Genomic DNA, 72,089 nt, shown 5'->3' with positions numbered 1-72,089 from the left:
ACTCCTGATAAACTGCTCCCTATTTCAGGAAATAAGGATTAAATAGTCAATATACTACAGAGATGTTGGTTAGCTTGTGAAGGGATAATGTCATGCTTTGAACTCCAGAATGGATTTATTTTGGACATTATGACAGTAGTATATAATGTGTCTGTGTTACTAGGATCATAGCTAGTATTCCTGATTATGTTTTGTGTGTTTGTGTGTGTGTGTGTGTGTGTGTGTGTGTGAGATGTGGGATGTCCCTCTGTTTATGTTTATATTATTGGCCAATAATAATAATGAGGCAGGAAGAAGATGGGGGAGACTATCAATGAGGAGAATTCTGGGGGAAAGGTAGGCAGAAAAGTGCCAAAAGAATTGCCATGTAAACCACAATGGAGTAACAGGCATTCTCTGGTACAGCAAGACCATGTAAAAATACATAGATTAGTAGTTATGGATTAATAATTAAAACAGAGCTAGCCAGTAAGAAGCCTTAGATATTGGCTAACACTTTAACAATTAATATAGCATCTGTGTGTTTATTTGGGGTTGAAGTTGTGGCGGTACCTAGGCAGGTCAAAGAAGCTACAGCAACATGTGTGTGTGTGTGTGTGTGTGTGTGTGTGTGCACTTGAGCATGCATGCACATATGCATGTGTGTGATTGTGTGATGTCATTTTTTAATATTGGGGCATCACACAAAAACACTGGATAACAGGGTTCTGTTTACATTTCAGTTAAATGATTTTGTGGTGGGATCTCATGTGTATTCCCTCTAATTTGTACATTCATGTACATATAGCCCAGACAGATACCTCTGAAACTTCAATGTATTCTGTTTTGTGCTTCTGGTCAGGCCTTAGGACACTCTCAAATGAAATACTAAATGAGCATTTCCAATGAGAGTTTATATAGTTCTGGCACTCTTCCTCTCACCAAATAAATTAAGAAGGTACATATTCCTTATTTCCTGCCAGTGTCACTGTGTTTTATGAATTTCACTACATCTGGAATACAAACATTGTCTCTACTTGACTTGAATTCATAAAATGACTTACATCTTTTTATCAGAAACTTAACCTTTTCCATCGTTAGCAATACAGGAATTTGTTCATGGCCACACATGAGGGCTTAGGGAACAGAGTCAGAGTGTCTGTGATTAATGACAATGTCGTCCTAAATACTGGCTTGTTATGTTTGTGTTTCCCTTTTGTCCTGCTTATACTTTGTCTTCGGTGTACCATTGTGATAATTTCTGTTTTCTAACTTATAGAACCAGAATCATGCTGAGCAATTATGTCACATAGTTCCATGTGGTGAAATCTACCATAGCTGTTAAGTATGCCATGGGCTGTTTTATAACAAACTTGTATATATTCAGAGACCAGCACTTTTAGTTTACTATTAGGGCTACCCATAAACTACACACTACACATGGTAGGTCACTGATACATATCACTGAAGAATCAACTCTCCTCGGCTCTCCAGTAGATTCTGTTCATGTTATAACAATAACTGAAAAAATCCTCTGTGTATCCTAGCAACATAATCCATAATTCACTGTTAGATATATAATAAACATTCTCACTAGAATCCAGGAACAGCTATTATATTCTCTTCTTTTTCATATAATATGCAAATGTATATTTTTTTTCTTTTATTGGAAAGTATGAAATCTTACTGCTAGTGACTACTGGATTGCTAAAGTTGCAGTTGCTTGAAACTTCAAAAACAGCATCTTTGGCTTTTTGTATTGTGCATTTTGCCAAACCTTCCCAGTACTTTGGGCATTTCCTGATAATTGATTTGATGATCAAATAATCAACATAATGTTTCATGTAGTGTTCAAACAGTTTCTCTTTCCAGTTGTGATAACAGGGACAATCTAATTATCCATTGTGGGTGAGCTTTATTTCTGATCTTCTTCTGTGACTGTGATAGACAAAGTCCATCTGAAAATTAGCATCTATATATCATTTACATGAATGTAAAATTTCCAGTTTTGGTGAAATGCCACCTCTTCAAAGACTGTTGAGGTAAGGGTAGAATTTACCCGAACTTGACAGAATCTACAGTCTTCCTCTATCATCCATGTAATTTTTGTGGGAGCCATCCTGGTGAATTATGTGCTCAGAATCCATTTAATCTCTGTTCATGATTCCTTACTTCTACTCCTTTAAGATTTATAAAATTGGCAAAAATCCTCTCAATCCACTCTTTAATGTGTTACTGGGTTTGATTTATTGTCTTGGCAGTAACATGTGATGTTGTTTCAGGGCTTTCTATTTGGTTCTCTCTGATAGTTTGTTCTTACTTCACAAACCAAACACTTAGTGTTAGGTGTCTTTACAGGTCCAATATGTTCATTTTAATTATACCTTTGAGGATAGAAAACTTTCGCATTGGGTGAGTGTATACTTTTGCTATTGTGATACAAATCAGATTTTGATTAGGAATTCATTGTTAATTTTCTCCCGTACCTGTATGCTTCTGCTCTAACATGGAGTTCATGATGATACTGAGTATCAATAACATTTGAACTCTGATGCCTAAAAAACATCTAAGTGTTTTCTCCCTGATGTACAGTTCTTTTTATTTTTTTGGTTTTTCAAGACAGGGTTTCTCTGTGGCTTTGGAGGCTGTCCTGGAACTTGCTCTGTAGACAATATAGTCATTGCTGGCCTCGAACTCACAGAGATCCACCTGCCTCTGCCTCCCGAGTGCTGGGATTAAAGGCATGTGCCACCAAAGCCCAGCTTGATGTTGAGTTCTTGAGGAACTAGCTGCAGGTTCTTCAGTAGAGAAGTGGAGCCATATTCCACTCTGTACTGGATGTTCTGTGACAGTATTTACTCTGTCACTTCTCAATCAGTAGGCTCTTATCCAGAAGACTGACTCAAGCCTTGTAACTGGACAAATGATCACAAAATTTTATTCAACTAACCATTTTCTCATTTTGCTTATTTATTGGAATTCTTTGAAACATGTAAGTTACATAAAATTTTGAAGTCATTTAAGGTGAAATCATGGAAATTAAACACAATCACATTGTTTTCCAATCAACACTGTGTCCATCCCCAGAACTTTTCATCATTCCAAATAGAAACTGAGCATTCCTAACCCTAACCCTCGACTCAGAAATCAATAAACATTATTTTAACTTTTTGCCTCGTACTTGATTGTGTACATTAAAAAAGTACCTTTAGTGGCCACCAACCCATTTTGTCTCCTAGGTTGCCATGTTATGATCACTTGGCTAGTTCTTAGATTTCTTGGATTTTGATGTGTATGAAAATAACATCACCCTTTTTATTTCCAGCAGTTGAAGCACACAGCCTGGTCTCTGCTGCTTTGGGGCACTGGAAACATTTGTTTTTGCTAACAGAAAGCTGATTTCTGCAATAGCTTCAATATCAGCCAGGACCCACAGAGAAGAACCATCACTAACATTTCCCGTGGTCTTGGTAAACAGTATGCCCTATAGATTTTCTTGAGGAAGATAATCCTCTTTGGGATTCTGTGGCTTCACATATCATAGCTGTTTTATCAGACAAAAATATCTGAGCCTGTAAAATATTCTCTGCCATCTGCTACTGCAATTTGAACATTAAAACACACCCACCCTGGGTTGTGGCATTCTTGGGATTTCCCCAGAAAGCCTAGTAGTAAATTTATTCTGTCTCTGGAATGTTTGTGAAAATGTTAAATATTTTATCTAAAGAGTGGTTCCAAGACATTTCTTATCCAGTGTTACAGGATACCTCCATACAGCATCTTCAAATATTCTTCCTTGGCTCAGCTGTATGTGCCTTCTATGTGTCAACATCTTCTTTTGGGGTACATTCTATTTTCTTCCTCATTGCCCCCACCCCTCAACTATCCATCTTGTTTTGCCTTAATGTTAAATGTAGGTCTGATGGATAAGAGAAGCATCCAAAGAACTTTCAAAGAAGACACCTGCTGCTTGTTTTTTTTTTTTTTAAAGAATGAGGCAATTTCGGTTTAGTCTTTCTACATAGCAGGAATGCTAATGCTTAGTGGAGAATGTAAACAGTCTGTGCATTCAGATCAGAAAACTTTAGAGAGGCAAACTCTTCAGGATTACACATGTAAATTGTGTACTTTGTAACAGCATCATAACATTTACCAAGCAAGTACTCAGCTTTGACATGAGAGTTCTTCCTTGAAATTTCAGCCGATTTTAAATTTATCAACTCCCTTAGATAATTGTTCTTGAGTTTTCTTCTTCTATTTATATATACATACATACTATATACCAAGGGTACACACACACACACACACACACACACACACACACACACACACACTGACATCTAGGTTCTGCACAAGAGAGAAAGTGTGCTAATCATTTTTCTGAGTACATTTTATTACTTAATTTTTTCTTATGGCTGAATAAACTTTCAGTCCATCTAAGCAACACCATTTCTTTAGGCATTAATCTATTGATAAACATCTAGTCTGATTCCATTTTCTTGTTATTGTGAATGGTGTAGCAATAAACATACACCTGCCAGTATTTCTATGGTGTGTTGACTTACAGTTATCCAAGAGTAATATAGATGGTATAGCAGGTCTATTTCTAGTTTTCTGAAGAGCCTCCATATTTACTTCCACAGTTGTTAAACAACTGACATCTCATTTATATTTTTTATTTTGTTCATTTTCCCCTTTTCTTGTGGCAAGATATTAACAAGTTTCTTTTCTTTAAGTGTGTGAGAAAGAGGTAGTTAAAATAACATGTACCACTGAGAACATGTGCCTCTGTTGGTCTAGAAAGAGCACCAAAACAAAATTTATCTTGGAAGAAAGTCAAGTTGGGACAGTGATTTTTATTTAGCTTTAATTAGTCTTTGACTAGAACCCAATTGTAAGGGCTTTGTTTGGTCTCAAAAGCTAAGGTAGACCTTGAAGCAGCCAACACTGGAAGGTTATCACCTAACTCATTTGTCTTAGATGAGAGGTGAATATGTTTTTCAAGACAATCTTAGGGAACATTATTATTTATGTAACGTTTCCAGACTCTGTGCATAGGTTTGTGGATATTATATTAATATTCATGCAGTAGAAATTTGAAATATTTTTCTCATTGGAAATTACTTTTAGGGAAAAAATTAGGCACACCCAGCATTATGTTATAGTGTTTTACTGTGAGGGAAATGCCTGAAGGGTAAATGTGTTTCTTTGCTCTGACTGTCATTATCTTATCGACTCTAAGTGTATGTGTTTTGTCTTAACCTATTATTTGCCCTGTCATTCATTCAGGTTGATGTAAATGATAATGTAGGGTTTATATGAAGAGGAATGGATGTTGTAAGGTACCTTACACAGGAAATACCTCCTAGGCATTTTGATTGCTTAAAAACACAATAGATAATTTCTTCTGAAGAGTCAAGTCACAGATCTGTTCAGTGCAAAAGCAAACATCTTTTTATTCCACTTCTCCATCCATCATTATTAATCAAAAAGAGTAAAGCCAAATATATATTAAACACCTAAGTCCTGGAAGAATTCCTGCTTAGTAATTATCTTGATGTTTCAATTTCCAGTTTCCACTGTCAGAGTCAGAACATAACTGGGTCTGGGTCATCTATGTTGAAGGTGAACCAGACATTAACTGAAAAAAAATCTTAATACTTATAAAGAATAATAAATTTCCAGCACCATTTGTATTATTCTTGATAAATTTAAGGGGCTATTGATTGCTTTCTGTGTGTGAAAAAAATCTGTGCAGTTTGATGTACTTCACACTGGCTTTCTGTTGTTTTCATAACATATGACTTTGAGATTTTTTTGTTTTTATTTTTTTGAGACAGGATTTCTCTGTATTGTTTTGGAGGCTGTCCTGGAACTCGCTCTGTAGACCAGGTGGCCTCAAACTCACTGATATCTGCCTGCCTCTGCCTCCCGAGTGCTGAGATTAAAGGCATGCACCACCAATGCCTGGCTGACTTTGAGATTTGTGTAGAAAATCTTTTACAAACGTAGTCATGAACTGTCTATACTGCTCAAAAAATAGATATTTTAGACACACTACATATTTTGAAGGACAATCTTGGATTATTTGGTTGAGGAAATAACTGTAGAGAAATATTAATATCCCCTGTGCACATATGAGTACATCTTTTCTGTCTAGACCAGTATAATTCAGGTCATGTGGAATTTAGGGTTAGAGTAGTATTTCACTTTTCTGTTCTTTATAAAAAATAATTTATTTACTAAATGAGTAATTAATGAACATTATTGCAGAAAAAATCCTCTTTTTAAAAGTCTTCCATTTCTGCCCATCACCAAACTGCTGGGGTAAGTGGGTCTCAGCCAAAGGCAGCCTGGTCTCTCTAGTCTCCCCAGGAAAATGACTCCAGAAACACCTCTGCACCAAGCAGGAGCCTTCTTTGCATCAGGGATGCTGACCAATTAGGCACTGCTATGACCTTTTTGTGGTGAGGAAGCATGGACCTGCTCAGTGCCAGGCAGAGCTGACCCTATTGCTTGGGGTATGTGTAAGGGCTGTGAGACCTATTACAGCCCCTACCTGGACATTCAAAGGTAGAAAGCTTCTCAGAAGTGAAAAGGGTGTTAAAATTTTCTACAATAACTTTGCGCAAAATCTGAGGGCCATGGTCTTTATGTCATGTACTCTTTTTGTTCCGTGTCTACTATAATTATCCTGTCCTACTTCGAACTTCTCCATGCTTTTTCTTATAGTTTCTTCTTGTCTAGTCTATTCTCTAAAAATCTCTCTTTCCCTGGAGACTTGAAACAAAATACAGAGTTACTTGAATAGCTCCCATTGATCAGAAGCACATTTCTAGTCCAAGTGACAAGGACAGAACTATTGTCATGGCCACATAAGGTCCCAAGGCCATATGAGAAAAACCACCACCAGACAGGGAGTGCACAGGGCCCAGTGTTAACTTTGAGAGAGAGATGCATTGTTAGTAGACTGGCAAGTGAAGAATTGGCATGCTTTTCTTAGTAACAGTGATTTGCCATCTGTGGCTCTGACCTTGTACATTGTTTGTAAGGTCTCAGATTTATGATCTATTTACAAAAAGCCTTTATTTTAGTTTGAAATTGCTCTGAGGTAAAAGTGAGCTAATTGTGTGCAATTTGTGTTAGACTGAGGAGAAATAGTTATTTTTTTATATTAGCCTGAGTAAAAAGGAACAAGCCAGGCTTTTAAGCATCTACAGTCCTCATGGGACAAATGGATTCAATTAAGAAGTATGTCAGTGCTTAGCTGTGGATCTCTGCTTCTGCTTCCCTCAACTACTGGATGCAGGCTTTGTGGTGTCAAATAAGGTAGTCATCCTCTCCACTAAAGGTATCCTCTCCACTATTGCTTAGACTCTTAGTTGGGGGTTGTCTTGTTGTTGATTTCTGGGAATTACCCTAGTGTCAAATTTCTTGTTAACCCCATAATGGCTCCTTCTATCAAGGTATCTCTTTCCTTACTCTCCCTCTCTGTCGTTTCCCCAACTTGACCTTTCTCATTCTTCTCATTCTCCTTCCTACTCTCCTTCTCCCCTCATGTCTCTTCTACCTACCTCTCCCTCACCCATGCTCCCAATTTACTCAGGAGAACTTGTTTATTTCCCTGTCTTGGGGGAGGGTGGATACATGTAAGTCTCTCTTAGGGTTCTCATTGTTTTCTAGCTTCTTTGAGATTATGGATTGTAGGATGATTATCCTTTGCTTTATGTCTAATATCCACTCATGAGTGAGTACATACCTTATTTCTCTGGGTTACCTCATTCAAGATGGTTTCTTCTAGTTCTATCCATTTGCCTGTGAATTTCAACATGGCATTATATATGTACCACATTTTCTTTATACATTGGTTGAGGGGCATCTAGTTTGCTTCCAGGTTCTGACTGTAACAAATAATGCTGTTATGAACATAGTTGAATAAATGTCCTTTTAGTTTGAATGTGCATCTTTTGGGTATATGCCCAAGAGTGATATTGCTAGGCCTGAGGTAGATCAATTAGCAACTTTCTGAGAAACCAACATACTTATTTCCAAAGAGACTGCACACGTTTGCACTCCCACCAACAATGGAAAATTTTCTTCTTACTTCACATCCTCTCCAGCATAAACTGTCTTTGATTTTGGTCATTCTGACAGGTGTAATATGGTATCTCAGAGTTGTTTTGATTTACATTTCCCTGATGAATAAGGATGTTAAACAATTACTTAAGTGCTTTTCAGCCACTTGGGATTCCTCTGCTGAGAATTCCTTATTTAGATCTGTGCCCAGTTTTTTAATTGGATTATTTAGTGTTTTGGTGTCTAGTTTCTTGATTTCTTTGTATAGTTTCAAACTCCTTGAGTTCAATTGTAGAGAGGGAGAAGTGATAATATGAGAAAAGGGGTCAAGACCACTTTGGGGAAACCCACAGAAACAGCTGTCCTGAGCAAGTGGGAGCTCATTGATTCCAGACTGACATTTGGGGAATCTACATAAGACTGATCCAGGCCCCTTTCGTGTCAGTTGTGCAGCTTGGGAAGCCTATGGGGCTGCTGGTAGTTGAACCAATGTTTATCCCTAGTGCATGAACTTTTGTTTTTTTGGAACCTACTCCCTATGGAGGGATAACTTGCCGAACTAGATACTGGGGGGGGGCTTGGTCCTGCCCCAAATGATGTGGCAGACTTTGATGATCCCCCAGGGGAGGCCTCATTCTCTCTGAGCAGCAGATGGGGTATGTGATGGGTATGTGTTGGGGGAGTGGGGGATGGGAGGGAGAAGGACCTGGGAATGGTGTGTAAAATGAGACTGTTTTGTTGTTTTTGATTTTGATTTTTTGAGACAGGGTTTCTCTGTGGATTTGAAGACTGTCCTGGACTTAGCTCTTGTATACCAGGCTGGTCTCAAACTCACAGAGATCCACCTGCCTCTGCCTTCTGAGTGCTGGGATTAAAGGCATGTGCTACCACCACCTGGCAAAAGGAGACTGTTTTAAAAATAAAAATAACCTATGCCCAGTGTGGGATGAAGTTCACTTCCTATTGCCTGTGGATCAAAATGTAGAACTCACAGTTACCAGCACCATCTTTGTCTGCATGCTGACTTGCTTCCCATCATGATCATAATGGGCTGAACCGCTGAAACTGAAAGTCAGCCCCAATTAAGTGTTTTTCCTCATAAGAGTTACAATGGCATGGTGTCTCTTCACAGCAATAGAAACCCTAACTAAGAAAATCACTATTCTACCATTCTGAAGAGACTTCATGACCAGGGCAACTCCCATAGAAGAAAACATTCAAATGGGCACTTGTTTACAGTTTCAGAGGTTTAGCTCATTACCATGTGTAGGCTGAACATATGAGACCACAAAACCTGCCCCAATGGCACACAGTGACACACTTCCTCCAACAAGGCCACAGCTCACAGTAGTGCTATGCCCTAAAGGCCAACCATTCAAACATGAATCTATGGGGGCCACACCTATTAAAAGCACCACAGTGACTAAGACACAGCTTCAGGGTGTAAGGGCCTATGTTGAAGTCCATGATCCATTTGGAGTTGGTTTTATTCAGGTCAAGAGACAGAGATATAGTTTCTTCTTCTATGTATAACAGCGCAGTTTGATCAGAATCATTTGTTGATGATGTTCTTTCTTCAGGTGATTGTAAATGTATGAACTTCTGTTTGGTTCCTCGATTCTATTGGTAAATCAATTAATTAATTTGGTGATGTAGCTGGTTTTGATTTACCCCTGCTCCTTGAAAATAGCCCCTTACTTATACTCCTGCTATATCCCTAATAAAAACTCATTTGTTTACCAAAAGCTAATGAAATAAAAAAGAAATAAAAAGAACTACAAAAGAAGCATGTCACAGTATATATTCTATACATCAAAAGTATATAACTAAATGAAAAGTTACCTTTTGACCACCCACAAGATATATATGCCTAGTAGATGGAACATTTTCATGAGATAAACAGACAAGCAGCGGGAAAACACTCAAAGTTATTCTTGGGGAAGGAGTGAAATTCTTAGAGAAGAAACGAAGTGATTCATGAGAGAAATTATAGACAGGATCAACTGATCTCCACAGCCAGTAACCTCACATTCTTTCCAGATGGGGCTCCTAATCAGAGAATAATTAATCTTGTTGGTAAACCTGTTGAACATCACTTATTACCTGATTTATCTCTCACATCCCTTGACAGGTATGATGAACCAGCCCAGAGAACATGAGCATAGGAGATCTGGTGGTCCTGGTCCTCATCTTCCATGTGGTGGAGTGGGCATGGGAGAGATGCCCTCCCTGCCTCACCTCCTCTGGCAGGTGGGAGAACTTGCCATGAGGTCATAAGAGCAGGACAGTAATTCCTGCCCCTCATTAGCTGAAGCTTTTGGGAGAGTAGCCTCTGTGCCTCATCTAGGCAACACTATAGAGTTGTTCCTGTTCCTGTAGTTGTGGGAGACTCTGAGGAGATGAAGACTAGAGTACTGCCCCCACCCCTTGCTCACCACTGCAAGGGTGAACAAGCCAGGGCAATGCTGGAGAGCTCACCCTGGTGGTGAGAATAGGGGAGAGCTGGTGGTCCGATCAACCCTGCAATACCCAGGTCCATAGATAGCCCTATGAATTGGCCCACCCCAACGTACCCCATCTATGATTTGGGGGAGCATATGAAAGGGCTGTACCTACAGACCCAAAGGGGCTGGTTCTGCAGAATCTCCATGTCTCAGGTCACCAAAAGAATATTCAAGAGACATCCCAGTGAGGGCCTAGCATTGATAGTATAGCAAGGACCAGAGTCTTTGAACCAGACTAATGACTCTTTGCAATGGACACTGACAAGAAAAGATGTATGGACAAAAGGGTTTGTTTAATGACTCACTGTGTCAACTACAACTTCCATGATGACATACTTTTTGCTTTTGTTTTCTTTTTTCTCTTAAATTTTATATTTTTGGGGGATTTACAAGGACAGAGGGTGGATATGAAGGGAGGAGGAAATGAGTGATATCCAGATGCAGATGTGAAAGAATAAATGAAATCATATATATATATATATATATATATGTATTCTTCCAGAGGCACACAATTTAATTATACCATGTTCATCTACTTGAATATTTATCATGCTTGTTCATTAAAACATTTCTTCAAAGACTTCTGCTATTCAGTGCTATTTTACATGATCTGAATTTGTCCTGTACATTTTAATGTAAAGATACTTAATAAAAATATAGTATAAGATAATAATTTTACAATTTAAATTGCCTTACTTGAACTGTTGAGTATAGAATTGCAGTAAAGGTTTGCCTAGAAATTATACAAATAAGATAATTTGCTTACCATATTGGCTTTGTGGAATGAATTATAGCTTTGTGAATTTAAGACTTTTAAGACTGACCTAGCTCAAAGAGACAGGTAAATTGATCACAGGATTGATGTCAGGAAAATGGCTATCTAAACCAGCTGCTGTATAAAGAGGGTGGATGCTATGCAATTAATTTACTTTCTACTGAGTCCTTTGATGGATCTGAATGCACAAGTGTTGAGTCTTTAGCTGAATTTCAGAGCAGTGCTGTCAGGGTCATTTGTGGTTCTGGAAAGGAGAAAGTGAGGATGGGGATTTTGGCATACTAGAGGGCTGGAAGTCATCACGGAGAGGAAAAGTCAGAATTCCAAATGAAAGAACAGGATCAGGACAAAGAATGGTTTCTGTAATGGTTGGCAATGAGTTTAGCATTAAAATATGTTTTTCCAGTTGTTTCTCTTTTGGATTTTGCATATCTTCAGTAGAAATACACACACACACACACACACACACACACACACACACACACACACCCTATTTAATAGTTTAGTAGGCAGGGTATTTTCTTGTGGATGCTATCTTTGTTTATATATATTAAGGGAATGCAGAAAGAAAATGAAGTTCAATTCCATAACTCAACAAATGCAAATCAGAGAAGGTCGTCAGTTGGAAGTATCCCCAGAATTAATCTATCAGCGATCAAAAATAAATCTTAGTCACTTCCATATACAACCTTTCTGTTTTCCCACTCCTTAGAAATTAATAGAAATCTTGGCAAGTACTTAAAATTGTCTCTATATAGTTGATTTGTAATTCAAGACTTTTGAGCAGATGGTCCATTTGAAAAGTGAGTCTCACGAGGATTCTGGAGTCAAGCATACAGATGTACCTTGTTCTCAGTAACACTGAAACCATAAAACCAATATCTAGAAATAATTTCCTCAGGGGTTCAAGTTATTTTGGGCACAATTATGTTTTACTTACTTTCCTGAAGACATTGTCTACATTCTAGGGACCTTGCCTTTCAATAGCTTACCTAGAAAGAGTAATGGAATATGCTGCTCTCCAAATCCCCAAATTCCCACATCACTTCAAATGCTCTCTTCATATCCAGATGTGGCACTGTATTATCAACATGCCATATTTGCACAGACTTGTTTTCAGAACATGACATTTTGCACATTATGTTTTCATTACTCTACCCATCTATTTGTTCTTATGATATATGGGTTTGGAGCATTGTGTGCTCCCAAAGTTACAGGTGTTTTAACACACTAGTTACAGAATATTAGAAACTGCCTTTCTCAGTCATAAATCACATCAAATTTGAAAAACAACATTTACTTGGAGAGTTTATGGACATGGTAGGATATAATTAATAGAACAATTGGAACAAGGGGAAGGATTCACTTATTATAGTCAGGGATACTTGATTAATGACAGAGCATATTTTCTATGAAGAATTTATGTTGTACACCCAAAAGACCATCTGGAAAACAACCTTTCATTGTTTACTTGTATCTTTTCATTCTAAGAAGAATTCTAGACATCTATTAATTAATCATATCTGTCAAATGATGGTGAAGATTGTCTAACAGAATCTCTTCAAGGACAGTTTTTAATGACTAATGACAGATTTTACTTACTCATAGAAAAGAAAAATGTGGTATGTGTTGATGTATTTTTCTCTCCTCGTGTCCTATTTAGGGTTTCTGCATCTGTGACAAAACACTATGACCAAAAGAAACTTGGGGTTATTTCATCTTACAGCTCCCAGGACACACTCCTTCACTGAGGGAAGTTAGGGCAGAAACAAGACAGGAACAAGAAGGTAGGGCCTGAAGCAAAAACCATGGTGAATCCTGTTTACTTACTTGCTTTCCATTGCTTGCTAAAACTTCAAAGTTTCCTTCCTTCCTTCCTTCCTTTCTTCCTTCCTTCCTTCTTTCCTCCTTTCCTTCCTTCCTCCTTCCTTCTTTCCTTCATTCCTTCCTTCCTTCTTCCTCCCTCCCTTTCTTTCTTTACCTTTCTCCCTTTCTTCTCTGTCTCTGTCTCTGTCTGTCTCTCTCTCTTTCCTGTCTTGGTTGTGACCATACATCCCTTTGTTATTTATCTTTTCTTGAAAACAGATTTTTCATGTAATATGATTTGATTATGGTTTATCCTACCTACATTCCTGCAAGTTCCTCCTAAAATCTCTTCCTATCTCGATCCACAGTCTTTCTGTCTCTCCTTAGAAAACAAAGAGGAACCAAAGGAATGATAAAATAATGAAATAGAATAAGATAAATAAAAAACAAACAAGACAGAAGAGGATAAAACAGCCAGATAAATGAAAAAGCCAAAGAAAAAGCACAAGAAAATGTATATAATAGATTTAGAGACAGATACATTCTTGTACTAAGTAATCCCAAACAAAAACCCAAACAGGAAACCATTGTATATACACAATGAAACTGTAAGACAGAAAAAAATAAACAGAAATCTACCCTGTCCTAACATTATGAGACAGCTTTCAAAGATGCTGATAAGTTCATTTTATGTTGACCTTTTACTGTTGGGCATGGGACCCACCCTTAAGATTGGAATGTTTCTTCAGTAAGATATCCTTGGAGAAAACTAACTTTTCGTTTCCTAGTCATTATCAGTTGGAGATAGCTTCTGGCTTATGTAAGATGGCACACATTCATGTCTCCTTTCAGTCGTAGGGCTCCATCTGGGGTAGAACCATGCGATGCTGTCTCAGTCTCTATAAGTTTATATGTGCATGAGTCTTCTTATGTCCAGAAAACTTTGAATCTTTGGTGTCTTCCAACCCATGTGACTGTTAACACTCTTTCTTCCTCCTCTTCTGCAGAGTTCCCTATGCTCAGGAGGATACACAGATTTGATGGAGATATCCCATTGGGACTGACTGTTCCAAGGTTTTGTATCCTCTGCATATTGCCTTGGTGTGGGTCTCTGTTTATTCTCAGTTGCTACCAAAGGAAGTTTCTTAGATGATGGCTGAACATGGAGCTGATCTATTTGAGTATTAATGGAGGAACCAGGAGGACTGAGACAAGGGAGGAAAAAAGGAAGGCAAGAAAGGAGATGCCTAGATAGAGGGAGCCAGTATAGGGTGGAGAGAGGTCTGACACTGGGGAAACTGGAAGCAGGGAAATGTTTGGAGATTCACAGACATGATCCCAACTAAGAATCTAGACAGTGGTGGAGAGGCTGCCTTTGATGTCCTTCCCCTATAATGAGATTGAGGACTACCTTGGTTGCCATTCCTGATTGAAGCAGAATCAGGCACTCGCAGCTAAATACTGAGCCATACTCCTGAAATCCAGCTGTGGAAAGGGAGGAGGGATGTGCATAGGAGCCAAGACCATGCTGGAGAAACCCACAGAAACAGTTGACCTGACCTAGTGAATGCACAGAGATCCTAGTTACAAAGCTGGGGAACCAGCATTGGACCAAACCGAGCCCTCTGAATGCAGCTGTCAGATAGGAGGCCTGGGCAGTCTATGGGAACTCTTAACAGTGGAGCCAGTGTTTATTCCTATTGCACAAATGTACTTTGGGAGCCCATTCCCTATGGAGGGATACTATTGCAGCCCAGATACAGGAAAGAGGGCCTAGGCCCTCCCCCAAATGATGTGGTAGACTTTGATGATCCCCTGTGTAGAGTCTCACTCTCCTTGGGGAGTGAGTGGGAGATGGGTTGGCAGATCTGTGGGGGATATGGGATTGGGGGATTGATATGTAAAATAAGATTGTTTCTAAAATAGAATAAATAGAAAAAAAGAAAAGAGTTGTCTTAGGGTTTCTATTACTGTAAAGAGACACAATGACCAAGGCACTCTTATAAAGAAGAATATTTAATGGGGTGGATTTCTTACAGTTCAGAGATTTAGTTCACTATCATCTTGGCAGGGAGGATGGTAGCTGGGGGTATGGTGCCATGCAGGCAAACGTGGTACTGGAGAAGGATTTGAGAATTCTACATCTTGATCCAAATACAATGAGAAGTGAACTGTCTCACTGGGTGTATCTTGAGCACAGGAGACTTCAAAGCCCACCCCCAGAGTGACACTTCCTCACCAAGGCCACACCTACTCCAACAAGGCCACACCTCCTAATAGTGCCATTCTCTTTGGGGACCGTTTTCTTCCAAACTTCCACAGAAATCATTTTGTTTCTGCATTCTTTTCTCTGAAGAGTAGTGTTTGAGTTTCCCTAGGTTCGTGGCCTATGTAGTCTCAAGTTCTTGGCCACTCAAGTAGGGTTGGTTAGGGATTACATCTCATGCGGTAGACCTTAACTGAAACCAGATATTGGCTGGTTACTCCTACTTACATTTTGCCACTATTGCACAAGCATATCTTGCAGGCAGGTCACTCTGAAGGATCAAAGAGCTTATACCAAGGTTGGTATTTACATTTCTCCTTTGGTAGCTGTGGGGTGTTTGGATATTTTCCATAACCATTAATACTATAGGGATGACAGCTCTCTTTAGGCATCAGATTACTTCTCTGTGTTCAAGGAATTGTGTATGTGTTGTGTTTAGTGATAGGATAGTTTTTGAAGAGCCACCAAATAGCCTTGGAAATTTCCTAGGTTTTTGATATAAGCCTTTCCCTCAACTGGAGGGTTCATTTGGTGACATGAGATAATGTCTAGTTGGGGATCTGTGCTTCCATTATTTAGCAATTTTATTTATATCACCTTCATATATATGTATATATGAAACTTCTGCTACATTAGATTTTTCCCTCTCCCTATTCCTTCTCTTGCCCCCTCTTCTGTCTCCCTCCATGTTATTTCACCCCATTCCCAGCTCCTATCCACTAGTAACTATCTATTATATTTATCTCCCCATGACGATACCAGTTCCTCTCCAAGTCCTTTACGTTTTGCTTAACCATGTGGTTCTACAGATTTTAGCCTGGCTTTCAATGGCTGAACAGCTAACATCCACAAATAAGTGAATATGTATTATATTTGTCTTTCTGGGTCTGATTTATGCCACTCAGGATGATTTTTTTCTAGTTTCATCCATTTACCTGCAAATTTCATTTTCTTTATGGATCAGTAATATTGTGTCATATAAATGTACCACATTTTCTTTATCCATTGGTATTTCAAGGAACATCCAGATTTTTTCCAATTATAAATGGAGCAGTAATCAAAATGATTGGGTAAGTATCTCTGAAATAGTATGGAATGTGCAAATATGATTATAGCCTGATTTTGAGGTAGATCTATTTCCATCTTCCTAAGGAGCTGGCACACTGATTTCATAGTGCCTGTACAATAGATGAATGTTCCCCTTACTCCACAAACTTACCAACATGAACTGCCTTCCTTTTTATTAAACTTGGCCAATCTTATTGGTATAAGATGAAATCTCAAAGTAGTTTTGATTTTTATTTTCCTGATGATTAAGGATGTTGAACATTTATCTAAGTGTTTCTTGTACATTTGACTTTCCTCTTTTAAGAATTCTCTGGATCTGTACCCTGTTTTTTGGTTGTATTATTTGTTTTATTTTTGTTTCCTAGTTTTTGACAATGGTTTTGACAATGTATTTTAATATCATATTTGTTAGTCTACTTTATTATATACCCCAGGACCACTATTTCAATTGTAAACACCATCTACAATGGTCTGGGTCCTCCTACATTAATCAGTAATTAAGGAAATGTCCCAAGGCTTGACTATAGGCCACTCTTTGATTTCATGTTCTCAATTATGTTTCCCTCTTCTCAGATAACTTTAGCTTTCTTAGTTTACAGGAACACATCAGGAAAACTTGCTTAAATACCATAAGCTACAGACTTGGGCTATTTTAAAATATTTGTATGTATATATAGAAAAGGGTCTTAAGTAGATGCCCTGTATCATAAATATTTTTATTTACACAGAAACATGTTTACATTTCATGAAATTTAAAATATGTTAATGATGTTTACTTTTATTTTCTAGATGTTTATGATGAAACAAGGAGGGTAATCATTTCCTTTTCAGTTGTCTTACAGTACTTACCTTGATTTTGCATTTTCTTGTAATTTCTAAAGTAGTTTATTAATCTAATTGACTTAATGACTTAATTTAGGTTTTCTTTTTTCCTTTTTTTTAACATGTGGCACAGTCAGTAAGGATTAATGATTGACATTGATTGGGTGCTTGGCTCTATAAGCTCCCCAGGACCATGACTAACAGAGGTCTATTAGGTTATATTTTATGTATCAAAACATACTATATGTTCTCAATATTCAATAAATAACATTTTATAGCAATAATTAAATGCATTGGTTTTGAAAACACTTTAATTTGGGTTGGCCAGAACTAGTCACATTACCTTATGCAACTTCATAATGAACTTTAAGAGAGAACACAGAGAGTGAGCTACCTTTGTTCTAGAGGATATTCTAAGACTATTTGTTGTGAAAAAGAAATTGGACTAATTGAATAATCAGATCATTGGAACAATTTTTCCATGTGGGTCTGTTTCATTTGGTGTGATAAGAAAATTAAAAAATAATTCTTGGTGATCTTATTTTAGAGAATATTTGTATTTCAACTCTCCTGTTGGACAGATGTGTATGTTTTTAGGGTGGATGCTTGGTATTCAATAAGTAATTGGATTTCTCCTGGGGATGACTATTTTCTCCTACTTTCAGCATTCCTTAGTTCCCTGGAGTTCTTTGTCTCAGGTTATGTGTCCCATGAGATTTCCCACCTTCTATTTTAGCACATCTGTTGTTGTTATGCTTCTTTAAATCCCGTATAGTCTGAGCAGATTGTATTTACATATTTATGAATATATAATATATATCAACAACATTTAAAGTAAAAGAGGTAAGAGTCAATGGATTTGAGAAAGAACAAAACTAATGGTGGTTTTCTATGGAGTGTTAGAGGAATAAAAGAGGAAAATGATGTAATTACATTTCAACTTAATTATTTTTTTAAATAAAATATACCATGGCTGTTATATAGCTTTGCTGCTAATGTTGCAACACAGAGCCCATCTCAGCATTCACTTCAGCTCATAGATTCTAAACTGTATAGACCAGTTTTATTGGTTTCCCACATGATAGGACCATACACAATTATCTAAACTCTCATTTAGTGCCCCATTTTTAGTACAGACTAGAAATGTAAAGTCTTGTTGAGATACATGTAAAATAAAAGCAACAGGGAAGAGTTTATCATGATTTGTTGGAATAATGCTTTGGTAATGTCTTAGGGTTTCCATTGTTGTAAAGGCACACCATGACCAAGGAAACTCTTATAAAGGCAAATATTTCATTAGGATGGCTTACAGTTTTAGAGGTTTAATCCATTATCATCATGACAGGAAGCATGGCAGTGTGCAGGCAGACATGGTGTTGAAGAAGGATCTGAGAGTTCTACATCTTGATGTGCAGGCAACAGGGGTATATGGCTTGAATATGTGTGAGACCTGAAAGCATGTAACATGTTTCCTCCAAAATGACCCCACATATTCCAATAAATCTATACTTCTTAATAGTGCCACCCTCTACAGTTCAAGAATTCAAACACATGTGTCATTGGGGGGCAGCAGTCATTGTTATTCAAACCACCACATTCCATTCCCTGACCCCTACAGACTTATAGTTGCACCATAATGCAGAAATGAATTCAGTACAATTTCAAAAAGGCTCACAGTATATAACATTCTCAAACTTCCTTAAAATTTCAACATTCAAAACTTCTTCTGAGATTCATGCAATTTCTTAACTATGATCCCCAATAAAATCAAAATAAAAAAGCAGATTACATATTTCCAATGTCAACAATACATGATATACACAACCATTCCAAAAGTGAGCACAGTGAAGAATTACTGGGCCAAAGCCAGAATGAAAATCAGCTGGGCAAGCTTCAAATTCTTTATCTCCATGTCTGATTTCAAAACACTCTTCAGATCTCCAGCTTCTTTCAGCTTTGTTGACTGCAATGCACTTCTTTCTACCCCATGTTAGCAGCTATCCTCTGCAGGTATCCCATGGCACTGGTGTCTCTAACATTTTGGGGTCTTCAAAACAATCCAGGCTTTACCTTCACAGCTTCACACAGTTCTAATGAGTCAGGACTCCACGCAGGGACACCCCTGACATATTCCTCATCTAAGTAAACTCCTTAATCACAGAGAGAGGATTCAACCACCTCTTTCCTCTAACCTAGACTCTAAAGCCAGAACCATGTGACCAAAGCTGCAGTTATGCAGCTTGCTGGGGCTAGAACATGACCCCCTCGTTAAATTATTCAGTTGCATCTTTACTAGCTTTCAGTTTTTGATGTCTTCCTTCACTGCCTAAGCTTGACTGTCCTAAAATTCGTTTCATATACCAGGCTGGCCTTGAATTTAGAACTCCACAAGACTCTGCTTTTTGAGTACTGGCATTAAAGACATACCTGGACCTACATTGTTCTTTATTTCTTTTTCATAAATTGGAAGCTTAGATGGGTAGGGTCTTGCCGTGAGGTCACCACTCCCTTTATTCCATTCTTCTTCTCTTTTTAGAAAAAAATTAAATTAAATTAGAAACAAGCTTGCTTTACAGGTCAATCCCAGATCACTCTCCCCCAAAATTCCCCAACCCCCCACCCAATCTCTACTCTACTCTCTAGGGAGGGTGAGGCCCTCCATGGGGGATATCCAAAGTCTGTCATATCATCCAGGGCAGGTCCTAGGCCCTCCCCAATGTGTCCAGGCTGAGAGAGCATCCCTCCAAATGTAATGGGCTTCAAATTCCATTTGTATGCCAGGAATAAATACTGATCTACTACCCAAGGCCCCATAGATTGCAGAGGGCTCCTCATGACACCCATGTTCATTAATCTGTTTGTTTCCTTGAACACAGGTCTTAGATCCATTTCATCTTCTGACACCTCTTTTCTCCTCAATTTGTCCATTTGTATTTTTACTTGCTCAGCTTGCTCTATTTCATTATAAATATTCATAAGAGTAAATACCAATAACCACATGATAGTGTCGATTCTAGCCTGATTTGGGATTTCCTCTGCCAATGGAATTAATCCAGGTCTATTCACTTATCCTCAGGCAGACCCTTTGATAAAGGGCAGCAAGCAGTCATGGTCATTAACAAAATGTCACAAAATGATCTCTAGGCAACATACTAAAGAATCTTCTCTTCTGAAAACCCTAGAACTGTACATACAGTTCACATCTCCTTTAGCATCAAGGTCTTCCATACTTTTCCTAGTGTGGTCCATTAAGCCCTACTTAAAGCATTCAACTGTTTTCTAATCCAAAGTCCACATTCCTCCAAACAAAAGCCTGGTCAGGGCTATCATAGCAATACCCCAGTCAGATAACAATGTATATATAACTCACAATAAATTGTCCCCATAATTGTTTCTAAGTGAGATTCATTGGATGAAGGAAGCACACTTAGATGTTGGCACATTCTTAGACCACTCTTTACCTCTTATCTCTATTTTACTTCTTATAAAGAGGTTTGTGAGCTAATGGATACATATGTACAGATATTCATGGAAAATGCCTCCCCTCTTTTTAAACTTTGTCCCAAAAGAATATTTGTGCTGGGAAAGAACACCAATGGAGCTGTTGGTTAATTACTATAGTGGGCATACATAACAAATAGCATTATCGACTGAGAAGCAGCAGGTGACGCTTTTGAAAAGTAAATAATGCAACACTGTGCTATATTATTTTCATTTAATAATAATTTAGGGAGTAATACAAAAGAAATGTGCTGGTCTTAACATGTATACAATGTCTACCTATTTAATAAAATATGAGATGTTTCTGCATTAGACTCAGTAGGAACACAAATTACATTCAGAGAGAGTTCTATTCTCTGGTGGAGTGTCTTGTGGAGTCTCATTTATGATGGTTCAAAGCTATTTTTGCTTCACTGAAATACAAATTTATATTTACACGATGATATAGGAAAAAGTATGTGATATCACATCTCTTGGTACTTTCTACAATATTCCTAAGTGTCTAAATCACTGTTGTGGGATCTTAGAGGTGAACCATCTGTCACAAACAAGAGTCAACATTTATTTAACATATCAAGAGGGGAAACATTGCTTACAAAAACTACTTAGGTATAAAATTGGACATTGGTGAAAGTATTTCCCTCTAAGGCCTTTAAAAACAGATAAAAAGTTCTGTCTGCAAAAATAGTTCTGACTTTTGCAAATAGGTAATTATCGCACATTGAAGAAACACTAAAAAGGTACAGTACTCATGGGGGAAAGGCAGTGGAACAGGGAAGGATGGGGAGAGAGGTGTGTGTATATGCCTATTTGCCAGGAGATAAACCCAGAATAGAGAAGATGCAACCTATTGGTTGGCACAAAATTCCAAAATGAAGCAAGTGGTCAGTGGATTTTTTAGTTTGTGATCCAAGTGCTCTGGGAACTCATGCAATATTTAGTTAGATTACCAAACAGATTCTTTTTTTCATTACACTGTCTATTCATTTCTCCTTTTTAAAATTTAGATTAGAAACAAGGTTGCTTCACAAGTCAGTTCCAGGTCCCTCTCCCTTTCCCTCCCCTCCTCCTGTGCCTTCCCCCCCAACCCCCAATATCCCCTTATTTCCCCAGGGAGGGTGAGGCCCTCCATGGGGGTGTCCATAGTCTGTCCTTTCATCCAGGGCAGGGCCTAGACCCTCCCCCCAAGAGTTCAGGGTGAGAGGGCATCTCACATTGTTGGATGGGAGTCCAAAGTCCATGTGTATACTCGGGATGAGTACTGATCTACTGCGCAAGGCTCAATATTCTTATAGCCAATATTTTTTATGGAAACTGCAACAAAAGCTAATGCTTGTTGTACTTCAAACAATTGAACCGCTGTGTCATTTTAAACACAAAAATGAGACAAAGCTCAGTCTGTAGATTTGTAGAATTCGTGGGAACTAGGGTCATTGGATGATAAGCACATAATTAGAAATTACATATCTTTACGTCTATAGATTCTTGGATAGCCTCACATGAGGTATGAGCTGTGCATGAGGACATGACATACTGTATCATACTTTATTGCTGGAGATAAAGCCAGAATAAAACATGTAATTACTCAACACAGTCTTCTCAAGTTCACAATTCCTATAGCTCTCAAAATTAGGCAAATATACATGAATGGTGCTGTGCACTAAAACGCGATTTTGGCAGCTATTGTGGTGCTGCAAAGACAGAGTCAGGCACCCACTTCTTTTTACAATTCTCTTGTCATCACCATTATTTTAAATGGTTTCTTTGATTCAGTTTAATCATAAGCTAATAATATTGAACAATCCTTATATAGTTCTATTTTGGAAGGTCTATATTATTGATTTTTTCTTGTTTCAGATGAATATGCATGCAGAAAATTTTCTAGAATTTATTGCACTGTTTGTATACCAATTAAAATCTGATGCTGTTTGTAGGAGGGGGAGAAATAGATGAAAGATAAATAGCTAGGTATGTAGATAGATGGATAGGTAGGTAGATATGTAAATAGAAATGTAGATAGATAGATAGATATAGATAGATAGATAGATAGATAGATAGATATGTATATGACATTTTAGACTCAAGAAACATCTCATGAGATAAGTGGGAGAATGGAGAGAGGGGAGAGGGAGTCAGGAGAAAGAGAAGGGGAGAAGAGAGGGGAGACGAGGACATAAGAGAGCAGGAAGACCAAGTGAGGGGAAGAATAGAGGAGAGCAAGAAAAGAGATACCATAATAGAGGGAGTCATTATAGTTTTAAAGAGAAATCTGGCACTAGAGAAATGTTCAGAGACCTAGAAGGTTGGCCACCAACTAATAATCTAAACAACAGTTGAGAGACTACCTTAAATGGCCTTCTCTGATAATGAGATTGATGACTATCTTTTTTTTATATTTTATTTTCCAGTTTAAATTTAGATAAGAAACGAGGTTACTTCACAAGTCAGGTCCAGGTCCCTCTCCCATTCCCTCCCCTCCTCCTGTGTCCTCCCCCCAACGCCCGCTGTAATCCCTTCATTCCCCCAGGGAGGGTGAGGCCCTCCATGGGGGTTCCATAGTCTGTCATTTCATATAGGACAGGGCCTACACCCTTCCCCAACAGTTCAGGGTGAGAGTGAACCTCACATTGTTCTATGGGAGTCCAAAATCCGTGTGTATACTTGGGATGGGTACTGATCTGCTGCTCAAGGCTCAATAGATTACCTAGGCCTCCTCACTGACACCCACATTCAGGGGGTCTTGATCAGTCCCATGCTGGATTCCCAGGCATCAGCCTGGGATTCAAGAGTTAACCTTTGTCTGGTCAGCTGTTTCTGGGGGTTAAACCAGCCCAGTCTTAATCCCTTTGATCATCAGTCCTCCCTCTCTGTTACTGGCTTTCTTGAGTTCAGCTCAGTACTTAACCGAGGGAGTCTCCCTCTTCTTCGATCAGCCACTAAATGAAGTTTCTGTTTCCCAGACTCTCTGGCCATAGGATTGTAGGCTGGCACTCCCCAGATCTATGTCTAAAATCCATATATGAGAGAGTACATGCCATGTTTCTCTTTTTGTGACTGGGTTACCTCACTCAGGATGGTTTCTTCTAGTGTCATCCATTTGCCTGCGAATCTCATGATTCCATTATCTTTTTCTGCTGAATAGTACTCCATTGTGTAGATGTACCACATTTTCTATCCACTTTTCGGGTGAGGGACATCTAGGTTGCTTCCAAGTTCTGGCTATTACAAATAAAGCTGCTATGAACATAGTGGAACAGATATCTTTGTTGTATGAATGGGCATCTTTTGGATATATGCCTAAGAGTGGAGTTGCTGGGTCTTGTGGTAGGTTTATTCCCATTTTACTGAGGAATCTCCATAATGATTTCCAAAGTGGCTAAACCAGTTGGCACTCCCACCAGCAATGGAGGAGTGTCCCACTTTCACCACATCCTCTCCAACATAAATTGTCATTGGTGTTTTTGATTTTAGCCATTCTGACAGGAGTGAGATGGTATCTCAGAGTTGCTTTGATTTGCATTTCCCGGATGGCTAAGGATGTTGAGCACTTTCTCAAGTGCCTCTCAGCCATTTTAGACTCCTCCATTGAAAACTCTCTATTTAGTTCTGCAGCCCACTTTTTAATAGGGTCCTTTGGTGTTTTGGAGACTTGCTTCTTGAGTTCTTTGTAAATTTTGGAGATCAACCCTCTGTCAGATGTGGGATTAGTGAATATTTTTTCCCATTCTGTGGGCTGCCTTTTTGTCTTGCTGACTGTGTCCTTTGCCTTACAGAAGCTTCTCAGTTTCAGGAGGTCCCATTTATTAATTGTTGATCTCACTGTCTGTGCTACTGGTGTTATGTTCAGGAAGCTGTCTCCTGTACCAATTCGTTCAAGGGTACCACCCACTTTCTCTTCTAAGAGGTTCAGTGTGGCTGGATTTATGTTGAGGTCTTCCATCCATTTGGACTTAAGTTTTGTGCATGGCGATAAACATGGATAGATACATTCTTCTACATGCCAGTCTCCAATTATGTCAGCACCATTTGTTGAAGATGCTTTCTTTATTCCATTGTATATTTTTAGCTTCTTTGTCAAAGATCAGATGTTCGTACGTGTGTGGGTTAATACCTGGATTTTCAATTAGATTCCATTGGTCTACCTATCTATTTTTGTGCCAATACCAAGCTGTTTTCAGGACTATAGCTCTATAATAGAGCTTGAGGTCAGGGATGGTGATGCCTCCGGACGTTGCCTTGTTGAAAAGGGTTCTTTTAGCTATCCTGGGTCTTTTGTTTTTCCATACAAAATTGATTATTGTTCTTTCAAGGTCTGTGAAGAATTGTGCTGGGATTTTAATGGGGATTGCATTGAATCTGTAGATTGCTTTTGGCAGGATTGCCATTGTTACTACATTGATCCTACCTATCCAAGAGCATGGGAGATCTTTCCATTTTCTGAGGGCTTCTTTAATTTCTTTCTTTAAAGAGTCAAAGTTCTTACGATACAGGTCTTTCACTTGTTTGGTTAGCGTTACCCCCAATGTATTTTATGTTGTTTCTGGCAATTGTAAAGGGTGATGTTTCTCTGATTTCTCTTTCAGCCCTTTTATCATCTGTATATAGTAGGGCTACTGATTTTCTTGAGTTGATCTTGTAGCCTGCCACTTTGCTGAAGGTGTTAATCAGCTGTAAGAGTTCCCTGGTAGAGTTCTTTGGGTCATTGATGTAAACTATCATATCGTCTGCAAACAGTGAAAGTTTGACCTCTTCCTTCTCAATTTGTATCCCCTTGATCCCCCTTTGTTGTCGTATGGCAATAGCTAGAACTTCAAGTACCATGTTGAAAAGGTATGGAGAGAGTGGACAGCCTTGTTTTGTTCCTGATTTTAGAGGAATTGCGTTGAGTTTCTGTCCATTTAGTTTGATGTTGGCTGTTGGTTTACTGTATATAGCTTTTAATATGTTTATGTATGTCCCTGTTATCCAAGATCTCTCCAAGACCTTTATCATGAAGTGGTGTTGGATTTTGTCAAAGGCTTTTTCAGCATCTAGTGAGAAGATCATGTGATTTTTGTTTTTCAGCTTGTTTATATGGTGGATTACTTGATGGATTTTCGTATGTTGAACCATCCCTGCATCCCTGGGATGAAACCTACTTGATCGTGGTGAATGATTGTTTTGATGTGTTCTTGGATCCAATTTGCCAGTATTTTATTGAGTATTTTTGCATCAATGCTCATGAGGGATATTGGTCTGAAGTTCTCTTTCTTAGTTGCATCTTTGTGTGGCTTGGGGATCAAGGTTATTGAAGCCTCATAGAAAGAGTTTGGCAAAGACCCTTCTGCTTCTATTGTGTGGACCACTTTGAGAAGAATTGGTGTAAGCTGTTCTTAGAATTTCTGGTAGAATTCTGCACCGAGGCCATCTGGACCTGGACTTTTTTTGGTTGGGAGGCTTTTGATGACAGCTTCTATTTCCATAGGGGTTATAAGTCTATTTAAATTGCTTATCTGTTCTTGATTTAGTTTTGGCAAATGATAGCTGTCCAGGAAGTCATCCATTTCCTTTAGATTTTCAAATTTTGTTGAGTACAGGTTTTCAAAGAATGACCTAATGATTCTCTGGATTTCCTCAGAGTCTGTTGTTATGTCCCCCTTTTCATTTCTGATTTTGTTAATTTGCGTGTTCACTCTCTGCTGTTTGGTGATTTTGGACAACGGTTGGATATCTTGTTGATTTTCTCAAAGAAGCAACTCTTCGTTGCATAGATTCTTTGTATTGTTTTCCTGGTTTCTACTTTATTGATTTCACCCCTCAATTTGATTATTTCCTGGCGTCTACTCCTCCTGGGGGAGTTTGCTTCTTTGTGTTCCAAAGCTTTCAGCTGTGATGTTAATTCTCTGGTATAACTGTTCTCTTGTTTCTTCATGTGGGCACTTAGTGCTATGAACTTCCCCCGTAGCATTGCTTTCAAAGTGTCCCATAGGTTTGGGTATGTTGTGTCTTCATTCTCATTGATTTCGAGGAAGTCTTTAATTTCTTTTTTTATTTCCTCTTTGACCCAGGGATGGTGCATTTGAGCATTATTCAATTTCCATGAGTTTGCAGGTTTTCTGCAATTTGTGTTGTTGAATTCTAATTTTAATGCATGGTGGTCTGATAAGATGCATGGAGTTATTCCAATTTTTTTGTAGCTGCTGAGGTTTGATATGTTGCCAAGTATGTGGTCGATTTTTGAGAGGGTTCCATGTGGTGGTGAGAAAAAGGTATATTCTTTTTTATGTGGATGAAATGTTCTATAGATATCTGTTAATCCCAGATGGGTCATTACTTCAATTAGACCCTTTGCTTCTTTGTTGAGTTTCTGTCTGGTATTCCTGTCTAGTGGTGAGAGTGGTGTGTTGAAATCTCCCACTATAACTGTGTGGGGCTGTAGATGAGATTTAAGTTCTAATAATGTTTCTTTAATTAATGTGGATGCCTTTGTATTTGGGGCATAGATGTTGAGGATAGACACTTCATCTTGGTGGGTTTCACCTGTGTTGAGTATATAATGACCTCCTTCATCTCTTTTGATTGTTTTTATTTTAAAGTCTAGTTTGTTAGATATTAGGATTGCTACCCCTGCTTGTTTCTTGGGTCCATTTGATTGAAAATTTTTTTCCCAACCTTTAACTCTCAGGTAATGTCTGTCTTTGAGGGTGATGTGTGTTTCTTGTATGCAGCAGAAGGAAGGGTTCTGTCTTCGAATCCATTCTGGTAGTCTGTGTCTTTTTATGGGTGAGTTAAGGCCATTAATATTGAGGGATATTAATGACCTTCTTCGATTTGCGATGGTTGTTTTTGGTGGAATTATGTGTGGAATTTCACCCCTTTGTTCTTTTGGTTGTTGGTAGAGAGGGATTCTCTAATGCTTATGTTTTTCTGGTTGTAGTTAGCCTCCTTGGGTTGGAGTTTTCCTTCCAAAATTTTCTGTAGGTCTGGGTTAGTGGACACATATTGGTTGAATCTAGTTTTGTCATGGAATATCTTGTTTTCTCCGTCTATAGTGATTGAGAGCTTTGCCGCGTATAGTAGTCTGGGCTGGCATCCATGGTCTCTTAGTGTAGGTAGAATATCTATCCAGGACCTTCTGGCTTTCAGAGTTTCCATTGAGAAATCAGGTGTAATTCTGATAGGTCTGCCTCTATATGTTACTTGACCTTTTTCCTTAGCTGCTCTTAATATTCTTTCTTTATTCTATATGTTTGGGGTCTTGATTATTATGTAGCAAGGGGATTTTTTTTATGGTCCACTCTATTTGGTGTTCTGTAGGCTTCTTGTACCTTCATTGGCATGTCTTTCTTAAGGTTGGGAAATTTTTCTTCTATTATTTTGTTGAATATGCCTTCTGCCCCTTTCAGGTGGATTTCTTCTCCTTCATCTATACCTATTATTCTTAGGTTTGGTCTTTTCATGGTGTCCCATATTTCCTGGATGTTTTGTATTAAGGATTTGTTGGATTTAAGGTTTTCTTTGGTTGATAAATCCATTTCTCCTAGTGTATCTTCAACACTTGAGAGTCTCTCTTCCATCTCTTCTATTCTGTTGGTAATGCTTGTATTGGTAGTGCCTGACTGTCCAACTTTTCTATTTTCTGCCTTTCTTCAGCTTGTGTTTTTTTTAATGTCTCTATTTCAGTTTTCAACCCTTGCAGTGTTTGCATTGCTTCTTGCAATTTTCTGTTTATCTTTTCGTCTGTTTGTTGCCTTTTATGAATTTTTTGGTTTGTTCTTTCTTCCATTTCTTGCATTTTTTGGTTTGCTTTTTGTTCCATTTCTCGCATTTTGTGCTTTGTTTCTTCTTCCCTTTCCTGCCTTTTTTGGTTTGTTTCTTCTTCCATTTTTTTCATTTTTTGCTTTGTTTTTTCTACCATTTCTTGAATTTTTTGCTTTGTTTCTTCTTCCATTTCCTGCCTTTTTTGGTATGTTTCTTCTTCCAATTCTTGCATTTTTTGCTTTGTTTTTTCTTACATTTCTTGCATTTTTTGCTTCATTTCTTCTTCCATTTCCTGCCTTTTTTGGTTTGGTTTTTTTTCTTCCATTTCTTGCATTTTTTGGTTTGTTTTTTCTTCCATTTCTTTGAGGGATTTTCCTATATCCTCTTTTATGGCCTCTATCATTTTCATGAAAGTGCTTTTAAGGTCGTTCTCTTCTGCTTTGTTCGCATTGGAATGTTGGGGTCTTGCTGGTGTGGAGTCTCTAGAATCTGGCAGTGTCCTATTTGTTTTTCTGTTGCTGAGTGTGTTTTTTATTGTCTCTTTCCCATCTCTTCTTCTAGTGGGTGCAGAAAGAGCCCCTTACTGGTCTGGGGACCAGAGTTCCCTTTTTGGTGGGTGCTAGCAAGGCCAATATTCTGGTGGTACTTCTATTCCTTGTCCAAATGCTGGTCCCGTGGGTGGAGGTGAAGAACAGGAATCTGGGGGTGCTTAGCCTCCTACCTTGTCCCCTGGACCCTATGCTGGGTTCTGTTGTACCTGATCCAGAACAGCTACTCCCCTTGTCTCCCTGGCTCCTCTGGTTTCCTGGTCTCGTTTGTGGGAGAGAAGACCTGGAGTCTGGGTGCTTGGTTCCCGCCGGGATTGGGAGCTCTGTGCAGTTCCCAGGCGATCTACAGGTACTGGAATACAGGCCGGGGAGCCGGCCTGTTTACCTGATGCTGCTGGAGGAACAGCTGCTTCCCTGGACTCCCAGCCTCCTCTTGTTTCCTGGTCTCATTGGTGGGAGAGAAGATCTGGAGTCTGGGGTGCTTGGCTACCGCCGGGATTGGGAGCTCTGTGCAGTTCCCAGGCGATCTGCAGGCACTGGAACACAGGCCAGGAAGCCGGCCTGTTTACCTGATGCTGCAGGAGGAACAGCTGCTTCCCTGGACTCCCAGCCTCCTCTCGGTTCCTGGTTTTGTTTGTGGGAGAGAAGATCTGCAGTCTGGGGTGCTTGGCTCCCACCGGGATTGGGAGCTCTGTGCAGTTCCCAGGCGATCTGATGACTATCTTATATGCCATCCTAGTGCCTTCATCCAGTAGCTGATGGACGCAGAAGCAGACATCCATACCTTAACACTGCTGAACTCTAGAATTCAGTTTCAGAGAGGGAGGAATGATGAGCAAAGGGGTCAAGACCAGGCTGGAGAAACCCACAGAAACTGCTTACCTGAACAAGAGGTATCTCATGGACCACAGCCTGGTAGCTGGGAAACCAGAATAGGACTGTTCCAGACCCCCTGAACCAGGGTTTCAGTTTAGAGGTTTGGTTAATCTATGAGACCTCTGGTAGTGGATCAGTATTTATCCCTAGTACACAAATGGACTTTGGGAGCCCAGGCCACATAAAGGAATACTCTCTCAGCCTAGACACATGGGGGCGGGTCTAGTCCCTGCTCCAAATGATATGATAGACTTTGAAGGTCTCCCAGGGAAGGCCTCACTCTCCCAGGGGAGCAGAAAGGGGATAGGATAGGGGGCCAGTGGGAGGCATGGGAGGAGGAGAGGGAGAGGGAATTGGGATTGACATGTAAAAGAAAGCTCGTGTCTAATTTAAATTAAAAAAAGGAAAAAAATCTCAAAAATGTTTAAAGGACCTCTATGAGTTTGTGCTCATTACAGAAAAATATACAGTTAAGTTGAAAAGGCAGTTATCAATTTCTCTCAACTGTGCAGATGCAGGTACATAATCCCTATGATCCCTCACCCTGGGCATACGTGTGTGGGTGTATGCATGTGCAAATGTGTGGCCACGCACATTCACCTGTGTATTGTGCACATTTGTTAGTCAGAAGTTGACTTCAGGTATCTTCTTTAGACTTTACATCTTTTATTAGCTTATGAGTCAGGGTATCTCAATAAATCTGGAACTTGTTTTTTTTAGGCTAACTGATTGGCCAGTGAGCACCCACGTTTTGCCTGTCTCTTCCCCTATTTGAGAGATAGCAGGTATTTTCTGTTGTGCCCAGACAGTATGTGAGTGTTGGCTATTTGAATCTAGCTTCGCAGCAAACACTTTACACACAGAGATATCTCCCCAGTTCTATATAATTAATAAGAATTAAAGATAATATTGAAATAATTGCCTACAAAATGAAAGGAAGGTAGGTTGATAGAAAGTCTATATATTGCTTGTGGTATCATTTAATCATCTCTTTTATCCATATGTTGTAAGTAATCTCTCTATTTTAAAAACTCACTGATAGTTGGAAAATGAATTTCATTGCATTAATTATTCCTCAATATATTTATCTGTAATAATACTGTAACCTCTCAGTGAATAAATTTGGTGTCAAATTCTGTTATTGTTTATTAGTCATTTTAGTATAATTTTTTAAATAGTTCTAACTCAAATGACACACATATGTGTTGTGAAATTGTCCTGTCAACATAAGTAGAAGTCACATACATTAATTTAATTGTTCTATACATCTTAGGTGTCCTGTGTTTTATGTAACAATGTTTAGTAGCTGCATGAAAATGATTGATAAAAATATATTTCTCATTTTTTGTCCTAATTTCAAGTTATGATTTCATCTAAAGTTGTCACTGTATTCTAACCTCAAAAATCCTTGTTCTTGAGAAATAAACCAGGACAACAGATAAATATATTGTCTTTAACATATATTGACCTTTCCTAGAGTAGGAGTATCACATCTAGTATCATGTCTATATCTTACTTATTAAATATTTTTGCTGCTTATTTTGTATTTATCATATATTCCCACCATTTTACATGAATGGTGTGGTTTTGTGTATATTATCATGTCATTTCTAGGTACTTGGAAGAGAATGATTCTAGAAATCCAAAATCTATACATTTTTATAAATCAGTGTGTATATTAAAATCATATAGCTCTCATACCTCCATATTCTTTAAATATGGACAATTCTTATACATAATATAAGTACTATATAAATATGTAGTAATACTTTATTGTTTATTGAACAATGACAAAGTAAAACATCTGTACACATTCAATAAACTTACATATAATTTTATTTTGTGAATGTGTTAGCATGAATTTGGTTGAATTTATAGGTATGAAACACTCATATAATATGGACAAATTGTACATAGATCTTATTGTATAGATACATTTTGAAGAAAGCAACATGTCAATTCATGAATGATTTCTTCAATCTCAGTGCTAAAAGTTATTTTCAAAAATAAATTAGACTTTGAATATTGACAACTATCACTAGATTTATTCATTATTTTGTTTACTCAATTCACCAAATATTGGTTTTTATGCTGGAATGCTAAATCATACCTATTAATTCAACAGGTTGTATAGAAATCTTCCTTAAGTTAATTTTGATTGTGGAATGCACACACCAGCATTTTTATTTTTCTTTTTTTTGGTATCTTGAGACATGGTTCACCTGGTTGTCATAGAACTCACTCTGTACACTAGTCTGGACTAAAACTCAGAGATCCACTTTCCTATGACTTCCAGGTGCTGGGATTAAAAAGGTGTGTATCACTACCTTCATCATAAGATTTTTTTGTGTTTAAGTAACAGGTAACTTATAGTAGCTCTATTTTGAAGAACAGTTGTTCTCAGTTTTCTCATTTCTTGAATAATTTCTGCTAGTATTTCTACTGTAATATTAGTAGTTTGTGAAATTAGACAGGCTATTTTAGAAACATCTCTTTGTATTTGAACAAAAAGTCTTTGGACAGATATCAGAAAGGACACAGTAGCAGCAACTGTAATTGGATCTAATAGATGTAAGGAATAATTGCAATTTTCAGGAAGAGTTTATGCAATTCTTACCAGATTGTAAAGATTTGCTGAGTAAAATAGGTATAACATATCCTATCCCACACAAACAAAAAAAAGTCTATCCTAAGAACAATTGTTTACAAACCTATATCTTAAAACATGTTAAATAATCTTGATGAAACAGAGTTGATGTCTAAAGCTGGAAATTTTTGTTTATTAAAACTCATCTGCTGAGGCACTGACATCAGCTGTAATCTATCGAGATTATTTGACATTTTCTTTCAAAAATACAATTTGTAAATATGTTCACATTTAAGTCTTTTTTTCCTTTTTTCAAAAATAATGTTTTAATTAATTCTTTGAGAATGTCACAAAATAATTTGACTATATTCACTACACCTCAACTTCTCCCAGAGCCACTTTGAATCCCTTAACTTCTCAATTTCATCTTCAATATTTATTTTGTTAACCCATGAAAACATTTATTTTGGATGTGAGGTCTTCCCTGGAGTATAATTATCTACTGGAGGTCACACTTTTTAAAATACTAGACTATTTCCCAAAACTAGTTAGGGGAGTGACTTCATACTACTTCCTGCTTTCATACTGGGATTTTGTCTGCATTGAGTACGTACAGGTCTTGCGCATGTTCTCACAATCAACATAACTTTGTATGTGTCATCTGTCCTGTTGTGTGCAGATAACAGTTTTCTTATTGTCATCTGCTATATCTACACTTTTCCAATCGTTCTGCCTCCTTTCAGATATGTTCCCTGAGCCTTAAGGGAAAGGACATGATATAGATATCCTATTTAGAGCTGAGAACTACATGGATTTTTTTTTGCACATTGATTATTGAGAGTCTTTGTGTTAACTAGCATCAACTGCAAGAAGTTTCTGTGATGAGGATTGAAAAATGCACTAAACTGTGCGTGAAAATTAAGCCATTAGGAGTCATTTTAGCACTATGTCCATTAATAATAATAATAATAATAGTATTTTGCCCTTTGAACCTATGACCTATCTAGCCACAGATTCTTGGATATGATAAAGTGGAAAGCATTGGTTCAATATTGTGTATCATGCTTTAAATCCCATCAGAAAGTGAGTAGGTACTCCCATCATATCTGTGTCACTATGTCTCCAAGAGACTTATCTTTCCAGGATTGTCTTTATCCATGTTGAAAGGGTCAGAGCTGGGTGAAACTGATGATTACTTTTCTCCTCTGGTAGCATGCATAGTGCCTTCCAGAACTATGAAACCTAGTCACACCTACATTTTATGAATTATTTATCTAAATATTTAGCATTTAAATTGAATATTGTAACTAATTTTTATATATTTAACTTACTTTGCAGAAGAGATGAAGAGTTTCTGGGTCAGCAACTACTTGACTTCTTTGTTTTATAACTAAAGTATGTGGTGTCTTTATCAATAGCGTCTTGCCATAAAATTGAGATACTAAAAGCAAAGATAATAACCTGAATTGCTCTAAGTGTCTTTGGGATATCCAAAATCAGTAACTCTTTCCTGGCCCTGACTTTTTATTCCATAACTTGTGTCTTCTTGGAAGCAGAACTGTCCACCTAAGAAGGATACCTTTTTTCAAATTCTGTACACTTTAAATATTTGTCCCTGACTTGTTTTCTTGGGGGTATGTGATGTCTTACATTATTGTAATATTGTTGTGATGTTCTCATAGGGCTCTAAATCTCATAAATTATTAACATACCTTTTAATTATCTTATATATAAATATTATGTATTTTTGAAGGATTTAATGTTACTATGGTGATATATTTTTTCAATGTAATTTAAATACTCTTGTCAGAGAAGTGATTATGGTTTTATTATTATATTTGGGAAATCAATAGAGAGTTTGACATCATTTCCTAGGTTTCCCAATGTCTGTAATCAAAAGAGAGACAGAGCAAATTATTTTATCCTCAAACAAGCCCCATAAAGTATCCTGGCTTGCTGGGTTACTCACTGTTATTAGCAAATACAAACTACAGAGTACACTGACTTTACTTTAAGTATTTGGTGTCTCTGTGTAACTAGAACACAAGATCAAGAGTTGCTCAGAATTTAACATTTCAGGTCCTTGCTTAATTACAGAGAGTGGCTTCTGATTCAATTTTGTAATAAGAATGACTTTGTTAATGACAATTTCCTGGATTATCTTTTAATAAATTAGCTGCAATGAGCAAATTTTGAGTATAAAAGTTGTGATGCCTATTATGATTCAATGGAAGTTTGGTATTACTGAGACTGCATCACATCAGGCATTAAAGGAGAAAGTATGTCAAGCATTGTCTGTAACCACACAGGAATTGATGTTTTATAGAAGACTAATCTACAGTCATAAGTACATCCCAACAAACTGCAGGTATTCAGATTTTCCAGCCATTTCAAGAGTGTTATACACTGCCTAAATTATCAGTTAGGCTGTGTGAGGAATCTAAACTAGGAGAGTTAGATATGAGAGCTCAGGTTTTTTGTTATTCAAAACTCAGTGTCTAACTCATGTAAAAAACGAGATATATACTGAGTGTAACTGAGGCTTTGCATTGCAGTCCATATTCTGGTTTTACTCATAATATTTCTATTTCAGAACTATTAATTCTATCTCAGAATTATTATGAGAGAATATTTTCTTCAAATGGAAACTCTGGGTTACTGTCTTATAAAATTTATATCTAGCTGGATGGTGGTGGTGCACACCTTTAATCCCAGCATTTAGGAGACAAAGATAGGTGGATCTCTGTGAATTCAAGGCCAGCCTGGTCTACTGACAGAGTTCTAGTACAGTCTCCAAAGCTACTAAGAAGCCCTGTCTTGAAAAAACAAAAAGGAATGTCTATCTGTAGCATGATGTTCATATTTTTGATTGTACTATAAACTAATGCCAATAGTCAGAGAAAATTTGATTTTTCAGTAAAACAGAATTAACTAAGATTAGACAAGACTTTTAGTCATTAGCCTCCATTTTTGATCATTCGTAATACTTTTGAGTATTAATAACTTGAGCAGGATGATGTTTTGTTCCTTTAAAGTGTTCCAGTGAGGAAACTACGTTTGCTGTTTTATGTATTTAGGATGATTTTAATTGTGACTAACTTAAAGTTATTTTAATCACAACTTGTAGGGTTCATATAGTCTGAAAATATATTGTCTGTTATATTCCTTAAGACCCTACATATACTGTGTAGTAAATTTGTTAAAAGGTATGTGTTGGGGAAGTCCTGTGTATATGTCAAAAAATTACTGATGGCCAATAGGAATCTAGATAGGTGGGGCTAGGAGTCCAGAATCCTCCTGAGAATGATTCTAGTCCTCCTGGACTCCTAGCCCCACCTATCTAGATTCCTATTGGCTATCAGTAATTTATTGACATATACACAGGACTTCCCCAACATCTCCTCTTTTCTGTTTAAACAAAAAGAAAGGTCTTAATTTTAACATAGTCAAATTGTATATGACAGAACAGTTATCAAGTAAGAACACAGTTACAACATTTTGTCTATTAACATTTAGCAAGATCTAAAGAAAATATCATCCATCCCATCCTTGTGAGTCCAAAGTCCTATATGTAGCTTATCTTTTATCATAACTAAGGAAAACTATAATTATAGCTATCTGTCTTCAACTCCATCAAAGACGACAGAAGGATAATATACGATCACTAGGATTGACAGAGTTATCTTACTGCCTGGACAGTCACCCGAAGTTCCTCTGTAACGTTGGGGCATCCATCTTCAGCCCATAGGCCACAATGTGTCTGGAACACTTCTCAGCAAAGCAGGAAATTTCAAACTGTCCATCTGCGTTGGCAGTCTGTCAGTCATTTTTCTTTGTCCTGTAGAAAGTCTCGTAGACTCTTTCATGAAGCAGGAACCCTGTAAGACTGAGTTCAGCAGTCACTTTCCTGTGGGTCCTGCATGTCCAGTTTATACAGCAACAGTCAAGCAGTACAGGCAAGAGCAGTTTCTTGCCCGAATGGCTAACCTTGCCATGTTGAAAGCAAACTCCTTAACAAGTTTCTTAGATGCCCATCTTCCTCTCAGACATAATTGGTGCTGCCAGGAGCAGACATTTCTCATTGTCAAGAAAAACCCTAAACCATTTTAAATGCCATTTTCTGAAGGTCTTTGAGAGATTTGAAGACTGTTTATCTATCCCAAATATATTTCTGTATATCTAGAAAACCTAACTTACCTAACTATAAATTCCATTATAAGTAGCTATCTATAGTCTGCATTCAATTATGCATTACGTTTCAAAGAATCTGTATAAGCACAATACTTAATCAAGAGGAGAAACATACACATCACAAAATTGACCTTGATTTTGTCTCAATAAATGAAAAACAATACCCATACCATAATACCCCTTTTAACCATTAAAAAGGAGATCGGCTGCTATCATTAGCCAATTATAAACAAGCCCATTTAAATGAAAACAAAGATTTATAAACAAGATGGGAATTGGGACGTCGCTCATTCCAAACTGCTTCCTGCTGGAAGGGGGCGCTGTTCATAACATGGGGATCATGACAAAACTCAGAAACCTGTATAAGTCCGTATTTTCGGGGTCTGTAAAACTGCATCATCTTAGCTGTTTCAATTGTTGGAACATCTGATCCACTGCTTCCGGGGGTCTTGGTTTGTCAAACCACAGAAGTCTGGAAGGAATCCTCAGCTTTTCATTTTCTGTAGAAACATGAATAAAATCTCCTTTTCCGAGTAACATATCCTTATACTTAAATTTTGAAGTCAAGGCATTTTTAAAAGATAGAAGTTGGATTAATTCAGCAGCATTTATAATCAAGTGTACTTTAGTTGTTCCTTCCTTAGCAATGAAAAAACTGAAAAACATAATAGCATACAGCATCCAGACTCTCTGTGTATTTTTCATCTTTACGTGGCTTATTTATTTATCTATTATTACTTTATTTATTTTACTTTTATTTATTTTTCTTTGAGACAGGATTTCTCTTTGGAAATCTGCCTGCCTCTGCCTCTGGAGTAAATCCTACCAGCATGCGCCACCACAACGCCGGCTTTTGTATTTATATACCACTTTGCCGTTTCATTTTCTCTCTCAATCTCACGTATATTTTTAAACACACTGTAAACCTTTAGAGTTTTGTTCATCCAAGTCTGACTTTACTGTAAATCTTTACGTTTTTCTGGCCACGTGTCTTATCTGTAAAACCGCGGCTGTTTTAAACTGCCGTTTTTTTCCGTCAAGATGGCGGGCGTAAGTGTGATTTCAGCTTAGCACCTCAGTCCATGCTGACCTCCAGCAAAAGCTGCCACTTCCAGCTGTATGTACAACTTTTCAATTGTTAGCAGAGTCTCTTAAAACAACCTTGCTGGCTGTTTTTTTTTTTTTTCTTTTTATGCCCAGTCAGGAAGACTCCAGTAAGCGAGCCGCGTGAATCTCGGCTTGTGCTAGCAAAACAGAGCACACCTGAGAAAAATGCTGCTACCAAAATCTGTGCTTCTCTCTGTTCTTCTGTTTCTAAAATTCCTTTAAAGCTTTTGTTGTTTTGCGTGGAAATTCAATCCCACTCCTAACACCATTCTGTTAGAAGTGGGTATGTATTCACTGGGAAGGCAGAACATCAATTAATATATACACGTTTTTGTGTTTATATATCCACTTTGATAATTTTTCCATTTAGAGTTCAAGGTCACAGATAGACTAGAGGAAAGAAGATAAATCTAAAATAATTCAAGGAACATTGAATAAATTCCAGAAATCTCTGCAAACACTTGTTTACCTCAATATAGCTGAAGTTGAATAGGCTTAATGCAGACACGGGTTTCTTACACAAGATCACATATTATGTTTTCATACTTCTATTTTTGAGAGTGACTAGACATAATTCCATACAGGAACACTGAGTGCATCCAGCACCCTGTCAGAATTCCTTCAAAGTGCAAGGAGTCATTACCCGTTAGAGAAATCACTTATTCCAGGGCTTGTCAAGAGAATACAGCATGAGGCCAAAGCCTGGTATTTTGCCTTAAGTGTAAGTAAACATCTCAATGGTGTGATTCAATAGTTAGCACCCCCAACCAATAGTGACTGTCACCTCCATAGATTAGCATGGTCATCAAGGGCTTGAAGGATGCAAGAATGATGATTTCTAGCACATTCTCAGTTAATGCTTCTATTTGCCTGTGTAGAAGGCAATAGAATCTTGGAGAGTGAATGTGGATGACTGAAAGATTAACTAAGATGTGTTTTCAAATGCAATTGTACTGAGTGCTTTTTTTACATGACCAAATGAACACATCTTATTTCTGTAAGCAACTATGGAAATGATGACTTAACTTTCCTCATACTTATTCCCCACACCATTTACTTGTATCTAGCAAGGTGCTTTAGTGACCTACCTTAAAGCCATGTGACTTCTCTGACCTCATACAATATTTAGTTCACAGAAACTTTCATTACATTTCCTGTTTTACAGGACATCACACTCACTGTGTGATGAGGGACTTAGAAGAACATGATTGGAAAATAGTGGCCCGAAACTTTTGAGGAAAGATATATGGTAAAATTTTTGTTGCAGATTCTTTATGGTTAATGCCTTTAGAAGTCACAGCTGGCTTAAAAGCCAAATTAAGTCATGAAATACTTGGAATACTAAGAATTCTGTAGTATAAATGTCAGTCCTAACAATGATATAATAATACTAACATTTTCTTGTGTTGCAATGCTCATCATGATATACTGTGCCCACTGAATCATAGATTACCGAGAAAGTCAGAAAATAGAATGCTTTCACAACTGTCTTACTCAATAAAAATGACACCTCAGGACAATACCCTCATGTAGAAACGTTCGAATTATGGGAGATCTGCCCTTTCTTAAACAGAAATGGAGAAGGGAGGGGATTGACGAGTGGGAACAGTACAGGTGGGGTGGTATTTGGAGGAGGGGAGGGAAGGGGAACTGGCTGTGATATAAAATAAATAAATTAATTTAGTTTAAAAAGAATTACAGAGTTCCTTGCTCAACTCAAGATTAAATATATTTAAAATTTACAACAATACATAGATATTTTAATTTAGTGCTAAGGAATAACCTGGTGAGGGCATGGTCTAGAGAATTTTAAAGTTATACCTAACTTTAAAGAGAAATATGAATTTAGATATTGAAGATAGTCATCCCTAATGGTTTAGCATGAAATTTTTATCAAAATGTCTGACTTCATAATAAAAAGACAGGAAATGACCTGCCAATTTTACGGATAGGTCTAGAATTTCTTTGACCTCCATTATTCTTAGATGGCTATTTCAGACAATGCACATCCTTAAGAAGTTGTTTGAAGCTCACATATCTATTACTGGAACACTTTTCATTATGAGTCAGAATCTTTCTTTGTAATTTTAGAGTTGACAGCTAAAGTACAAGATTACCACAATATATTTGAAACATATATAAGGCCTAAATTATTTATGTTTATCTGAAATTCAGATTCAGTTGGATTGTTTGTTATATGATAAAACTTGCAACCCCATTTTCATATGCATTGGCTAAAAGACATTTTATAGAAAGAGTGGAAATTTCTTCTTTCCTTACTGTAACCTTGAATTCATCCATCCATCCATCCATCCATCCATCCATCCATCCATTCACCTATCCATCCATCTTCACACATATCTAAACACAAAAGTTTGTATCAGATCCTATATGTAAAAATAAACTTTCCTAATATCAAGTCCTGAAAAGTAAAGAAGTCACTATGCAGTTTTATGATGGAATTACATTTAAAAAATTTACAGATGTCCCTAACCTCATGGGAGAACTGAGTGTGAAGTACAAGTTAAAGAAGGGATGGCATGTTCTTCTTGTTGGAAACAGGAGCATGAGGGCTTGATGCAAAAGCTAGGCACAGAAGAAGCTGACAGTTTATAAAGGACTGAAAGAAGTAATAGTGACATACAAAGAAAAACACTTCACATCCAACTTATGTTTTCTTGATTAGTCAGTCTCTTATTTCTTTCAATATGTGTTATCATTTTTCATTTTTAGATTTCTTACTTTTGGCAAAGGCATATTTATTTGACAAAAGTTCATTTTTAATATGTATGAAAATAACTAAAAATTCTAGAGCGTTTCAAATATTTCTTTGAAAACAGTACTGATAAATATAACCTCTGAAAACTTGTGTTGCTATTGTTCCCAAGTGCTGAGACCAATCTACACAATGAGAGTAACCAACCAGATGTTATCTTTTTATTCTAGGGACGTTATGCTCATGATTTAACCTTATAGCATAAACTTTAATTGGTAGGAGGAAAGCTTCTCTTTGATGAGTACCATGTGCATTATAGTAGTTTCTAGATGAAACTCTCAAGATCATTGCATAGTAGAAAGATTGAAAAGATACTTAGCAGCATGCTTTCACTAATTTACTAGAATTCTCAAATCTGACCTACATCAGCCATCTGGAGTGCAAGAGAACACTCCCAAAAACTAATTTCTGTTTGCTCTGCTTCTCTTCTAAATCTCAAAAATCATAAAGAAATGGATGGTGGTGGGTAATAAAAAAGGGAGCTGGGGTGAGCAATGCCAGTAGGCAGTGGGAGGCAGTTTGCAAATAGCTAAGTGATGGCTGGAAGTTTATGGTAACAGTCATTTGCCATTAACTTTTTCCTCGCACACACTAGGAAGTAAAAAATAAAGAAATTAGAGCCATTGTATCCAGGGATTTAGAGTAACGCCAAAATTGACCACAGTTCTTGACTGTAAAAGATGTCATCTTTCCTAGCATTATTGACTCCATACTAAACAAGGTTACTAATGATCAGTAGATTCTGTGCATACGCATCATGGGTATTTCACCTTAGCATGCAAGAACCATGGTCTTTAACAATATCAGTAATAAAACATATTATCACAGTTCACATAGCATTCTGCTTCTATGACAATTCTTCAGTGTATAATTTGGTGTCACTATCCCATAAACTAATTGCTTTTCATGAGAAAGTATACAACTTGCTTCTTCTTCAAAGTTGTTTTCTAGTTTTAAATGTGTACTTGTGTTGCTCTATCCTTGAGCATGTTACTTAGCCCCTCTGAACTCTATTTATCTACAACAAAGAACAACATCATAAATCTGTGGTCAATTCACCTACCTTTTGAGTATTACAAAAAGAAATGTTTCAAAGGAAAGATGGATGTAAAGAAGAAAAGTGTTGGTAATGATAAACACTATTATTTGATTCTGTAGAATAGTAGAAGCAATGCCTCTAGCAGTGTTTGTCACTCATGCCAAGTGAAATGAGTTATATCACTATCATAACAAACAGGAAGGAGGAATGTCCTCTGACAAGGTACATGCACTTTCCTGGAAATATTATAGTTTTCTCAGGGAATAGATTTATACTTATGATATGTAATTACTATATGTCTTATGGTTTCTTATATAAATGTATAAGATTATCAAAAAGGAAGATACTAGGGGAAAGAGAAAGATAAGGACACAAAATACTAATGCAAACATACACGTGGCTGGAGGAGACAGAAATAAGAATGGCAATAAACAAGTTGTTACTTCCACAACCAACAGCCTGAAAATAGGTAGGGTAGGACCTATGGGAAAACTAAACACTATCATTCTGCCAAGGAACTTAGCCACAAAATGGCTCCCAGTGACATTCTTCTACACTTACATATCAGCATCTTCCTCAGCCGTCATCAGAGATGCTACCTCCTGCAGTGGGTGGGAAGAAATAAAGAGAACCATGACTAGTAAATGTGCAGAGACTTAGAGATCCTGGAACATTCGGTATCAGATCTCTGACTTCGGGGCCCAGGGAACTTTGAGAAAGAGGAGGAAGAAAGATTATCAGAGTTATTAGAAATGGAAGACACCAAGGAAATAAGGCCTTCTAGATGCAGCATGGCTGACACACATATGACCTCACAGAGATTGTGACAAGCTGCACAGGGCTTACATATGTTTAATCCAGGTGTGGTTCCAGTGCTGAAAGGAAAATTGGATACATACCCCCATCCTTACACCAGAAGGTATTTCCAAATGATAACTATCCATAAAGAAAAATTAGTTTTCTCCAATGGCATCTTGATTGGGGAAGTAAAGAAGATTTGTGGGACAAGGAGATTTCTGAGAAAGGTAGGCAGAGGATCCGGTCAAAACAGTCTCCATGTAAGGATAGGGAAGCAAGGACATACTCACCATTCTCTGGTAAGAGAGTACCATGTGTAAATACATAGATTAATAGAAATGGGTAAATAATTAAGACAGAGATAGTCAATAAGAAACCCTAGCCACCAGCCAACAATTTTATAACTAATATAGCATCCATGTGTTTCTTTGGGACTGAGAAGGGTGGCAGGAATGGCAGGGCAAGAAAACTCCACAACAGAATGTCACTGTGCATAAAAATCACACTTAAAGACAGGTCCCATGCCCAGCAGTAGATGGCCAACACAAGTAGAAATATATGTCATTTTTAGATATTTTTTGTTTAATTTTGTTTCATAATGACTTGCTAGTGCGTTTTTTAACCTTATAGATCTTTTGCTTACATAGTGTGATTTCTAATTTTGTGTTTCTATGAGATTTCTTTGTATGATAGTGTGTGTCTCAGCGTCTGTATTTGTTTCTTAGGCTTACCTTTTATTTCTTCTTGCTTATTTGTTTATTATATGTTATTTTAGTTTGTGTGTGTGTGTGTGTATGCACAACAAAACAAAAGTCCCAGAATTAAATGGGATGAGAAACTATCACCATGCTAGCACTCATTAGTCACTGCACAAAAGCGTGTGAAATGTCAGAGTTATTTTTAGAACTACTTCGACGTTGCTTCATATGAGATAGATATGAACATCTGAACCTGAGTTCAAACTGTGATACATAGATTACTGCCCTAGGTATGTTTGCAACAGGTTTCTTCTATAGTCTTATTTTCAAGAATAAGTCAATTGGTTGAACTATAATTCTATGACTTGTACAAATTTTGTAGATATTTTACAAAAACTTTATAGCCAAAATTCACATGTATTTACCAAAATTTTGATTAAATACCTGCAAAGAAAATATAGATGGAAATAAAGATTTCTCAAATATGATACACAGTGAAGCTGTAAAAATTCTAGAGAGAAAAAATGATCATCTAGTGACACTATTATTAGGGGTTGAGGATGTCAGGCACTAGTAGGGCAGACAGGTCATGAAAAGCATGGGTTCACTTCCCAGGATGGTCAAAAATGAAACAAAAGTGTTCTTAGGATTGAAATCATCTTGTTGGGGTCAATTAGTGAAAAGACATGTTCAGATTTTACTACAAAGCCATATAAATATGAAAGGAGTTGTATTTATTTATATAGTTCTGTATCTCTAGATATAATATTAAGTAGCCTGAAAAACAAATTGGGTATTTTGAAAAAAAATCATTATAATAGAAAGTATATTCATAGGAGAAACAAGACAAAGAGAAAAAGAAAGCAGGCTACTGTGTCCCTCATGGGCTCATCCTGGGAACATGACTGAGGTTATAAGGACATGAAGTAAGCACAGACACAGATATTTGTACAGAAAATTGGGATCAGATAGATTGTCCTTGATCTGATGGAAAGGCACCAAGCACAACAATACAAAACTCAGCCTGTTTATTATAATCAGCATAGTTGAGGAGAGGAGTTAAGTGGTGTATTTAAGGAAAGCTGTATCAAGTTGCAGTCATCCTGGAGTGGGAGGCCGAAGTTGTTAGTTTTTACACATACCGGGACATCACCACACTGGCCAGGGAAGGCTTTGTCAATTCCTGTGGATCTGAGGCATTGATAATTGACAATAACCAACATTTGCTCAAGGCTCCCTTCACTTCTCAGCCATTTACTAAGGACTTCTTCAGCTCCCCATAGTAAAGGTTTTGGGAATATAATATGATAATACTTTTTAAATTGTAGCCAAGATTGCATAATTTCTATTTTTGTTTTGTCCTTTCTTCATAATTGATCACAGTTGAAAGTATGGACTGTAATTTTAAGATGCAGGATATAATGTGAGGGTAATTAACAATTTTATATTAAATTGGAAGTCTCTGATGAAGTTAGTCATTCTTGTGATCCTAGAAATCGTGCTGAAGTTGCGTGTTCATTTGTAATCTATCAGCAAAGTCAGAAAGATAAATGAAAAGTCTGAGGTGATTAAGAATTCTTTACTAATATTGTAGTTTTTGCTAGTAGTAGTATTAGGATGGTATTTTAATACTCATAAATAATATGCATTATAATCCCTGGGCGAAAATAAGTAGTTTCCTTAACATTGGTTTTATCAGGAAGGTAATGAGAATGAGAACTATTAATATATATTATTGATTTCTTATATTTAATTTCTATATATTTTAGCTGTTTTCTCTTTACAGAATAAGAAATTATAAGTAATTCAAGACTATGTAGCTAACAAAAGTTTAACTGATCCTAAGCTTTATTGGCATTTTACGACATCCTAATTAGAATACAATTGATGACTTTTTGAAAAAATTGTGATATACTTTTAGAGAAACTTAGTAGGGATCATGCTATAATTATAGTGTGGTCATGGTTGAGGAAGACTTCTAGACAATCCATATATCTTTCCTTCTTTTTCTCTCTCCTTTGAAAGTCTTTTGTCTTTAATTCCATGGAAGAGATGGATGACTGCCAGCAGGGATTGAATGCTTCATGCCACATTGTAAATCCTGGCTACACACAGATTCCCTACTTGCCAACTACCTGCTAGCTTTCAATCCTCTGCTCCTTGTCTTGGTGGCAACAGGGGTGAAGAAAGACCACATGCCACCTAGACTTGTGGAGCATCCTGCCAATCTTGAACTGGGTGTTGCTGTTATAGAGAGTACTGCAGTAAGTACAAAGAAAGCATGAGTGATATTACCACATTACCACATTCCACGCATCACTTCAGTCCTCCTGGGCTATACTTAAAGCCAGAACTGAATATTATTCATATAATATCATGTCACCCATCACAAATTGATTTAGCTTTGCTAAAAAAATAGAAAAAGTAAAAACTGAAAACGAAAAAAGTGAAACTCAGTAAGAAAGTAGCTATGACAGAGTGCAGGAGCTTCTGGAATTGGCCTTTTAGACAAAGGAAGCAAGAAATAAAAGAAAACTTTGTGGAGTGGGTATAGGGAGAAATCTCATGTGCTTTAATGTATGAAGATTTCCTGAATGCCAAGACAGCGAAAGGCACAATGAGTAATAATGATACTCTGAATCCAAGAATAGTGTATTAAATTTTCATAATTATGCATAATTTCAGGAAGATGTGAGATTTGATTGGGAAGGAGCAAGTTTCGGAGATACTGACATTGATAACAATGAAACATTAAAAGGTACGCTATTCAGACTAAAATATTTCAGTAATGCTTATAGAGTGTTAGTGTATAGACTGGGAAATGGAGTTTCCTGTTTCCATTTAGGAAGTAGCACATTAAAAGTAGTTGTGGTTACAACACTGTGAGATCATTGAGAAACCATATTCACTGAGTAGCTGACCCTCAAATTTGGAGTGTCCATGGAAATGACAAGTTCAGGATCTGTGAAAACTCCTTCAGAAGAGATTAACATAAAGCAATGGAGTAACCGAGTCTTAAAATAGCTGAAGGAGAATTTAGTCCTAAGAAGTGATGGGTTTCATATTTTCTTGCAATGTCTCTGTCACAGCCTCTTATAAGGGGAAAGTGGTAGCCAATTCCTGAAGATACTATTGTAGCACAATAAATTAAGATCCAGAGACTGATATTTGGGTTCAAGCTTCAAGCTGAATATCAGAAAAGCAAAGCAGTCGACCACTATTTCTTACCTCTACCTCAGACTGAAAGGTAACCCTGGCTCCACCAAACCTCAGACTGCAACCCCAGATTGCTATGCTCTCTTCAATGTGGCTAGATAATCTTGAGACTGACTACTGAAGATCCTGTTTCTGTTTTTTTATACCTCTCTGGTTCTGGGATTAAAGAGATGAATTTTGTTACTGTTTTGGACTGACTCAATCTTATGTAGCCCTGTGTGGCTTTGAACTCAGAGAGATCCACTTACCTTTTTCTCTTGAATCCTGGGATTAAAAGTGTTTGACATCACTGTGTGATCTCTATAGCTGTAGGCTGACTTTGCTTTCTGTATCCTTAGACAAGCTTTAAGAAATCATAAAATATAATAAATAATATCACCACATACTATCTATACTTCCCTGAGATACAGATTTCTATATTAAGATGTGGTGGTGTTTTGCTCTCTGTATTTAATTTTGTGTTTATTTGAGTGTGCTCTACTGCCATAGTGCTATGATCAGTGGTGATTTCAAATTAACTTGTGGGATTGTAAGTTTCAGTTCCTTATTTTTAAAGTCATCCAATGATGTTTGAGCCTCATAATTTCTGGTCACAACTGAGGATTATAAACAGGTAAAAACAAATGGAATTACCAGTGTGGTAAGGAACCATCTCAGATAGGTAAGTTTGAAACATTCTAACACAGTGGCAGCTCCAAGCTTTGGATGGCCACAGCCAGTTTCCAGTCTTATTGCAAGTAGTCATCTAGTTCTTCCATTGGAAGGAATTGGTATCCTCTGGCAATAAATAACTTTTTGCTTGTGAATGACTAAAATGGCCAGGGTTGATTCAAAGTTTCTCAATACCACTCTAACAGAAAACTTTCCATCTAAAATTTCCAGGCAAATTTTAATACTAATATATGTGAACACAGCATATTTGAGAAACTACAGTTAATAGCATCCATGTACGAAAAATTAAAATTCTATTTTACAAAATAATTTAAAAACCCTTTGGAATATCCATCAGATACCTTGATGTAAAATTTTCTATTTCTAGAATTAAATGCTAATTTCAACTTTTCATACTAGGGAAAATATTTGTTCAGGAGCAAAACATAAAACTAAATTTATCCCTCTCAGTATAAAATAGTAAAAAAAAGAAACAAAATAAAGAAACCCAACCTACAGCCTTAAAGTAAATTAATTTCAACTATTAATAATAATGTTAATTTAAAACTATCATTCATAGATGCAAAAATATTATGTTCTCTGTCAGGCTAATATAGACCAGACCCGATATAATTATTTGTTATCAGCCCTTTATACATGATAATAAATGTCTTCTGCCATTGACCCCACCTTTGGATAGTTATTTAAGAAAAATAAACCCTGGCCTTCAGTATTAACTGATAACTCTCCTGATATGACCAAGTGTCTCTGTCTCATCTTTAATGCCATTGGATAACTAGGCCTTCCCTCATCAACACACCCCCACACAGGGTCAATCCCAGGTTGTTCGACTAATTCCAATTGCAGCCCCAAAGACAACAGTCTGTGATAAATGGTCCTTGCAATGTGGGGTTAACACAGACCAGATCCGGCAGTTCTCTTGAAAGAGTAAATGGTGTTTTGTGTGAATCTTAAATTTTATTTGATTCATAAATTCCTTCCTGAATCACATAAGAAAAATTTGTCCCAGCTGATGAGTGAACTATCAGCAGGCAGGTTCTAGTGATCCTCCCATTGTGGAGAGCTGCCTCACTCAAGGTCACATCTTTCTTAGAGTAACCTACTTCCAAAACTGGATTAAAGATAGGCCATTAGAGCCTCACTTAGACTACTCTGACAGGCAGTTTTAGCTTATGAGTTCCCTGTGGAGTTGCCTGGTGTGCATCACAATGCATCTTTTACTGTGTCCAACGTGTGTCTCTCCATCTCTTTCAAAGTTTTGAGTATCAAGGGGATCCTTTAATAAGCACCCTTGCCACTCAATGCCATCTCAGGATCTGCTTCCTTTACAGTACTGGGTATCAATGCTTTCATTGTTGTTATTTGACTGTTGGTGCTTCCATCTTTAATTTTAAAATGAGTATACAACAAAAGAAACAATTTAAGAAAGAGACTACAGAAAGCGGGAAAAAATCTTGCTAACTTCAAGTTGGACAGAGTATCAATCTCTAGAAGGTACAAATATGCCTCAAATACACAAACCCCAATTACCAATGCACTAATGAAATGGATGTTTCCCCAGAAGATGGGGTATACATGTCTAACAAATCACATGAAAAATAGTCAACATCCTTATCCACCAAAGAAATACAAATCAAATCTATATTGAGATCCTGTCAGTCAGAACGGTGATCAAGAAAACAGAAACTGATGATAACCAGAAATTGGGGGGAAAGTGAACCCTTACATACTGCTTGTATTAATATGGTCCAAAACCTAAAAATAGACCTGCCACTGGATCTAGCTGTACCAAGTCTTGGAATATATCCAAAATACTCAAAGACAGGAAACCACATCTCCATGTTCATAGTGGCACTATTCAGAATATCTGTTTGTGGAATTTGCCCAGGTTTGTATAAAGAGTCAGATAAAGAACACATGGCATACCTGTACAGTGGAACTTCATTCTGACATAAAGAAGAATGAATTGTGTCTTCTTCTGCAATACTGATGGGAATAGTAATCATATTGAATGAAATAAGTTAAACTCATAAATATCACCACCACATATTTTATCTCATTTGTAAATCCTAGATTAACTGTAGCTGTTGTGTGCATGAAAGCAAAAGTTAGAGCAGGAAGAAAGGGGAGTAGGAGAGATGGAGAAAGGACAAAGAAATGGAGGGTATGTGGGGCGAATGTGGTCAAAATTCAAGATACAGTTGAAGGGAAATGTCTCCTGTCATTATGACAAGGGATAGGTGCTCTCCCTTCATACTGAAGTTCTGACATGGAGTAATAGGAAGGAACATGACAAGGTAGAAAGAAGGAGATCACAATGACATTTTTCTGATCACAATTCCCTATGAAGTTCTGAGTTTTTGAAATATGAGCATGTGCCCATACTCAGTTTATAAGGAGAGAGGCACACAATCTATGAAATAGAATTGAATATGAGCCTACAAACATTATAGATGAATGATATCACCACAATAACGGGAAGGCAAAAGGAACTAAGATCCAAAAGTTTTTGAACATTGTACCTGGAATGCAAATGCCCAGGCCAAAAATGCTCAGTTGATATTTTTTAATGGCTAACAAGCTTGAAACTGCTTTCTGTGTGTTTCTGATTGAGCAGATTAATAAAAATGTGTGGAAAACCTGCAGCAGAGGTTGACTCTTTTATTAAAGATAGATGTAAAATTAATAAATGAGGAAAGGAAAGGGGTAGGAGTGGTTGATAGAAACGACTGAGAGATCAGAGAGGGCTAGGGAGAGAGAAATCACAATGCATTTCATGCATGTTTGAAATTGTCAAAGAATAAAAATAATTTATTAATTAAAACAATAAAGGAAATAGCATACTGACAAAAAGATAAAATCTGAACACTAATAAAGAAATACATTCTGCAGTTTAATTTTTAAAAATTCAAATTATATAAAAATATTCAAATAAATTTCCATTTCCAGTGCACCACTTACAAAGTGGCGAATCCTGTTAATGATTTTCTAAAAAACATTTTAAAAACATATCCATCCCCCATTCTCTTGCCCTTACATCCTCCCAAGATCTCCACCAACCACCCAACCCATCTACTCCCCAGGGATAGTGAGGCCATCAACAGGGGATCATCAAAGTTTATCACATCATTTGGAGGAGGACCCAGAACCCTTTTCCCATATCTGGACTGTAATAGTATTCCTCCATAGGGAATGGGCTCCTAAAGTCCTTTCATACTCTAGGGATAAGCACTGGCTCCACTGTTAGAGGTCCCATAGCATGCCTTGTCCTCCTAGCTGGCACCAGCATTCAGAGGACTTGATTCAGTCCAATGCTGGTTCCCCAGCTTTACAACTAGGGTCTTCTTGCTCCCAGTAGGTCAGGTAAACTGTTTCTGAGTGTTTATCCAGAGTGTCTTGGCTCCTTTGCTCATTCCTCCTCCCTCTCCACAAATGGATTCTAGGAATATGGCTCAGTGTTTAGCTGTGGGGTGCCTGACTCAGCCACTGGGTAAAGGCTCCAGGAATGGTAACAAAAGTAGTCATCAATCTCATTAGAGGGGAAGGGCATCAAAGGCAGCCTCTTCATCACTACGTAGATTCTTAGTTGGGATCATCCCTGTGGATCCCCTAACATTTCCCTGTGCCAGACCTCTCTCCAAACCTGTACTGGCTCCTTCTATCAAGGCATCTAATTTCTTTTCCTCCACTATTTCTCTCCTGACTCAGTCCTCCTGTTCTCTTACCCCCTTCCCTTCTCCCCCTTTCCTCTTCCTACCTTCTCATCCCCTTACCCCATGCTCCAAATATGCTCAGGGGTTCTTCTTTGGGGACCATGCGTTCTTTCCTTGGTGTCCTCCTTGTTTCCTAGCTCCCCTGGCGGTGTGAATTATAGACTGGCAATCCTTTGTTCTATGTATAAAAACCATATATGTGTGAATACATACCATGTTTGGTTTTTTTGTTACTGGGTAACCTCGCTCAGGATGGTTTCTTATACTTCCATCCATATACCTTCGAATTTCAAGATTCTATAGTTTTTATCCACTGAATAGTACCCCATTGTGTAAATATACCAGATTTTCTCTTCATTTTTCAGTTAAGGGGCATCTAGGTTCTGGATATTACAAGCAACGCTGATACCAACATATTTGAACTTATGTCCTATGTGTATGAATGTGAATTTTTTTGTGATATGCATAAGAGTGAAACTGCTGGATCTTGAGTTAGACTCATTCCCATTTTCCTGAGAAACTGCCATACTGATTTCAAAAGGGGTTATACAAGTTATCACTCCCACCAGCAATGGAGGAGTGTTCCTCTTTCTCGACATCCTCTCCTGCATAGACTGTCATTGGAGTTTTTGATTTTAGCCATTCTGGACATTGTAAGGTGGTATCTCAGAGTTGAATTTATTTGCATTTCCCTGATGACTAAGTATATTAAGCATTTTCTTAAGTGTCTTTCTGTCATTTTAGATTCCTCTATTGAGAATTCTCTATTTAGTTCTGCATCCTACTTTTTAGTTGAATTGTTTGGTGTTTTGGTGGCTTGCTTCTTGAGTTCATTGCCTATTTTTGAAATTAGCCCTCTGTCAGATGTGGGGTTGGTTCAGATCATTTCTAATTCTGTGGGCTGCCATTTTATCTTGCCGACTGTGTCCTTTGCCTTATAGAAACTTCTCCGTTTCAGGAGGTCCCATTTATTAACTGTTGATCTCAATATCTGTGCTACTGGTGTTATGCTCAAGAAGCAGTCTCCTGTACCAATTCATTCAAGGGTACCTCCCACTTTCTCTTCTAAGGTTAAGTGTGGCTGGATTTATGTTGAGGTCTTTGATTCATTTTTACTTAAGTTTTGTGCATGGCAGTAGACATGGATCTATCTGTAATCTTTTACATGTCTGCATCCAGTTATGCCAGCACCATTTGTTGAAGTTGCTTTCTTTTTTCCATTTAATAACTTTAGCTTATTTGTCAAAAATCAGGTGTTTGAAGGTGTGTGAATTAATATAAAGGCTTTCAATTCAATTCCATTGGTCTATCTTTTGTGTCAAAACCAAGTTGTTTTCAGGACTATGGCTCTATAATAGAACTTGAAGTCAGAGAAGTTCCTTTATTTTACAGGTTTTTGGTTATCCTGTATCTTTTGTTTTTCCATATAAAGTTGAGTATTGTTCTTTCAAGGTCTGTGAAGAATTGTACCATGATTTTGATAAGGATTGCATTGAATCTATAAGTTCCTTTTGGCAAGATTGACAGTTTTACTATGTTGATCCTACCTATACAAAAGCATGGGGGATCTTTCATTTTCTCGTACTTTCTATAATTTCTTTCTTTGAAGACTCTAAGAGACCTTGCTGTACAGGTCTCTCCCTTGTTTTGTTAGTGTTACTCCTAGATATTTTTTGTTGTTTGTGGCAATTGTAAAGGGTGATGTTTCTCTGATTTCATTCTCAGAGCACTTATCATCTGTATATAGCAGGGCTACTGATTTTTTCGATTTAATTTTATATAATGCCACTTTGCTGAATGTGTTTATTAGCTATAGGAGTTCCCTGGTCCAGTTTTTTGGGTCACTTATGTAAACTATCATGTCATCTACATATAGTGAAAGTTTGACCTCTTCCTTTCTAATTTGTATCCCCTTGATCTCCTTTTGTCACTTTATTGCTGTAGCTAGAACTTCAAGTACAATATTGAAGAGATATGCAGAGAGAGTGGTCAGCCTTGTCTTGTTCCTGATTGTACAGGAATCATGTTGAATTTCTCTCCTTTTAGTTTGTTGTTAGCTGCTGGTTTGCTGTATATTGCTTTTATCATGTTTAGGTATGTTCCTGGTCGATTTTGGAGAAGGTTCCATGTGGTGCTGAGAAGAAGGTATATTATTTTATATTTGGATGGAATGTTCTATAGATATCTGTTAATCCCAATTGGGTCATAACTTCTGCTAGTTCCTTTGTTTATTTGTTAAGTTTCTGTCTGGTGGTCCTATTTAGTGGTGAGAGCAGGGTGTTGAAGTCTTCTACTCTAAGTGTGTGAGGTTTTATGTGTGATTTGAGCTTTAATAATGTTTCCTTTAAGAATGTACATGTCTTCATATTTGAGGCATAAATATTCAGAACTGAGACTTCATCTTGACGAACTTTTCTTGTGATGACAATGAAATGTCCTTCTTCATCTCTTCTGATTGATTTTAGTTTGAAGTTTAATTTTTTAGATAATAGGATTGCTATACTATCTTGTTTCCTGGGTCCATTTGATTGGAAAATATTTTCCTAACCATTTACTCTGAGGTTACATCTGTCTTTGACATTGAGATGTGTTTCTTGTATGCCGCAGAAGGATGGATCCTGTCTTCATATCCATTCTGTTAGCCTGTGTCTTTTTATAGGAAAATCAAGACCATTGACTTTGAGGGATATTCATGATCATTGATGGTTGATTCTTGTTTGTTTTGGATTTGGTGTTGGTTGTGTTACTGTGAGTGGGTCTCCCCCTTTTTACTTTTGGTGTTTGGTAAAGTGGTATTATCCATTGCCTGTGTTATTGTCAGTGTAGTTATCTTCATTGGGTTGGAGTTTTCCTTTCAGTACTTTCTGTAGGACTGGATTTGTGGATATGTATTATTTAAATCTGGTTTTGTCATGGAATATGTTGTTTTCTCCATCTACAGTGATTGAAAGCTTTGCTGGGTACAGTAATCTGGGTGGCATCCATGTTCCATGTTCCCTTAGTGTTTGTAGAATATCTATCCAGGAACTGTTGGATTTCAAAGGTTCCATTGAGAAGTTGCAACTAATTGGGATAGGTCTGCCTTTATACATTACTTGGCCTTTTTCTTTCACTTCTCTTAATATATTTTTCTTTATTCTATAAGTTTGGGGTTTTGATTATTATGTGGCGAGGGGACTTCTTTTTGTGGTCCTATTTGTTGTTCTGTAAGCTTCTTTTACTTTCATAGGCATATCCTATTTAGGTTGCAGAAGTTTTCTTCTATGATTTTTGGACATGTTTTCTGTACATTTGGGCTGTATTTCTTCACCTATTAATCTTATGTTTGGCCTTTTCATGGTGTTCCTTATTTCCTGGATATTTTGTATTACAGATTTTTTTGGATTTGAGATTTTCATTGGTCAAGTCTTCAACACATGAGATTCTCTCTTCCATCTCTTGTACGGTACTGGTTATACTTACATCTGTAGTTCCTGATTGTTCACCCTGGTTTTCTATTTCCAGCACTCCCTCATTCTATGTCTCTTTTATTGTTTCTTTTTCAACTTTCAAGCCTCTAAGTGTATGAGTTGTTTCCTTTACTTGTTTGGTTGTTTTTTCTTTGCTTTCTTTAGATTCTTTAAGAGTTTTGTTTATTTCTTGAATTTTTTGTTTTGTCTTTTCCTTCATTTCATGAATTATTTTGTTTGTTATTTCTTCTATTTCTTTAAGGGATTTTCTCATATCCTCTTTGAGCTTCTCTATTGTTGTCATAAACAGTTTTTAAGGTCCATCTCTTCTGCTTTTCCTGGTATCGACTTTTCTGGTCTTGTTGATGTGAAATCCCTAGATTCTGGTGGTGTTATATTGGTCTTTCTGTTGTTGAGTGTGTTCTTTTTTTTTAAGGTCATGACTCATTTATTTATTTAATTTGCTTACACGCTTAATCAATATTGCAAATGTGCTTATTTTTATTTTTTTATTATTTTAATTTTAAATAGCTTGTTTTACATGTCAATTCCAGTTCCCTCTCCCTCCCCTCCTCCCACCCTATTGCCAATTCCTTCCACATAGGGGATATCTAGAGTCTGTCATTTCACTCAGGGTAGGGTCCAGGCACTCCCCTAAGAGTCCAGGCTGAGAGAACATCCCTCTTTGTGTTATGGACACACGATGTCGATGTCTGTTAGTATTCGAAGGATAAACACTGATCCACTGCTCAGGACCTCATAGGTTGCCCAGGCCTCCTCACTGACTCTCACATTCAGGGGGTCTGGATCAGTCCCATGCTGGCCTCCCCGCTGTCGGTCTGGGGTCCAAGAGCTCTCCCCTGTTCAGATCAGCTGTCTCTGGTGGTTTTGCCAGCCCATTCTTTGCCAATTTGCTCATCGCTCCTCTCTGTCACTGGATTCTTTGGGTTCAGTTCAGTGTTTAACTGTGGGTGTTTGCCTCTTTTCCATCAGTCACTGGATGAAGGCTCCCGGATGATTATAGACATCAATTCATTATCAGGAATGGGCATTTGGGGTTGTCTCTACACTATTGCTTAGCTTGCCAATTGGTGTGATCCCTTTAGATCACTAGAGTTCACAATGGTGCCTGATCTGTCTTCTAACCTATGATTCTCTCTTCTCCTATCCTACCCCCAGTCAACCTTCCTGTTCCCCCATTACCTACTCTCTTTTCCTCTTCTCCTCCTCTCTATTTCCCAGCTCCCACTCCCCCTCACCCCTCGCCATGTTCCCCATTTGTTCAGAGGGTCTTGCCTCATTTCTCTTCTCTTGGTACCATGCATAACTTTTATGTTCTTTCCTGTTTCCCAGATTCTCTGTCATTGGAAGTGCAGACTGACACTCTCCTGATCCATGTCTAAAATCCATATATGAGTGAGTACATACCATGTTTGTCTTTTTGTGACTGGGTTGCCTCACTCAGGATGGTTTCTTCCAGTGCCATCCATTTACCTGTGAATTTCAAGATAACATTGGTTTTTTCTTCTGAGTAATACTCCATTGTGTAAATGTACCACATTTTCTCTATCCACTCTTCAGTTGAGGGGCATCTAGGTTGCTTCCAGGTTCTGGCTATGACAAATAATGCTGCTATGAACATAGTGGAGCAGATGCCCTTGTTGTATGAATTTGCCTCTTTTGGATATATGCCTAAGAGTGGAATTGCTGTGTCTTGTGGTAGATTTATTCCAATTTTCCTGTGGAATCTCCATACTGATTTCCAAAGTGGCTGTACGAGTTGGCACTCCCACTAGCAGTGGAGGAGTGTTCCCCTCTCTCCATATCCTTTCCGGCATAAATTGTCTTCGGAGTTTTTGATTTTAGCCATTCTAACAGGAGTAAGATGGTATCCCAAAGTTGTTTTGAATTGCATTTCCCTGATGGCTAAGGATGTTGAACAGTTTCTTAAGTATCTCTTGGCCATTTTAGCCTCCTCTATTGAGAATTCTCTTTTTAGTTCTGGACCCCACCATTCAATTGGATCCTTTGGTGTTTTGGAGACTTGCTTCTTGAGTTCTTTGTATATTTTGGAGATTAGCCCTCTGTCAGATGTGGGGTTAGTGAATATCTTTTCCCACTCTGTGGACTGCCTTTTTGTCTTGTTGACTCTGTCCTTTGCCTTACAGAAGCTTCTCAGTTTCAGGAGGAGTGTGTTCTTATATTGTCGTCTTCCCATCCCTTCTTAGAGTGGGTTCAGTATGGGTCATTCCCTCTCTTCTAGTCTCTTGGTGGCATCTGTGTTTCAACACTTCAGTGTCTGCAACTCTGGATGGTCTGGCTCTCCTGGTATTCTCCTCACTCAAGCAGAGGTTTGAGAGTGGAGTGTGAACCAAGAGTGAGGTGTGGCGAGACCAGGAAGATTAAAGCAGGGGGTGATGGCCAGGAGTTTGGGAATGAGCAGAGACCACACTCATTTCAAGCAGAGGGTAGAGGAGCGGAGCAAGGTAAGGTATGGTAGACTCAGGGTGGTCCTTCCTCCTGTTAATGGTTTCTTATGTGATTAATGTAGTTGAAAACATGGTAGCATTTGCAATATTTTATATACATGAATCTATTTGATACATGGTATTTTCCTTATCCTAGATATAGATTTTAATTAACAAAATGTCTTTAGTATTCAATGTATGTACAGATTTCTTAAACTTTTGTTAAAGCAGCTTTTTAAGGGGCTATTGTCTTGAGGTTGTCTCATAATCTAAAACATTTATGACAGTTGAAATAAGATTTTTGGCATGCATCCAAAAGAGCTGACAGAATAATTATAGGAAGGAAAGATTTCTTTGGATTCCTTGTTTCCTTGAGTGCTGTTTATCATAGTGGGGAATCTAAGGCAGCAGAGAAATTCACATCATATATAGCAAGGAATCTTATAAAAATGCAATATTCCTTTTCACATCTATTGTGTGCTTTCAGATTTCCTTCAACTTTGAAAACTATCTTATATAACTTCTATGAGGATGAACTTTTAGTGAAATCTATAATCTACAAAAGCTTTATGAGATATTATTTAAGTATGTGAATTATTTGAATATTATCATGTCTACTGAAAGATTAAGAAAACACTCAAACACTCACAAACAATTATTTATTAAATTTGAACAAAAAGAACTTTACATGCATTCGTTTCTAGATTTAGCCCTGACTTTGATACACTCATACCTCAAACTTGCTAATCGCTTAATTTTCAACATGGCAAACTATTCTGAGGAAGTATAATGGAAGAAAACTGGTTTAGTTGTAGACATGCTTATTTTAGTAGAGATTATTATTAAAGGAAGGGTGCCCTTGGTTTTATGATAAAGACATGGCTACTTCACAAGAGGACAGGAAGAGCATTCCATCCTCACAGTTTTGTTTTGGAATTTGACATAATTCATACACGGAAGTGCATGTATCCTAAGTATGATAACCTCAACAAGAACAAAAAACATACCCTGTTCAAGAGAAAACGTTACAGCACCACAGTGTTTCTTTCATGCCTTTTCTTTTGTTGTTAGTCCCTTCTCTTGCAGACACCCATTTCTCTTTTCCATGATCACTTCCCAACTATAGCTGTTCCCATAAATTTTGTCACTCCTAATTTGCCTATTTAAAAAATTCATATAAGGTTGACTTTTTTCCAATTGATTATGTCCCCATTGCCCATATTATGTATAAGAAGTGCATACTTGTCTTTTTGTTACATATTATTCTATTAATTAAAATATGGAATTTGATTCACTATATCCTTGATGAATATTTAAGATGAGTGTTTTGTTGATGACTACTGAAATAATATTGCTAGTAATGAAGAATTCACTTCACATACTTAGATACTGAATAAGTATTAAAGGGAAAGTTTCTAACACTTCACATATGTATACATTTTTTATATTTTATTTTCCAGTTTAAATTTAGATAAGAAACGAGGTTGCTTCACAAGTCAGTTCCAGGTCCCTCTCCCATTCCCTCCCCTCCTCTGGGAGTGCATAGTAATTTCAAATCTTTGACAGCAAATTCAGACAGTGTTTTAAATATAACTTTTCTTTTGAGTTCATGGTATAAAGTCACACATAATTCTAATTTGTATTTTGCAAAAGACTATTTTCAAGTTTATTACTCATGGTATGTCCTTTGTTGTTTTTTTTTTAAATTACAGTTTTTTCCTTTTTGATGTATATACTATTTACACATGCCAAATGAATCCTTCCTTAAACATATACATAGTCAGTTTCTACTCTGTTTCACATCTGTTCATGCTCCTCAACATAGTCATTATCTCTTTTGATATATGTTCTAATTCAATAACCCCACTTGGCCTCAAAGTCAAACTCATAGTGATTCTCCTTCCTGTGTTCACCACTCGTTTTCAAAATGCTCCTTCTACTCTGTGGCCTGCTTTTCATTCTTCTGTTTACTTTAATGAGCAGAAGTCTTTTTTTCGTGAAAACTGGCTATGGGTTATGTCTTTTAAATTTTGTTATTACTTTTGTATTCTAAGAAAGATTCGCAAATCACAGACAAAAATGCAACCTGCTAGAGGCTTTAAATATCGTTTCCCTTTCACATTCATTTCTGTAATCCACTTGAAAGTCATTGTTTTCACAAACATAAAAAGAAAGGCAAGGCTGATTATTTTTAACATAGATAGATGCTGTCCATAATTTTTCCTTCACTATTTTATCCATGTTTTGCATTTATTTTCAATAGCAAAAAAATTCTGGTAACAGACATGGCAGGATAGGCTTAAACAAAACTTCCTATATAACTTGATTACATATTGTTGTTTAATCACAATAAAGTAGATAAGTGAGAATCTGTCATCAGCACAAAATCAAATGATTTGTCAATTTAGTTATTTTTAATTTTGTACATTAGTATTACTTTTATATGTCTCTCAAAATATTTCTTTAATAAGTTGTTATCTTATTGTCTAAAATATTTGTATGTATTCACTGATAGCACTTAAGATGAATTATTGCCTCATTAACATTATTGTATTAATATTATTTTGAATGTTTTATTGAGATGAAAATCTAAGGAGAGAGTATACTCTTCCTTATTTTTTTGCAAAAAATTTGTCCAATAATCATTTTTGTAAAAAATCTTTCAATTTCTTTATTAAATGAAAACCACTTGTTAACTTTTGGCTGCAAGAAATAAGTTACATTGTACAACAATATGCAAAAATTCTATCAAATTTAATGACTTGCTGATAATAACCTCTTAAAATATTGTGACAGTTTCTTATGTATTATACTGACAAATGTCCTGCAATTTTGGAAATCATTACGAACTATTTTCTCTATTGCAATTTAATTTTTGAATATTTTTAAGGAAATAAACTTTGATAGAAGTGTGTGTGTGTGTGTGTGCGTGTGTGCTGATTTTTAATTGTTCCAGATTATTTACCAGAATCAGAATTGTATCTTTTGGAAAGAAATATATATATATACCTCAATCAGTGAATTATTTATCATGACAGTTATTTTCTTTTTTTTTCTTTTTTTATGTATTATTTTGTCTCATTTTGGCCATGCTAATTTTTTTTATATTTTATTTTCCAGTTTAAATTTAGATAAGGAACAAGGTTGCTTCACAAGTCAGTTCCAGGTCCCTCTCCCATTCCCTCCCCTCCTCCCGTGCCCTCCCCCCAACCACCCCCCCCCCGTTATCCCCTCATTACCCCAGGGAGGGTAAGGCCCTCTATGGGGGTGTCCATAGTATGTCATTTCATATAGGGCTGGGCCTAGACCCTTCCCCAAGAATTCAGGGTGAGAGTGCACCTCACATTGTTCTATGGGAGTCCAAAGTCCGTGTGTATACTTGGGATGGGTACTGATCTGCTGCCCAAGGCTCAATAGATTCCCTAGGCCTCCTCACTGACACCCAGATTCAGGGGGTCTTGATCAGTCCCATGCTGGATTCCCAGGCTGATGCCTGGGATTCAAGAGTTAACCTTTGTCTGGTCAGCTGTTTCTGGGGGTTAAGCCAGCCCAGTCTTAATCCCTTTGATCATCAGTCCACCCTCTCTGTTACTGGCTTTCTTGAGTTCAGCTCAGTACTTAGCCGTGGGAGTCTGCCTCTTCTTCGATCAGCCACTAAATGAAGTTTCTGTTTCCCAGACTCTCTGGCCATAGGATTGTAGGCTGGCCCTCCCCAGATCTATGTCTAAAATCCATATATGAGAGAGTACATGCCATGTTTCTCTTTTTGTGACTGGGTTACCTCACTCAGGATGGTTTCTTCTAGTGTCATCCATTTGCCTGCGAATCTCATGATTTCATTATCTTTTTCTGCTGAATAGTACTCCATTGTGTAGATGTACCACATTTTCTCTATCCACTCTTCGGGTGAGGGACATCTAGGTTGCTTCCACGTTCTGGCTATTACAAATAAAGCTGCTATGAACATAGTGGAACAGACATCTTTGTTGTATGAATGGGCATCTTTTGGATATATGCCTAAGAGTGGAGTTGCTGGGTCTTGTGGTAGGTTTATTCCCATTTTTCTGAGGAATCTCCATACTGATTTCCAAAGTGGCTGAACCAGTTGGCACTCCCACCATCAATGGAGGAGTGTCCCCCTTTCACCACACCCTCTCCAGCATAAATTGTCATTGGTGTTTTTGATTTTAACCATTCTGACAGGAGTGAGATGGTATCTCAGAGTTGTTTTGATTTGCATTGATGTTGAGCACTTTCTCAACTGCCTCTCAGCCATTTTAGACTCCTCTATTGAAAACTCTCTATTTAGTTCTGCAGCCCACTTTTTAATAGGGTCCTTTGGTGTTTTGGAGGCAGTTATTTTATTAATGTTCTTAGTTGTTATTAGCCTAATAAAAGTTACTAAGATTTTTAACATGGCTTAACTAAAGACACATTATATGTGTTTATAATGAAAGAAACTTATTACCTACAATGCATTTATATGGTCTAGGTCGTCACTGAAATGATCCTCAAGACTCTTGCTGCTGTATCTATAATTGGCTGATGGTCTCCACAGCTGCAATTCCTGTCCCATCACTGTGCTCTTGCTGAAGAAACACTTTCTGTGAGTCACTATCATCCAGTGTTTGAGCACAGCAGGAGCACTAATGCATTTGCTAAAAGATAGCTTTCAGAAAAGGGCAAAATCATGACTCCCATACAAATATAAAATAGACATGTGTTAAAGATTTCATTTAACTTAAAATGACACAGACCATTCAAAGGTGAATTTCAAGAATGCACACATTTATGAGTTTTGCTGAAATAAGGGCACATTTTCTTTATACCTGATGGGATTTGGCTATGGGTTCAAAGGCAAAAATTATTCTGCATTAATATTAGTAATTTACAATGTTGAGGTTATAAAACTTTTTTGATGGTGGCAGGATGGAAAACTGAAGATAGGTGTGTAATAGAGTGCACATTTTTTCGATTGAAGAACAACATATTCCCTATGACCTCTCTGCCAATACTGATAAAAATAATCTAAGGAAAGATTTAAGTAAGATTTGTCTCAATAAATTAGCTCTGATCATTATGTATGTGAAGAAAGTACTCAATTATAATCCATGTCCACAAAAGTTTGCTTTGCTAAACATTTCCCAGTCTCAGAATGGGCTCTTAAAAGAACCTATGATTTGCTTTTCTGGGACTAGAGAAGTGTACCAATATCCATCTTTGTTGACACTGGTTCAACCTCTCTGAAGCAGTATGGAGAGTCATGAAAAATAAAACTATCACAGGAACTGATTCTGCTTATGGTATTTAGCAAAAATAACGGAAATCCATTCCTTGTAGCTCCATTTTCATTTATAATGTAAAAATATAGGAATAACCCAAATGGCCATTGATAGATGAATGGAAAGAATGTACATCTGCTGAAAATTCATCAGCCTTTATAATGAAGAAAGGGTGTCACAACAATATAGATGGGCCTAAAATACATATGCTAAGAATGTATGCTAGTCAAGACAACAAATATTCCAAGATTTCACTTAGCTTTCATAGACAAAACAGAATCATGTGTTCCAAGTGCCAAGGAATCATTTATTGCTACCTCTATCTTTATTTCTGGATATGTGTCTATATATGTTTCAGTAAGTGTAAAGATTTAGTTACATAAGGTAAATAATTTCTAGTGATACCACTATACAACTCAGTATATAATAACATTAATTGTTCATCTGAATAAATGTTGAGGGTAGATGAACGTTATGTATATATGTGTTTGATGTTTAGATTTTATAAAGGTCATAAATTGAATGAATATACTGTGAAATAGTAATAATGCAAGAGTTTAGGTTAATTTGGTGTTTATAATGTTGAAATATATCCAGTGACTTTCTTTAACTGAGTAGTGACAATTTGAATCTTTGCATGTGAAATATCACTAGGCAAGGCAGTATTCAACATTTTGATTAATTTATAGTTTCTTCTTAAAACTCCTATGTTATAAAGCTTCTTTAATCTTTTTTAAGTTTTTTACAGTGTCAGGTGTTCCCATCAGACAAGTGCACAGAGGGCTTCACTAACAGGAGTTTGTATGATTTTTAAGATTCTATGTTGTTGATGCCTCAAGGCAATGCCTAATTATTCTCCGTGTGTTAGGATAAGATAAAGAGTTGGTATTTTGATTGAGGAATAAGGTTGACAATAGTAGAGAAATCCCATTTATATTCCTACAGTTTTTAAGTGATAATTATGTAGTCTTGCCTTTAATAGATTTGGTTCTTTCATAATCTTAAGACTATTGACCTATTAATTTCTTGCTTCAAGATACAGTAGAAAATGTAACCTAAAGAGTCAGTGTTATCTTCTAATAAAACTAATTAGCTGTTCAGTTACTTTAGAACTTTAGAAGTTAAAATTTTAAAACATCAAGTAAATGTCTATAAGTCAATAAGGGGGAACATCTCATGGGCTCCCATCCTCGACAATGAACCACAGGCAACTACTGACTACTGAGAGAGGGGTAATTACCTTCTCTTAAGGAGTGAGCCTCTAATTGGTTTTCTAATACAAAACTGTCAGTTCTGGAACTCTCCATTCACACACAAAAAGGACTCAGCAGGTTATATTTATATATTTTGCATATGTATATTTATGTATACAAATATGCTGTTACAATAAGCAATTATTTAAAATCCATTAAAAAGTATATAATAAAAATGATTTTCAAGTTTATAATTAAATAATATTTGGCCTTAGCTTGTTATATCAAAATAATGTGACTATAGAAACCAACTCCTCAGAGGATTAATGGAGCAATCCCCAGTGTTCTTTGTTTCTAGGCAATTCAATAAGTGTGGTTTGCTTTGGTATGGTATATTAGCAAAGCTTGTGTTTAAGAACTCATTGAACAACGTATTGTTTCTCCAAAAATGCATATTTGGCCTAGGTTTCCACCAACATGAGTAGGGGTATCACGACTAACATGCCTTTAGAAATATTCATAATTTTTTTCAGACAGTTATTATTTCTGCTTTTCTCTTCTTCTATCATTTTTGTCCCTTTGTCCTTTTATCCTTCCTTCCCACCTAAAAACATCAGTTTTTCAGAAATTCCATATTTTTTTTTGGTTTTTTGAGACAGGGTTTCTCTGTGGCTTTGGAGGCTGTCCTGGAACTAACTCTTGTAGACCAGGCTGGCCTCAAACTCACAGAGATCTGCCTGCCTCTGCCTCCCAAGTGCTGGGATTAAAGGCGTGCGCCACCAACGCCCGGCCAGAAATTCCATAGTTTTTGATGCCTTAATATCATGGAGAGAGGCAGTAAGCATTATTTTACATATACACAAAGGGTAATTTTACTTTTAAACTCTCTCTCTCTCTCTCTCTCTCTCTCTCTGTGAGTGTGTGTGTGTGTGTGTGTGTGTGTGTGTGTGTGTGTGAATTGGTTTGAATGCCTTGACTTGCATATGAAGGTCAGAGAAGAACTTTCTGGTGCTCCTTGGTTTCCCACCATGAAGATTCCAGGGTTTAAACTCAGGTCATAAGACTCAGAAGAAAATGCCTTTACCTGATGGGCCATTCTAGGCCCACAAATGTTAATTTTAAAACCAAAATGTTTACAGATGTGTCTTGAGAAATAATCATGGTTTATTGCAGTGTGAATATATGTAAACCACTTTTGTGGCTGATAAGAACATTGATTTCGCAGGCTGACATTTTTTTATTCATATTTATTATATATGAATGTTAGTCACAAGTGGTTGGGGTTGGAGTATTCCCAGGATGAACTAAATGCTTGATACTAGAAGTCAGATAGTTATTTCAGTGGGCTACTAGCAGACTCAATCTGATAGAAACCTCAACAACTTGAAAAAAAACCATCATATTGACTCAAGGAGTTTTGTTTTTTACTTAGCAAAAAGTATGTTTCATTGTCTGCCTAGCCTACTTCTTACCAGTCCCCTTCTTTTTCCTCCTCTCCTTTTTATTTTTTTACATCATGATTTAGCATGCAAGTAGAAATATGATATTTGTATGTTTGAATCTGACTTATTTTCTTTAGTCTGGCAATCTCCAATTTCTGAAAATGCAACTTTTGAACTCAGATTTTGTTTTTCACTAAGACATCACCCACCCATTCATCTCTGTCACAAGGATGTACAGCTAAATCAAATACTCTAATAAAGTCAGAGCATCTCGATCGCCAGTTGAGTTTTTTCCACTTCGGATTCTGCTGTGTGTATGTGTGTCTTTTCTGGAAGTGTTTGGAATAGCAAAAATAGGACAATACATAGGTCAAGAATGAGGTGAATTTGGATGACTTGGCGACTGGGGGCCGCTACTTGCTGCCTGCTGCCTGCCGAGTACAATTTTTTGGCCATGGACTGCTGTATATGCTTGAAATCATTGAAATGCAAATTTGGGCATGCTTGCCATCAACATGCTTGGCTAGATTAAGGGTTTGATTAGAATAGCTTTTCAACAAGTTGGAGTAAGCACATAATCAGAGCTTTGGTATGGGAGGCCATATGGTCCATCTCTAATATCATAGGGAAAATTGGTTCTAATTTATCCTCAATTCAGTGGCCAAGAATTCAGTTTCAGCTTATTAGCCACGGAACATAATGGAGTCTACAACCTGGGAACTAATGACATGCTCACTTTTAATGGTGTTGGGTGGGCAGGGAAAATTAAGTTTTCAACACATACAGATGTCAAGTCTACTCTTTCAGTATGAGCTGTCTTCCTTTGAGAAGCTGTTAATCAGGCAGATTTGTGTATTTGCGTGTGTGCATGCGTGTGTGTGTGTGCGTGTTTGTGGGTGATCTGTCTCAACATGACCCACAGATGGAAAAAATGCATTTGAAAGTAAATTTGGGTCTTTCTGAGCTCAGATTGCAGACATTGTGATCCCCATACAGCAATGTTTCTCTTCCAGTGAGTTACATTCTTGCACATTTGTGACTGTAGCATGCTGTTCCTTCAGGGACTGGACCTTCTTCTATCATGACTCTAGATAAGTATGTCATTTAGCCACCAGATTAAAGAAAGAAGAGCAGAAAGGTATTTTTGGAAGGACTTTAGATAAGAACAATTCAAAGAAACTTGGCTTGTCAAATATGCTATTGTGTCTTAATGTTAATGACACGCTGCAACTTTTGTCCTTAAATAACAGAGAACAAGATGGAAAGCCCAAGCCTATAGATGTTGCATACAACTGTAGCAGAGACTCTGAAAAGGAAATTTGCTTACTGATATCTGAACTATATCCAAGATGGAGCTGGAAATGGGGCTCAGTCATCTGAGCAGTGAAATCTGTCAGCAGTGAAGGAACAGGGGTGCAGTTCCATACTCCCAAACTGAGGGCTTCTCTTAATATTTTAAAGACTCCAATTGAATCAAAATCAGTATTGGTGGCTTTGATAGAGAATAGAGTGAATGTGGGCTTCCCAAACAAGAACTACAGTATGTTAAAATGCTTAAAATATAGTTCAAGTGCAGGGATTTAGAGAAAGAGACAGTTCAGAAAAGAGGAAGTTTGTGTATGGGGTTCTCAAAAGGCAGTTGAAGGAAATGTCTTAGTGTGAGCCATTGTATCATTTTGGAGCTTCTCAACTTCTCAAACCATTGTTAATAAACAGTTCCTGGTCCACCAAGTTCCCATGTCCTGGAAGCAGCAGATGGTTAGCCTGAACTGGCCATTCCCTGTGATCAGGTTGGTGATTAAACTGGTTGACAGTGGAGAGCCTGTATCCAATGGCTGATGAAGGCAGACTCAGAGATGCGGGCCAAGCATTAGGGAATCCTGCTGAGGAGAGGAAGAAGGGATTGTTGGAACCATCAGGACATTGGAAGAAAACCAATAGAAAAGGTTAGCATGGCTGATGGCAACACACAGAATCTCAATCAACACCCAGGGAGCATGCATGGAACTGATTGACCTAGTAACTCTGCACATATGTGACAGGTGTGTAGCTTGTTCTATTTGGGGGACTCCTGGCAATTGGAGAATGGCTGCCCCTGGTGGCTTGGCTGACTCTTGGGAACCTATTCTTCATGCTGGATTGCTTTGCCCTGCTTGAATACAGGGGGAGGTGCTTGGTCTTATAGTGGCTTTATATGTCATGCTTTGCTGAAGCCCACCAGAGGTCTGCCTCTTTCTGAGTGAATATATAGAGCGGTGGCTTGAGGGGACTGAGAGGAGGTGAGGGGAGGTAGTGGGAAGAGAGGACATAGGGGAGGCTGTGTTTGGGATGTAATATAAATACGTAAAAATTTAAAATGTCTGCATCTTCCTTTCTCTTTTGGTGTCTTGAGTGAAGTTTTTATCTGTTAAGGTAAAATTCTTGATTCTCAGCCAGTAAAATGTTTTAACCAGATTTCTAGGCAAGGGAGTTCTTTTTTTTTTCTTAATGTCTCAACAACTGCTTCTGTTCTCTCCTGCCTTGGCCACCTTACAGAAAATGTTGTTTGATGCAAATATGTTGATAACTACACAATGAAGTTGGTCTTTATTTGAAAAATTTTCAAACTGGATATACAGCTAACTGAGAAAAGAGGGTGGTGGATAGGCTATGGCTTTCTGAGCACTGAGTGTGGCTGCAGGAAACAACTCAATTTAGTCAGGATTTGTCTGACGACTTTGCCCTTTTATAAAGAGGATTATGATATAATCAAAGCAAGGTGTTTTCATTTTGTGAGATGGATAGTGGATAGTTGTAGAGAGTTCCATAACATATGTGAAACCTCAAACATTTTTAATGTGTAGTACAGCCTTTCAGATTTTCTTCTTGAAAACAATAGTAGCATTTTAGGACCTAGAAAGGCAATGTACAAATATTGCTATATATTTTTAATTAGCAGTGATATACCTGTACAAATGGCTTATATCTATCTGTTTGGCTATAAAGTAGTTTATATAAAATTAGTAATGAATGGTTTCCCTTGTTGCAATTCCAGAGTTTTCTGTTCAGTGGTGGGACAGTTGGCATAATTTTGTTTTCCCAAAGACACGTTTTAACTGTATTTTCACTTTGTGCATTTCTATCTATTAAAAATCTAAGTCAGTTGGAGGTGTCTCTTAAGTTTTTCTGAAAGTTACTTTCCTAACAGAAACATCATTGTACCTATTCTCAGGATGCCATATATATATATATATATATATATATATATATATATAAAACCTTAAGTGACATATTGACATAAGAATGGATGGCATATTTCGAGGTTTAAATTTTTACATTTCCTTATACAGAGAGTGATAGTCATTTTCAAGGGAGTTATAGAAAGGAAGCACTTTAGAAAAAGACTCTATCAGTGTAATTCACCACATAAACAAACTAAAAGAAAACGTCACTTAATAATCTCATTAAATGCTTGAAATTCCTGTGACAAAATTCAACACCCATTATGATAAAAATCTTGGGGAGATCAGGGATACAAGGGACATAGGTAAACATAATAAAGACAATTTACAGAGAGCCTATAGTCAAAATAAATCTAGAGAAACTGAAAAAATTCCACTAAAACCAGGAACAACAAAGTTTCTCTACTTTCCCCATATCTATAAACTATAACATGTGAAGTTTTAGACAGAGCAATAAGACAACTGAAGAAGATTAAGAGGATACAAATTTGAAAAAAGAAGTCAAATGATACTTTTCTTGCAGATGGTATAATAGTATATATAAACGACCAAAGTTTCCACCAGGGATATCATACAGCAAGTAAATACTTCCAACAAAGTGACTAGATACAAAATAAACTAAAAAAGTAACAATTTCATTTAATCCCTATCAAAATTCTAACACAATCATTGTAGGCCTTGAAAGAACAATACTCAACTTCATATGAAGAAACAAAAACCCAGGATAGCTAAAACAATATTATAAAATAAAAGAACTTCCCACTGCTGGTGGGAGTGCCAACTCATACAGCCACTTTGGAAAGCAGTATGGAGATTCCCCTGAAAATGGGAATCAATTTACCACAAGACCCAGCAATTCCAATCTTAGGCATGTATCCAAAGGAGGCAAATTCATACAACAAGGGCATCTGCTCCACTATGTCCATAGCAGCATTATTTGTAATAGCCAGAACCTGGACGCAACCTAGATGCCCCTCAACTGAAGAGTGGATAGAGAAAATGTGGTACATTTACACAATGGAATATTACTCAGCAGAAAAAACAATGGAATCTTGAAATTCGCAGGTAAATGGATAGCACTGGAAGAAACCATCCTGAGTGAGGTAACCAAGTCACAAAAAGACAAACATGGTATGTACTCACTCATATATGGATTTTAGACATGGATCAGGAGAGTGCCAGTCTGCACTTCCACTGACAGAAAGTCTGAGAAACAGAAAAGAACCTAAAAGATATGCATGGTACCAAAGAGAAGAGAAATGAGGCAAGATCCTCTGAACAGATGGGGAACATGGCCAGGAGTGGGGGGAGGGGGACCTGGGAAATAGAGAGGGGGAGAAGTGGAAGAGAGAGTAGGTCATGGAGGAACAGGAAGGTTGACTGGGGGGGGAGGATGGGGGAAGAGGGAATCATAGGTTAGAAGACAGATGAGGCACCATTGTGACCTCTAGTGATCTAAAGGGATGACACCAATTGGCAAGCTAAGCAATAGTGTAGAGACTACCTCAAATGACCATTCCTGATAGTGAACTTGATGTCTCTAACCATCCTGGAGCCTTCATCCAGTGACTGATGAAAGCAGAGGCAAACACCCACAGTTAAATACTGAACAGAACCCAAGGAACCCAGCAACAGAGAGAAAGGAGCAATGAGCAAATTGGCAAAGAATGGGCTGGCAAAACCAGCAGAGACAGCTGATCTGAACAGGGGAGAGCTCTTGGACCCCAGACCGACAGCTGGGAAGCCAGCATGGGACTGATCCAGAACCCCTGAATGTGAGAGTCAGTGAGGAGGCCTGGGCTACCAATGGGGTACTGAGCAGTGTATCAGTGTTTATGCCTCGAATACTAACAGACATTGTGTGTCCATAACACAAAGAGTGTTGCTCTCTCTGCCTGGACTCTTAGGGAAGTGCCTGGACCCTACCCTGAGTGAAATGATAGACTCTAGATATCCCCTTTGCGGAAGGAATTGGCAATAGGGTGGGAGGATGGGGGGAATGGTGGGGGGGTGCTGGAGGAGGGGAGGGAGAGGGAACTGGGATTTACATGTAAAACAAGCTATTTAAAATTAAAGTAAAAAATAAAAATAAACTTCCAGATGTATCATCATATGTGATTTTCAGCTGTGCTAAGGAGATACCGTAATAAAAAATGTTTGGTACTATTATAAAAACAAACAGCTTGATCAATGGAATCAATCCAAAGACCCAGGAATAAATTCATACAACTATGGGCAACTGACATTTGAAGAGAAAGTCAGAAATACCCAATGCAAAAATGAAAACATCTTCAGAAAATGGTGCTGGTCTAACTGGATGTCTGAATGTAGAAGAATGCAAATATATACATATTTAACACCTTGTAAGTCCAAATGAATCAAAGACTTCAACATAAATCCAGATACACTGAACCTGACAGAAGAGAGATTTGGAAATATTCTTGAAGATAGTGTCACAGGAGACAACTTTCTGAGCAGAACATCAATTGTGCCGGTACTAAGATTCATAATTAATAAATGAGACTTCATGAAGCTGAAACGTTTCTCTAAAGCAGAGGATACCATCAAAAGGACAAAATGGTAGCCTACAAAATGGGAGATGATTTTTCACCAACTCCATATGACAGGGATAATATCCACAATATATAAAGAACTCAAGAAAATAGATATCCACAAACCAAATAATACAATTAAAATAAGACACAGATCTATAAAGAGAATTCTCAACTAAAGAAACTCAAACAGTTGAGAAACACTTAAAGAAATGTTCAACATCCTTCACCATCAGGGAAATGCAAATGAAGGCTCTTTTGAGGTTCCTTTTTACCTCTTAGTATTCCTAAGATAAAAACCACAAGTGACAGCTCATACTGGGAGAATGTGGATCAAAGGGGAACACTTATCCATTGCTGGTGGTAATGCAAATTTGTACAACCACTTTGGAAATCAATATGATGGTTTCTCCGAAAATTACAAATTGATATACTACATGATCCAGGTATACCAATCCTGGACATATACACAAAAATCATACCATAAGGACACTTGCTCAACTATGTTCATAGCAGCTTTATTTGTGATATCCAGAACTTGATGTCCCTCAAAGAATAGACAAAGAAAATGTAGTATATTTAAATAATTGTGTATTAATCATACATTAAAAATAATATCATACAATTCTCAGGTAAGTGGGAAGAACTAGAAAAAAAACACCCCGAGTGAGGCAACCAAGACACAGAAAATACAAACATGACCTGAGCCTAGCATAATCATCAACAGAGCATCTTCGTATACAGTAACTGATGGGAACAGATGCAAAGACCCACATTAGGTAAAGTCCAGGGAATGTTCTCAAAGTGGGGGAGAAGGATAGTAAGAGTGAGAGGAATCAAGAACATCATAAGAAAACTCACAAAATCAAGTAACCCTGGCTCACCAGGGCTTACAGTGTCTAAAGTGACAACCAGGGAGCCTGTATGGGTCTAATCTAGGGTCTTTGCTTCTATGTTATATTTGAACAGCTAGTCGATCCTGTGGGATCTAGCAGTGGTTTTGGAGGCTGTTTCTGACCATTTTGTCTTTTTTGGGACCCTTTTCTCCTATTGGGTTGCTATGACCATACTTAATATGAGAGCGTGTACCTAGTTTTATTGCAATATGATATGCCATGCTTGGTTAATATTCCTGGGAGAGTTAACTTTTCTGAAGGGAAATGGAGGAGGAGTAGATCTTCAGGAGGAGGTGGAGGGCACTGGGAGGAGAGGAGAAGAGAAAGTCCAGTTATAATATATGAAAGAAAAATAAAGGATATAAGGAAAAAAGGGAGGAAGAAAGGAAGGAAAGAGAGAGAGAGATAAAGAAAGAAAGAAAGAAAGAAAGAAAGAAAGAAAGACTTGACTGAATATGCCATGAGGCTTCAACCCTACATAAAGAACTTGAGGCAACTGAGAAAAAACTAGAGGAGTGAGAGGTTGTCTTGGCCAGTGTTCTATTGTTGTGAAGAGATGCCATCACCACAGCAACTCTTATAAAGGAAATCATTTAAATGGGGGCTGCTTATAGTTTCAGAGGTTTAGTACATTATCATCATGGTGACATCTAGCATGGCGGCAGGCAGGTGTGATGTCGGAGTAGCTGAAAGCTACATCCTGATCTACAAGCAGAGACAGAAGGACACTCAGCCTACTGTGGATACTGGAAATCTCATAGTTCACCCCCAGTGATACAGTCCCTCCAACAAGAGCAAACCTTGTAATCCTTTTAAATAATGCCACTT

Source organism: Mesocricetus auratus, unplaced genomic scaffold, assembly GCF_017639785.1.
Source record: "Mesocricetus auratus isolate SY011 unplaced genomic scaffold, BCM_Maur_2.0 Super-Scaffold_100019, whole genome shotgun sequence".
NCBI classification, from domain to species: domain Eukaryota; kingdom Metazoa; phylum Chordata; class Mammalia; order Rodentia; family Cricetidae; genus Mesocricetus; species Mesocricetus auratus.
The sequence above is the reverse complement of the archived record's forward strand: the minus strand, read 5'-3'. Positions refer to the sequence as shown.